At 34.5% G+C, this 72,089-nt stretch overlaps 5 protein-coding genes across 15 annotated transcripts; 2 read left to right on the forward strand and 3 right to left on the reverse strand.

Moving 5' to 3' along the window:
• The first annotated feature begins 10,588 nt into the window (after positions 1-10,588).
• Positions 10,589-12,383, forward strand: LOC113761628 (E3 ubiquitin-protein ligase ATL6-like). Its single transcript, XM_027304698.1, has one exon. It carries the CDS (start codon positions 10,810-10,812, stop codon positions 12,064-12,066), a length of 1,257 nt encoding a protein of 418 aa, XP_027160499.1. The 5' UTR covers positions 10,589-10,809; the 3' UTR covers positions 12,067-12,383.
• A 7,603-nt stretch (positions 12,384-19,986) lies between these two features.
• On the reverse strand, positions 19,987-25,543 carry LOC113760421 (cell division control protein 48 homolog C). Its single transcript, XM_027302987.1, has 10 exons — positions 24,458-25,543; positions 23,315-23,931; positions 22,483-22,635; positions 21,829-21,945; positions 21,633-21,737; positions 21,153-21,218; positions 20,969-21,033; positions 20,637-20,838; positions 20,390-20,527; positions 19,987-20,298 (listed from the first exon to the last, which is right to left on the reverse strand). The coding sequence occupies exons 1-10, from the start codon at positions 25,446-25,448 to the stop codon at positions 20,251-20,253; spliced, it is 2,502 nt and encodes an 833-aa protein (XP_027158788.1). The 5' UTR covers positions 25,449-25,543; the 3' UTR covers positions 19,987-20,250.
• A 673-nt stretch (positions 25,544-26,216) lies between these two features.
• On the forward strand, positions 26,217-30,388 carry LOC113762597 (DNA excision repair protein ERCC-1). Its single transcript, XM_027306112.1, has 9 exons — positions 26,217-26,520; positions 26,608-26,710; positions 27,611-27,714; positions 28,274-28,373; positions 28,526-28,602; positions 28,962-29,061; positions 29,240-29,311; positions 29,397-29,465; positions 29,735-30,388. Exons 1-9 carry the CDS (start codon positions 26,270-26,272, stop codon positions 30,071-30,073), a joined length of 1,215 nt encoding a protein of 404 aa, XP_027161913.1. The 5' UTR covers positions 26,217-26,269; the 3' UTR covers positions 30,074-30,388.
• A 1,008-nt stretch (positions 30,389-31,396) lies between these two features.
• On the reverse strand, positions 31,397-35,107 carry LOC113761688 (probable serine/threonine-protein kinase PBL7). Its single transcript, XM_027304783.1, has 6 exons — positions 34,575-35,107; positions 34,224-34,468; positions 32,865-33,253; positions 32,399-32,531; positions 32,039-32,128; positions 31,397-31,945 (listed from the first exon to the last, which is right to left on the reverse strand). Exons 1-6 carry the CDS (start codon positions 34,888-34,890, stop codon positions 31,787-31,789), a joined length of 1,332 nt encoding a protein of 443 aa, XP_027160584.1. The 5' UTR covers positions 34,891-35,107; the 3' UTR covers positions 31,397-31,786.
• Positions 35,108-37,773: 2,666 nt separating this feature from the next.
• LOC113762818 (UDP-N-acetylglucosamine transferase subunit ALG13 homolog) lies at positions 37,774-50,613 on the reverse strand. 11 transcript variants are annotated; one of them, XM_027306422.1, is made up of 8 exons: positions 50,401-50,613; positions 49,596-49,680; positions 47,160-47,282; positions 46,229-46,306; positions 42,404-43,265; positions 40,520-40,744; positions 39,760-39,859; positions 37,774-38,603 (listed from the first exon to the last, which is right to left on the reverse strand). In XM_027306422.1, the coding sequence occupies exons 6-8, from the start codon at positions 40,697-40,699 to the stop codon at positions 38,347-38,349; spliced, it is 537 nt and encodes a 178-aa protein (XP_027162223.1). In that variant the 5' UTR covers positions 40,700-40,744; positions 42,404-43,265; positions 46,229-46,306; positions 47,160-47,282; positions 49,596-49,680; positions 50,401-50,613; the 3' UTR covers positions 37,774-38,346. The 11 variants fall into 11 exon arrangements, with proteins under 11 accessions (XP_027162223.1, XP_027162229.1, XP_027162224.1 ...); XM_027306428.1 differs by lacking the exon at positions 50,401-50,613 and having other exon boundaries at positions 42,404-42,446; positions 43,146-43,265; positions 49,596-50,389; XM_027306423.1 differs by lacking the exon at positions 50,401-50,613 and having other exon boundaries at positions 42,404-42,543; positions 43,146-43,265; positions 49,596-50,389.
• Between the last annotated feature and the right edge of the window lie 21,476 nt (positions 50,614-72,089).

Raw genomic sequence — 72,089 nt, forward strand, 5'->3', positions numbered from 1 at the left:
GGAAAATATGATACCCACGTAACTAAAAATTTTACAAAAGATTTTGGCTTCAATTGGATATAGGAATTGGATGAAGTATTTGAAATTCACCCAAATCGCTCTAGTTGTTTGGATTACTTAAGAGGCGTTCAGTTTGCAATTCTCTAATCATCTAAATACATTTTAAAAACTAGAATAATTGGTAATTTGTAAATCTGAATACCTTTTGAGTAATCTAAACAACTAAAGAAATTTGAGAAAATTTCAAATCATTCATCAAATCTTTCAGTCCAACGGCAGTCTTTATGTAAACGGTAAAGAAAGATGAATTAGGATATAAAAAGGAATTCCGTTATGTAAATCAAAGTACCATGTAATTAATTCCTGACTCTCATGGATGGAAGAGCACAAGATCTAAATATTCAGAGGTTAACCTTGCATTTCAAGTTCTAGTCAACTAGAACAATATATAATAATAATAATTGGTTATGTTTGGATTGCATTTTCTAGGATTTTTTGTAGAAAAATTACTGTAGCGATTTGATGTATATGAAGAAAAAAGGTAATAGGGAAATGTGGTCACGGAAAACGACGCAATTTTCCGGCGAAAAATGGCTGTCCAAAAATGTTATTGTTACTCATTTAACTAGTTATTCCACTTTTGTTTGGATAGAAGATTATTTGCCAAAATTTATTTGCTTACATCACATTACAATTTCCAACAAACCTTTTTATCTTCCCAATTACCTTTTTATCTCACATACATCACATCACAAAAAGTGCTACAGTAAAAATATCTCAAATAATTTACAATCCAAACAGAGCAATCTCATATTAGAAAAGGGTATTAATTGGCTGGCTGAGAACAGAATGGGTATTGGCTTGAATGACAATGAAACAGAGCAATTATTGTAACTTTTCAATTATAAGTGAAGCGTTTTACTGACTAATCTATTACACTTTGTCATCATATTTTAGTAGTTTATGCATTTTATTTTGATTGACCCGAATGTTGCTCGTGGGTGGCACGATAATTCTTCGGAATTTTACCAAAAAAGTTCAAGACCTGAAACTCGAAAAGTTTGTTGCACGAGAAAGGAAGGAGGGAAAAGTCATACAATCAAAGGAAGAAGATTGATTATAACCGAAAAAGAGCAACAGTTCCCCACATGGAAAAGCACCTGGATATCAAGTTCCCTCTTGAGTACAATGCCCACCTCCATACAAAAAGTTAAGTAAGATTCCATATTATCATTCTAAATTGGAATTTTATCACGATGGCCTTTTTTCTGATGTAAGACAACTTTTATTTGACTCCTTTTATTACTCTATAGACTGCGTTTCATTTTCTTTTTCCCCCTCCAACTTCTCCTTAGCACTAGACAAGCACTTAAAAAAGTAAAATATAGTGCTTTAATATTATGGTTTTTTTTTTTAATATTATTATGGTTTTTTTTTTTAATATTCTGCGCCTATAAAATATAAAGGGTGAGCCTACTTCACATTTTAAATATTACCATCCGTCCGTCAAAAGAAAAAACTTTAAGTTTTTAATGGAGAGATTTTAAATTTTTTCCGAACAACTAACGTACGACAGATCCACCTCTTATCATATACTCTAAAGGCGTTCGTGAATAGAAAAATCCAAATATTATAAGATCAGAAAGTTGCGTGAGAGAAACGGCTTAAGCGAGACGACTCAACATGCATGCACTAAAATAAGATCTAAACAAAATATTGGGGATCTGGGAGTTGTACTGCGTCATTCCAAACGATTGGCATGGTAAATATTCACTATTTACTTAAAAATATTTCCGGTATCTATTATGTATCAGGGAGAAATATTTGAGAAAACTCACTAAAGAGGTCCAATATGTAAATCACGATCTCAACGTTGATCCAAAAACTTAAATTATTAGGTTTCGGACTCTTATGTACATATTAAAAACTTTTCTCCATCTTTTGAACCAATGTGCATATAATTTCGTGGTGCATTTGATAGTGCTGGTAAATATTCACTGTTTATTTAAAGGTATCTCCGGTATCTATTTTGTGGTATCTCTAGTATCTATTATATGTTAGGGGGAAACACTCAAGAAAACCCGCTAAAGAGGTCTAATATGTAAATCTGGAATTCAATGTTGATCCAAAAGTTTAAACTGTTAGGTCCCAAACTTTTACTTACACATTAAGCACTTTTTCTCCATCTTTCAAATCAATATGGGATATAATTTTGTGGAGCACCTAATCCAACATCAACCAAACTCTTTGGCAATTTGATCAATCACCAAGAAGAGAATTTCACTACGGGATATAATTTCCTTACGCGCTTGCTTGGTTCAATACCAACCAAACTGTAGGATGTAATTCCCTAGTACACTTGGTCTAACACCAATAAAACTCCTTGGCTATGTCCGATATCTATTATGCCTTAGGGAGAAACACTCAAGAAAACTCACTAAAAAGGTCCAATATATAAATCAGGAACTCAACACTGACCCAAAAACTTAAACTGTTAGGTCTCAAACTCTTACTTACATATTACGAACATTTTCTCCATCTTTTGAACCAATGTGGGATATAGTTCCATGGAGCACCTAGTCCAACACTAACCAAACCCCTTGACACTTCTATCCATCCCCAAAAAGATCCATCATCAATTCAATCCATCACCACCTGATCCAACACCAACCAAACTGTAGGATGTAATTTCCTGATGCAATTGGTCTAATACCAACCAAACTCCTTGGCATTTCGATCTATCACCAAGAAGAGAATTTCACCAACCCAACTCTGAAAAGAATCCACTTGCTAATGAGTAACCAATCCAACTATGAAATGAATCCACTTGCTAATAAGTAACCCACTAGCATACCCAAAGTAACGAGTGAAACTCTTAAATGAGCCCATCAAATATGATTGATATGTAAGTCAGGAACCGAATATTGATCTAAAAACTTAAACTGTTAAATCCTGAACCCTACTTATATATTGAGGACATTTTCTCCATCTCTCGAATTAATGTGAGACACAATTATTTATCCATGAACCTAAAACAATGTTAAACCCTGGACAGTGTTTCTTTTTTTTTTTGCCCCCTCTAACTTCTCCTTAGCACCAAACAAGCACTTAAAAGTAAAATATAGTGCTTAACTATTCTGATTTTTTTCAATGCTGTGCCCTTACAAAATATAAGCGGTAGATTTACTTCAAATTTTAAAATTTATCATCAATGAAAAAACTTTAGCAAGGAAATGTTAAAACTTTTTCAAACAACCAACACTCTGAACCCGCCTCTTATCATGTGCTTGAAGGGCATAGAATAGAAAAAACCCAAATATTATTAGATCAGAACGTTGAGTTCAGACAAAATATTGGGGATTTGGGAGTAGCACTACATGTCGTTCCAATCAATTGGCATGGTAACTATTCGGTGTTTATTTAAAAGTATCCCCAGTATCTATTCTATGGGTGTGACTGAAAATCGTCCTAGTATCCAAAATTTAGTGCTTTGCTTGGAAAATGCTTTGCTTTTCCATTTACGATCCCATTCTCTGTGAGATTAAGAAAATTGTTTTAGGCAATTTGCCATTTCCTAGAGCACAGCAATATACATTCCAATACAAGTGGGCAAAACATTTGCCGCTTTTGATAAAAAAAAAAACAAAAAATACAAGTGGGCAAAGCACATTCCAACTTTTCCAACGGGTTTTGTTGTTACACATGATCATAGATTTATTAGACAGTCCAAACTTGAGCTGATAACCCAATAGTTGAAAACTGAATAGCAGCCTGTGGTTCTATATCTCAGATCCAGTGCCCATGAGACAAGTTTCCACTGCAGAAAACTTGGTCATATATCCAAGGACTGATATCAATTTTATCGGGTATTCTTTCAGAATTGATCAACGAGTATGAAAAGACCTATCTCTTTTCAAGTGGGCTTCTACACCTTGTCCGCATTCCACACTCAAGTGAGAGGACCAAAATTCATTTTGCTTTCTGTTTATTTTACGAGAATAAATTTTTATACGCTATCAGTATAAATATTAGCTGATCTTATTACATATCATATGTAAAATAAGATATTTAAATTGATATAATGTGACATGCATTTAGACCCGTCAATATATACAATGATAGTATAAAAAAGATTAATCCTATCTATAGCTGCCTCTCTTCATAATTTTCCTTGCGACGTAAAACATCTAATTGTAATCTTAAGAAATCAAAATAAATGCTCAAACGAGAAAAGGAGATAGAATGCTTAACTAAAGCAGCTCGTAGATCAATAACCATCCACTAATACACCAATGCTGCTTGAATTGAATAATTTTTTGGATCACTGACTAGGACTTTGAAAAGTATAAATCTAGTTTAGCGCAAGAAACCCACTTAGTTTGCCTAATATCCTTGTGAAACTGAAGGAGGAGAAAATGGAATTGGTTGCCATTATGCATTTGTGGAATAGTCATAATAGGGCTGTATTTGATGAATCATACAAGACCCACTCAATTTAGTATCTTTCTCATTTTGTTTTTTGAATCAATTTCAGGAAGCGAATAGGAATCCAATGACTATTAGCAAAACAAGTCCTAGGAATTTTTGCTTCAGAGGTTATCAAATCTTACGTTGCAAAAGGCTGCGGTCAAGTTGTTGTAGGAGCTTTGTTTGCTCGTAATTATTCTTGAAGGTGATTATTAGAAGGTTATTAAAATGATTCAAAGTATGGGCTCGGATGGATGCATCAGCTTGTGGATGATATTCTTGTAGGTATATATACAAAAACTTTGCAAGGGAAGCATAAATGGGTGCTTAGAAAGTTGAATTATGTTTTGCCCATTGTTTTGTTAAACAATAATGTTTGTCCCATCTCTGATAATTGTATATGGGGACTTTCCTTCGGATTTTATTGTCACCGTACTTGGCGTGGACATTGTTTCATATTAATGAAAATTCCCTTTTCTATAAAAAAAAAAAAAAAAAAAAAGTTGGTGCAAGAGGAAAATGTGGATATAAGAATTTACTTCACACTTTCTTTCCTCGCAAACTTAATGTACTATTTAGATTACGAAAATGTCAAAGCCGCCCCTCCTTTTGTTGCATGTATACTCTCTTAGGTAGCGGCTAGCTGGGAAAAGAAGTGAAGAACTAGCTAATTTCACAATTCGAAAAATGACCAATTTCATCCATGAACTTTTTTATTAGTTCTGATTTAATCTCTAATTTTTATTTTTGGCCAATTTGGTGCTTGATCTTATTTCGCAGTTTCAATTATGGGTCTCAGAGGTGGCACCACCATCTAAAATTAATTTGATTTTTAATTGACTAACAAAACATGAGTTTTATGGGAATGTTACTCGCAAGACTGTAATCAAACAAATAAATCATGTAAAAAATCAACATATAAAACTTTTAAATAGGGTAAAAAATCACCAGGTAAAATTTTTTTAAAGTTTAATCTTGTAGTTTTTTTTTTTACACAATTTACTTGATTTATTACAGTCTCATGAGTGACGTTCCTAAAATACCCCTATTTAGTCAGTCAATTAAGAGTCAGATCGGTTTTAGGTGGTGGCACTGCCACACAGGTCCTTAATTGGAATTAAAAAATAAGTTCACGCATCAAATTAGTTAGGAATAAAAATTAGGAACTAAATCGATAATAGTAAAAAAGTCTAGATATGAAATTGGGCATTTTCCTTTTTGGGATTTTAATAACTTGCTATAGCAAAAAAACTAGACTACCAATAAGTTTCTTGCATGCACTTTAGTAGTAAAAGCATAGGAAATAAATAAAGTGGAATCCAGAAGAAAATAGAGGGATTTAGACATATATAATTGACTTTAAACATAATTGATCTAGTAGAAAAACAAAAGTTTATGTTGAAATGGCGCACATGTGGGCTGTTCCTAAATCATGACATCAATAGGAGTGTGACAAAATTATATAGCCAAACCAACAATTTATCAAATCTTTATTATTTTTATATAATATAAGTATGACTTTTGTACTTAATTACCCAAAATTCCAACCAATGAAATTAATGAACCCAAAAGCACAAAATGGTGCAGCGCCACTCAATTTAGTATCTGCAATCGTTCCCTTCCATTCGATTTTATTCTTCTTCATTGGTGAGGAACGACCAGAATAAGTCAAAGCTACAAAATGGTCCCTTTTTCACATCCATGTTATTACCTAAACGTACAATTTCATAATGCACATGTACAATGATTAATTCAGGTAAATGTTAATCAAACTCTACTTTTTATTAACAGCATTCACACTATTTATTTTATCACACAGTCTAATAAATTAAAATTATTTAATAAAAAATGATAGTAAAAGTGTCATTAACAATAATTAAATTTGTTTTTTTTTAATGTAAAATCGATTAAAGATGCATATATTATTCTCCATTCTTCTCGTTTTCAAACTTTTGCTTCTCACTCGATGATGATCATGGACACTGAAAACGAGGAATCCCATACCCGATAGACCAAGCTAAGGCATTGTAACCTCTTTTATTGAATTCAAGAAATTATTATCAATTGGGATTGGTCCATTTGATAAGACCGGTTAAACCATTATTTTAGGGTCGTTTGGGTTCAAATCTCACTGTGTCTCGTTGATCAATAATTTGTAAGAACTACTATAAGCAGTTTATACGGCATTGCATATTTGTCGTTGGTTAACAATTAAAATTGTATCTTGGCCCTATTTAGAGTAGGATGGCCAAAAAAAATTTCCATCCAAAAAAATAAAATATGAAGAATTGTCATTTGGTCTGAACGTGATTAGATTCCAAGCCTCGGTCTTTGGCTTCTGATCTTGTTGAGTTGAATATATTCCATGGATATGGTTTGTCACAAAATTCAAATTTTTCTAGAAGACACAGCAAGAATAATTGCACCATGTCTAGATGCAATTTACTAAATGGCAAAGTCAAAAGGGATTATGATTGTCGAATATCAAGTTAATCAAAAGTTAACTAAGTTGTCGATCATGACCGGTGTGTGAGTTGTCAGTTGCCTCTATATATTTATTTTCAATGAAACAGATGAACTCTATAATTTTTCCAATCACACTTTATGACTCCGAAATCATTCATTCAACGAAAACAGTGATTGTATTTTTTTTGTCCAATAATTTTTCCAATAATTCTAGATGTTTTTAATTTTTCCAATCACACTTTATAATTTTTCCAATAATTCTAGATGTTTTTTTGTCACAACTAAACCCCCAAAAAAAAAAAATTCATGTGGACTGCATTGTATTTTTTTTAGCACATACACCTAAAGCTTTCTGATTTTTTTTTTAAAATTATAACGGTGATATAAGCAAATAAATTTAGACAAATAATCTCCTGTCCAAACACACTCATTATTAATAAGGCATGTGAGTATTTAAACTGCATACCCTAGTTTTCTTACCTAGTCTCTTCCTAATAAGTTTTTTTTTTTTTTAACTTTTTTCCTCAAATCTGATATGCTAAATAGCTTGAGATATGGCGTAGTCAACACCGGTCTTTTTTGAACTTTCTCATTCAAGAAGCCTAAACGAGTCAAATTGCTCTCGAATAAACAAGAATAAACATTCTATTCTTGCCGGTCAATCTAAGAAAATGAATACTCCAATAGAACCTTGGTCATCTATTGAAGGTGGCATTAACCTTTCATTTCCACTTCTTTCCAGCACATTGAACGGTCTGCAGGTTCATACCGACCACTGTAGCCAGTAAACTCCGTTGCGTTCTCTCTCTTGACCATGAAGCAGTAGGTGGCAATATACATATACACACACGTAATATATATATATATATAACAAGATGCATGTGTTATGTGTATAACATACTTTAATTAGATAGATCCAAGTTAACTATGAAAATTTCAAAAGCTTGGAAATTTTTTATTATGTCTAACCATAGGCTACTCTTTCACAATCACTAAAGTATTTTATTTTACTATTTTGAAGATATCTATGGTTCTTTCCTAATTTATGTTAAACGTAATATGTAACATCTTTTGTATTTTAGGCAAACGAGACACTAATAAAAAAAATTAACTTAATTCTGACAAAGTATCCATCTTCATCAAGAGTAAATGCAAACATTGATATAGACACCATCGTGCTAGATTCGAATTTCCCTGCCTCCACTAGTACACGATTTTGAAAATTCTGTGTATGCTTTGAATTTTTTCCACGTACAACTTCTTATGAATCTTTTCTTCATTTTCTATGATCTACTGGCTGAGATTGAAATCTCAATATCTAGAAATTTCGGATCAAATCCTTGTTCCGATCTCTTAAATTTTACTCCTCCCTTGCTATAAGTTTTTCTTTTAAAAAAATTTTTTTTCTCTTTGTTTGAAGTCAACTCCAAGAACCGTGTTTGATGTACCAAAATTCTTTAAATGAGACGGGAATCTACCAGAAGTTCAGACGTTTATGGGCCTAATGTTCTGGGCTATATCAAAAATTTAAGCCAGCCGAATATGCTAAGGACCACAACGGGAAGTCAGTAGGAAGAATGATAGTGACGCATGCCATGACGTCAACGGATTACCGGGAAGAATTTTCACATATATATAATAAACCATATTATATTTGACATCAGTTTATTACTCTATTTAGGGCAAAGTCCGAGTGAAGTTTCCTCATGTTTATCACAACGAACAATGAGAAATCTGTTGCAATATATTTGTGCTATTAATATAAAGATTTGGTCAAAATTAGATAATTGAAAAGGTGTGAAAAATAAGAACGATCTCCCCATCAACCTTTTTTTTATTTTTAAAATTTTTTGCTTTTACTTTCTTGTATGCTATAATTTTTCAATAATTGGCTATTGTATAAATCGGCGGGCTAAATTTATGAGAATAATTTCTCACTACATCTACACATATAGAATGTTTATCAAATATATATAAAAAAAATTAACTTTTTACATACTAATAGTATTATAATTTTTTTCACTAGCAGCTATGGATTTTTTCGCTACATCTGTACATAATCTAAACTTGTTAATGTTAAAAAAATTGAATATTAACATTGCATAAAAAATTTACTCATATCAAAAACTAAAAGAGAGGTCACTATAATTGTAGAATCCAAAAAGGCAACTTTTTTCTAATAATAAAATCACAAGGGCATAACTTAAAGTCTATCCATTTTTTTTTTACCTTCAATAGTGTTAGTAATTAGGTCAATAAAAGCACAGGGGGTTGGTCCGAATAGTAAGCGGTTCGGATTCGCTTAAGCAGGTCTTGTGTTCGAATCCTAGTGTATGCAGACACCCCTGTTGAGAGACTCTCCCACCATAGCCAAGCATGCGACGCGGATCGGGTCCGGATTAGTCGGGGCAAAAGCTTCGGATACCGGGCGGGCAACAAAACAAAAAAAAAATTAGGTCAATACATCTGTTCGAGGATTAATTAGGCAAGTTCATGAATCATAACCATTATCATCACAAAATGGTATAAGTTAACTTCAACTAAGAGAAGGAATGGTAAGTATGAGATCATGGGTTTAAAATCTCCCATTTTAGAAAAAAAAAAAAAAGATTAACTTCAACTCCAAAAATTAAGGAATATCTGACCATGATCTCTATCAAATTGAACAATTTTGAGCCTCACCCTCAAAGAAATGCAAGGTAATTACTTGAAATGAAAATCTAGAGTTCCACTTAGATTTTTCATGAACAAAATTTTATATTTATTAAAAAAAAAAAGAGCTCTATTTGCTGCATACTTGAAACGTCATTGATAATATGTCTAAAAAACATTCAGATGAAATTATGGAAGATGTCAATGGTGGGATGGATCACTTTATATCCCCATACATGTTCATCTCCTCAAGCCCTCAGGCTTGTCTCTTTACCATCTCAAATCTTAAATTACGCAATAAAAACAAACTAAAATCTCCAAGAAATGCCAAATGTTTTTGCCTAGAAAAAGAGGGCAATTACAAACAAAGAAACCCCTATATCTTAGAACAAACCACCAGGTTTCTTTGAACTTTCAATCTGTTGTAGTAACAATTTAGACCAATTTAAAAAGTCTTGGAGTTTCCCACCACCTGGTTGGTTGACATAGTCAGCTATATACACAAAACGGTGCCGTCACCCAAATGAACAAAACCAAAAACAAAGTACTATTATAATAGTACTTGGTAAACAAGAGAAAGCATAACTAATTTCCTACAATTTGTAAGATTGTCTCACGTGGCTGCTGGCCATCCTTATAAGACCAACCTTTCACACTTGGAAGTCAGGAAACTCAATGGAACCATCCTCCCATTATTTTTCTAACAAGAATTTCCAGAATATTTTATTAGTATGGATTTTTTTGGTTTTAATTATTATCATGTAACCTAAAAAATACTAACACAGAATCATTTACCAAAAGATGGAAAGTTCCACTTAATCAACAGAAATTAATTTACCAAATTGTCCATCATAATAACTCTAATTCACTTTATTTTAAGATTTCAATTGTGTACGCTTTTCTTTGATTTTGAAAAATAAAAAAAAATGACACAAAATTCTCCACTTTTTGATAAAGCCCACAAACCATTTCAATACCTCCAACCCTAATATTTCGGCTGCTCTTCCAAACCATGCCCATATGCCCCGCGCGGGGTTTTTTTAGTCCACAGTCGTAACTTCTGTCTTCCCATCGACATCTCCTCCCACCTTCCTAGGGCTCTTTAATTATCTCTTCTTGTCCCACAAGTACCAGCCTGCCTACTATATAGCCTCTCATTCGAAATCTTCACTATCTCTCTGTCTCTCTCTCTTCAAAATCAGTTCAAGAAATTCTCAAAACGAAATGAAGATCATGCACAATCCTCGATCTCAACATGGAAAAATCCATGTTTTCTTCATCATGGTTTTTTTCATCTTGTTATCATCCTCAGCTGTGCCAAGAGTCGAGGCTCAGTCAAACAACAACAATAACAACAACAACAACAACAACGGCTTTCAAGGTCCCTATTCAAGTTTCAGCCCGTCCATGGCCATCATCATAGTGGTTCTTGTGGCGGCTCTGTTCTTTATGGGCTTCTTTTCCATCTACATCCGCCACTGCTCCGATCCCAACGCCAACAACAGCGTCAGAAATGTTCTGTCTATGCATCCCCGGCGGGCCAACGCTGCCTCCCGTGGCCTTGACCAGGCAGTGCTCGAGACTTTTCCGACATTTACCTACGCTGAAGTTAAGGATCACAAGGTTGGAAAAGGTGCTCTCGAGTGTGCCGTTTGCCTGAACGAGTTTGAAGAGCATGAAACGCTGCGTTTGATACCCAAGTGTGATCACGTATTTCACCCCGAGTGTATCGATGCTTGGTTGGAATCTCACGTGACTTGCCCGGTTTGTCGAGCTAATCTCACACCTCAGCCCGGCGATGAGTCGTCTTTTCATTTGCCGGAGATGACTACCTCGGAAAATCAAGAAAGCAACGGTGAAGGGACTGTGTCGGCAGACCCTGTGCAAGTTGTGTGTGAAGATCCGCCGGAGAGGCAAGAAACGGCTAGACCGCAGGTGAGCCGGAACTATAGCTTCGACATGAGGTCATCGAGAGCTGGGTCGATTAGGAGGCCAGGCAGAGGAGTTTTTGGGTTTGGAAGGTTTAGATCGCATTCTACCGGGCATTCTTTGGTTCAACCGGGGGAAAACATGGACCGGTTTACCTTAAGGTTGCCGGAGGAGAAAAGGAAAGAAATGATGAACCGAGCATTGTTGAACCGGACAAAGAGCTATGCAGTGCCTCTACCAAGGGACAGAAGTTCCAGAAAAGGTTACGGGATCGGTGGTGGCGAAGGAAGCAGTAGAGGAGCAAGGTCTTATAGAAGGGTTGAACCATTAGACCGAGATGCTCAATCAGATCGTTGGGTTTTTGCAAGGGTACCGTCTTTCTTCTCAAGGGCGCTCTCAATAAGGTCCCCTCGGGTGACAGCTGATAATGGTGAAGGATCGTCGAAGACCGAAAAAACTACAGTGAAAATGCCATCTTTCAAGTGTTTGGAGCCAAAGGAAGTTGATGAAACCAGTCTGGTTGCATCCGCCTCGGCTCGACCACCGGTTTAAACGATATGGCACTGGTTGACCCTAGTCTCCGGCTAGATTTTGATAGTAGCACTCCATTCTTTAACGGACAGCAGCCGAAACAAGAATTTTCTTTTCGCCGCCAGCAGCAAAGAAAGCTTGGTCCGCGGTGAGTTGGGCCCCAAGTCTCGGAAACTTTAGCCATGGATTTTTCAATGATGTTCATTTTTTTTTAATATTACATTAAAATATTTTTTTTTGTTTATTGGCAAACCATGTAAATTAAGTGTGACCTTGTCAAAAACTGTAAAGTATGACGGATATTGCAAACTTGTAGGGCCTCCTATTTCTTTTCTAAATTGTTTCTTCTTTTTTAATAAGTCTTTTTCCTACTTTTGGTTAAAGAAGAAGATTCCGAGTGGGTTTGTTTGGATAGAGGATTATTTGTCAAAATTTATTTGTTTACATCATCATTACAATTTTCAACATATCTTTTTATCTCACATACATCACATCATAAAAAGTGTTACAGTAAAAATATCTCAAATAATTTACAATCCAAACAGAGCCGCCGATCGATGTTAACGGATAGTAGTGTAATTTTCTAAAGAAAAATTATTTTTCAATCGTCTTTTTACCTCATATATATCAAATCGTTCCAGTAATTTTTTTTATAAAAAATTCAAAAAAATGCAATTAAAAAATAAGGTATTAATTTGTAGAACTATTAAGTAGTTATATTAATATGTTAATTCAACTCTTAGACTCATTTCTTTCTCTCTTGTTGATGTCTTTTAAATCGAACATTAAGCAAATAACAGAGCAGCCTACAATCCAAAAAAAGGGAATGTTATGGCAAAAGATACCGTCCTCCTCGTGCATGGTCTCGAGCTGAAAACAAGGGCATATGGTTAAATTGAAACTTGACTAGCAACAAAAATGAAAATGACTGCTAATGCATAGAGACAATGAAGTGAAGTGTGGAGCACGCTGTGTTTTGTTGTAATATTTGGGGATGAAATAAAATCATCCCGCCATCTTTGACTTGGCTCAATTTCTTCATTTAATAGCCAGCCATTGGAGTATCAATCAATATATGACTTTATTGGAACCCGGCTCAATTGTGAGATCTGAAGAATTTGGCATTTCATTCTTTTTCAAAGTGGAACCTATAAGAATTTATTCTCACTTTCTATTTTAAATTGAAATTTGAAAAATGAAAAAAAAATAAATCACTACTGGCTATGAAGTCCTACTATAGATAATTTTTTTTTTTTTTTGCTGACGGAGTGGGTGTCCGCATCAATTCTTACGGGGCCCGACTAATCTCATTCCGATCCGGGAGGAGAGGTCCCATCTCCCCGAACACATTAATCACGGGACTTGAACCCGTGCGGGCACTGGACATCAGTTCCTAAGGAGGCTTGCTGAGATCAACCGAACTGCCCATTAGGGGTAAACCACAATTGTAGCAAATTGGTGGGATGTAAGGTTCGAACCCTTGCCTCCCACCCCACTAAAGCCTTAAAGGCTTGGTGGTTTCCTACTATAGATATTCTCAATTCCTCCACTAGCATATACTAGAATAGGAGAGGGAATGTAGCTTCTGCACCACTTAAAACACAAATATATTATATTTCTTTGTAGGTAATTACTAGAGATGTAAAAAGGTCAGAAAACAGAACAGCTTACTCTAATGCCAAACTCCCCTAGAGTGCATGCCAACTGGCCAGAAGAAAATATTGACTTTTAGCTGTAATTTTTAGTGAAGCTGAATTGGAAGAGTTTGATGCTGTTTATCTAATTTTAAATAATTGTAATGCAATTCCAAATAGGGTTTTTTTTTTTTACTTTACTCTACTAATTGATTAAGGAGATTGCATTCTTGAAGAGGGTAAGACTTTTTTTTTTTTAATAAAAAAAGGTTGAATGCATAGTAGAATGAACAAGTAGTGTTGCATTTAAAAAAAAAAAGCATTTGGTGAATGAGTAAACAAAATTTTATACCATTAAATAACCGGGGAAAAAAATTCATTTTTAAAAAGAACAAAGGACCTCATGTCTTAATTACCAAACTTGAAAAGGAATATTAAGGCTCATCTCCTTTTTCCCCACTAGCCATTGGAGGGTCAAGAAAATTATTGCATGGCTGCTTTAAGGTGCCCTAGTTGATTGGCAATTTGGCCAATTTGAAGTTAAAAAAAATTAAAAAAAAAAAAAAAACCATTCACCATCAACAATCAACATCACTAGTACTGGTTGGTGTTGTTTATTTACGACTTTCAGAGTTTTGAGGCTGATCATTGAGTTCACAGTTAATCTACCTTTGCTTTACAAAGCGCGTGCATTTGTGGTGGTAATGCCACGTTAACGTGTTAGGTTACCTTCACAGTTTTGTCATTGTCAAGTTCCATAACATCAATTGGGGCGCCTTCTTCTTGATTTGAATCTAGCAAAAAATTCTTTCCAAAATGCTCTTGAAGTCTTGTAATAAAACCGGATCCAAATGAGAACTGCAAGACAATTTTGGATATAGGGCCGACTACGAATGGCGGAGGTTATTTGAAATTGGACAGATTGAAAGCAAATATAGGATACAAATTTCAATAGCGGATAACATTTTTATGATCTTGTACGTTCTTTGGATCCGACAATTTTATGTCGTGAGAGAAAATATAGTATATTGATTATAAGAAAGTCTTAGTTGTTTGATAAAAAAAAAAAAGGGATTAATTTTTCTTACACTGACAGTATATACACTATCATGTCATGAATCCAACAGTAATAGTGTATACACTGTCAGTGTATATAAGATTTACTCAAAAAAAAAAGGTATTAGTTGTTCTAAATGAGACCATAGTTTTTATTTTTTTTTAAGTATTTCACGAGTTTCACAATGTAATATTCTCTTATTTGTGTCAGTGTGCATGATTAATGTAATTTCTGTGCATGATTACTTTTAATTTCTTCCCTTAATATAGATTTAATGAACGATGATGATGTTTTTATGAAAAGGGAGGCCAAAGTTACCATGAAGGAGAAGTTTTTCCTAAAATATACAACTCATGTGGAGGTAGGATTCCTCCAATCTAATGATATGGGAATGCTAATAAAATCTACTAAAATGTACCACAAAAAAGGCACTAGGGGGATGCATCACGGGATGGTAGTGAATTGTATCATATTATTGGCATTTAATTAATGAGATTGCTGTCTTCCTCCTAACTTACAAGTTACAGCTGCATGTCTTGACATGAAAAGAAATTGAAATTTTTCCAAAAAAAGAAGACATTGAAACGCCACATATATCTAAGCCAAGAACCTAACTAATACTTGCTAGTAATTGATAACTCTTGCCAAGTTTTTTTTTTTAAAAATAATACGTGGATTTGTTTGGATAGCAAATTATTCCAAATAATATTTCGCTTGCATCATAAACACATTTTTCAGTCCATTTTTTTATATTTTCAATCACCTTTTTATCTCACCTACATCACATCACAAAAAGTGCTACAGTAATTATTTCAAATAACACGTTATCCAAATAGTAGTACTATCTGTTTTGAATTTATCACTGAGTTCATCAAAATAAAAATATTTTTTTTGAAAAAGGTGTATCAGTGTATCTATTTGGTCTATATGGGCTCCCTCTTTTCTTTTCTTTTTTCTTTTTTGAAGGAATTTATATATAAATATATATATATCTTTTATTGAGATCAGCAAGAAAGTTTACACCAGAACGCCTTTATCGGATCCTAAAACAGTCTTATCCAACTCAGACAAGTGGCAAGGAGCCCCCACACAACTTGCAATTTTCAATTCTTCTCTTTAGATTAAGACAGCATAGATGTTGCCGTTTGTGAAAAAACCAAGAAAGACATCTTCATCAAGTTAATTTTTGTTTGACTGTCTTTTCTTTTTACCACTTAGTAAATTAACCATCTTATCATGCTTCAAATTTTGATTTTTCATTCTCCTGAAAGTTGATTAGACATTATTATTAGTATCTTTCTCTCAAAAACAAAAGAAATCACCAGTAGCCGTATAAGGGATTTTCCAAACAGAAACTACTAAACAATAATAGCTGAGATTCTATGTAAATCTCAAGAATTGAACATTCGTACATTTCAAGAAAAATAGGGACGTTCCAACCTCAGCATGTAAAATGAAGATAAAGAGATGTTGATATAATCATCTTATCCGGAACGCAATTTGGCCTGGTCCAAAGCCTCGAGTTGGCCTGGACGCTATTGAATATTTTAGTTGTTAGTCAAGTCAACTATTGGCTGCCGAACCAGAAGAAAATGGTTTGGTTTGATCTGTTGAAACAAGAGAGTAGACTTCCAAGGACCCCTCTAGAAAGAAGAATAAAACATTCTTGTTTATTTCGAAGTGAAAAGCCAAGTGGTTCGACTTAAAAACCATCATGAGAATACGAATAAGCAACTAGCTTATTGAATTTTACAGAGTATGTTTCCTGTCGCGGTTTTCTACATCACTTGGCAAGAAAACACTCTGAACTTTTCACCCCTTGCATTGCAGTGTAGTTTTGTAGATTTATCGGCTTTTGTGCAGGAAATAGATTTGTAGTTTCTTTGGCCCTTCCTCTTGAACTTTTCAGTGACAAGCCTACTGAATAAAGAATCATGTTCCCAGAATATGAATTTCATCCGTCACTGGACCATACAAACAAAAGCAAAGCTTACACGTTTCCATGACAGCATACGCAAAAAGTTTTTTTTTTTTTTTTTTTCACACACACAAACTTGCACATCCATTTATGCATCTGGACCAGCTCCACTGATACTGCATGCATGAACTAAACCTAGCCTATTATTAATCGTAGGGTTAATTATAAAAACTCCCCCGAAAGTTTAACCAGTTTGCACTTTATCACCTAATATTATTATTTTTTCTCACTGTACCTCCTAAATCGTTAGTCAACTACAATATTGCATAATGGAAATGCCAAAAAGACATTGATACTCCTAAAGGCTAATTACATTAAATTCCCTTAAAGTATAGCTATTTTGTACTTTTTTTGCTGACAAGATTTTTCTCTTAATTTGGTTATTCGTCCCTAAAATTATTAATCAACTCTAATATTTTGTAAAACTCAACGTAATTTTTTTAGATGCAATAAAAATTTTTTTAGAAAAATTTAGCAATTCAAATAAATTTTAATAGTATCTAAGCACGGTATATTAAAAGAACAACTCTAAACATTTTGAACTCCAAATCAACCATGTTTCTCTTTTTTAGTATTATCAATGAAAAAAAATTTATACTTCCATTTTAAAAAAATATATAGCTATTAAAAGAAAAGTTTAGCTGAATGCATATTTCTAAAGAGAAATTGACAATATCCCGATCATTTTTAGACTTTTTAAAATATTTTTGCATTTTAATTTTTTAATAATAATTTCTATTTTTTCCCACTATTGAATCAATTGGCAAGATATTCTCCTCGATCTAAAAAAAGGTGCAATTATGGAATGAAATTTAACTAGGACCATATATATATACATTATAATTTATTAATGTTATGTTAGGAATATTATTTTTTAGATATTAATTGTTCTGGGTATTATCAAATATTAGAATTCATTAATGATTTAGTAACAAATAAACAAAATGATAAAAAATGATGTCAGGGGATAAAGTGCAAAACAAGCTATACTTTAAGGGGATTTACCGTAGTCAACTCTTAGGATTATAAATATGTTTTTAACATCACTATTACACAATGTTAGAATTAACTAACGATTTAGGGGATAAAGTGAAAAAAAATAACGTTAGGGAATAAAGTGCAAAAGTGGCTATACCTTAGGAGGAGTTTTTGTAATTTGAAGCATTGCATCGTGTCAAAGGCCACATTTGGAACCATATATGCCCCCCAAAATTAGTTGAACACCTTAATGTATTTATACAAGAATGTCAATATTACTGCTAGATTTGGCATAGACATGGAGATAAGAATAAATACTAACCCAAAAATAGAGAAAAACAAGAAATTATATACAATTGTAGAGAGTTGAGACACGAGTATCTCATTTTCTTTTAAGTGATTCAAGATGTTGTGAAAAACAATCAATTACAACAACAGTTTAACCATTCTTACTATCACTTTCACTAGTTTGTAAAGCTAAACAAGCATAACTCTATTTTTTTCTACAATTACAAGTATCTAACCTACTTATACTCTATGAAAAGACCATACAAAGGCTTATATGGTGGTTGAAGATGAATTACCAGATCAGATAAGTGCACTACTACACCCTTTGAGTTTTTTAAGAACAAAAAGACTACACTTCTTGTTTGATGCACTAGATGGGATTTGAAACCCTGATCTAGTGCATGGGAAAGTTTTAAGGAGGCTCTCCCTTCCCATTGGATCAAGGCCAAATGGTTATTTATTATTGAAAATCTGCATCCACGCCAGGTTAGTGGATTTAACCTCACTAATATTTATTAGGATTATTATCACTTTATCCCCTTAACGTTTAGTGTTACTGTTAATTTTTCCCCCTTAACGTTATTTTTTAGTCATTTTATCCTCAAAACTAATGATCAAATTTAACGGAGTTTATTAATCAAATGATAAGACATGTTTAGCCTTTAAAATTATTATCACTTTACCCCCATAACCTGTAACCTTCTTATCAATTTATCCCCTAGAGTTATTTTTAAAATAATTTATCCCACCATTAAACCAACTTAGCAAGTTAATAAACTTTAGAAGATTGTACCCTCTTTTTATATAATAAAAACATTAAAAATTTTAGCCTGGCTCTTCTCCTTTTCAGTATCAAGAAAAAAAAGTCAAAACATTAATCTCTTTTTTTTTAGCAATCTTATTAATATTGAAAAAAATCGAAAAATAGGGAAGGGGGAGAGAGAGAGAGCTCAATTCTTTTTTTTTTAAATACAAATAAGAAAGAATTCATTATTTTTATTATTTTAAAATTACTTTACTTTTCTGTTTTCTATCCAATTCTAATCCTAATCCCGAGGATATTAAAGTAATACGATAATATTAGATTTTTCCTTATTTTCTTTCTTTACAAAATCTACTTTCTGTCTCCTTCTGTCCTATCTCTTTTTCTTTTCCTAATATTAATAAGTGTGAAAAAAGAATTTGATAAAATCCTTTTATTATTATGTTTTTGGAACTCTTAGAGAGAGAAAAAAAAGGAAGAATAACTGTTCTAATTTTTTCCATTTTTAATTTTATATAAAAGAGGTAAATACATTTAAAAATTTTTGAACATACTTGTTAGATTAACGATAGGGTAAAATATCTAGAAATAATGTTAGAGAGTAAAGTGATTGCGTCACTATAATTCAAAGGGATAAAGAAATAATAACAATGTAGAAATGCTATAAGATAAAAGGATATTTTTGTCAAAAACTTATTAATATGCTGAATTGAATCATCTATGAGGTGAAGTGATTAAATGATAATATTAGGAGATAAATTGATAGTAGCAATCTAATTTAAAGGAATAAAGTGATAATAACCCTATTTATTATTGAAAACAAGTATTAACTCACTAATATATATATATATATATTTTTTACTAAGACAAAATAAATCTCTCAGTTTCATCAGGTTCAAGTGGATGAGATTAAAAACTTTCTGTGACAAATTGTTTTAGGACTTTGGAGATGTGCAGTCGTTAAACTCGTTTCTTCTTTCTACATGCTATATCGAAGGCGATCAACAGCTACAAGAACATAATTCAAATTACACAACTCACTGTCTATACTTCTTAGGTTCAAAAAAAGAACGTTCAAGCTTCTAAAATTTCACAATGTTTGCACATTCAAATCAAGTAAAAGGTACGACTCTTAACCCTCTAATGCTTGTTTCAGTGAAGAGTTTGGAAAGCCAATTTTCTCAAAAAAATTTCTATTTTTTCCGGACGAAATATTTTACTACCGAACATAAACATAGTAAAATTAACACGAAAAGAAAACATGAATTACAAACTATTTCTGGACTGTCCCATCACAGAGCTAAGATTGTCAAAATCTCTGTAAGCTGCAAAACATCTACGTTACAAGACAGTGATGTGATGCACTTACGCATACGACTCTCTATCAATATATATACACTCCGCACAAAATTGGCTTCAAGTTTCTGTCGAGTTTCCTTGCTCCTTGGCCATTGAATTTATAGGGAAGAAAATGGATAATCGATTGACAGGACAAATTGAGACTACCTCATGCTGCTTTGAAACTTTCAGACAGGACTTGGTAGTATTGTATTTGCTGCACAATAAAAACAAAAAGTTACCTTTGTTATCGCATATTTTTTTTTTTTCAGGACGAAGCTATAGTTTAGAATCAAAATTGGCCATACTTTATCTGAGACAGATGGAGAGATTTTCTCCAGTGCCCGCTTAAAATGCTCATCTTTGATGGTCCATGGTGTGCCGTCCGAACTCGTGTTCTCACACAAGAGTTTGTCATGAAGGGCAGCCATAGCAGCCTCATTCATCTACATAGAAAACAAACTCAATTTAGAGACATAAGATAGCTCTTTGTAGCAACTTTCATGGACCTGAAGGGCAGGAAGATGGGTATAACGAAAAGGAAAATGAACAAACCAGTGCAGAAAGGTCAGCTCCACTCAGATTTTCACAAGAACTGTCTCTTCCAATTGCCATTAAGTCAACCGTGGCATCTATGGGCTTCTTCCTTGCAAGAGCATTTAAGATTAAACCACGTTCATCAGCAGTAGGCAGTGGCACGTACAAAAGCTTTCCAAACCTTCCAGGTCGAAGGACAGCCCTGTCCATGACTTCAGGCCTGGAAATGTTTAAGCAAAATAAGAAAAATGAAAATGAGGTGAAGGCAGCAATAGCAAATCTGACACTGATGATTCGGCTGTGCAGCAGGATTGGATACACAAAAACCCAAAAGAAGACATAGCTCTCACCTATTTGTTGCCCCAATTACGTAAACACCCCTTCGTTGTTCAGCACCATCTAGCTCTATCAACAGCTGCAAAGTTACAGAAGAGATTAACTTTAAGATGCAATACTGGGAAGCAAATATGAGACGAATGACAATGTTATTAGGCAAGAGAATACTTCAAATATGTCATAACAAACATTTCTCACCTGGTTCAAAAGCCGCTCAACAACCCATCCCCCTTCTCTACCACGCTTTGTTGTCAATGCATCCACCTGATAGGGCAGACAAAAGCAACAGCAGAGTTGCAAGATCAACTCCCATAGAAGTCTCCCAGATATTGCAAACAGAAATTTCGAAAAATCAGAACGCAACATCCTGCATTAAGTTCTATGGCAGACAATAAGGGAAAGGCACTGAAATGTAAAGCATTCTCCCCCACAAAGGGAGTTTAACAAAATAACCACCTGAAATATCCCTCCATAACATAAAAGAAGACCAACTAAAAAAATTGTGGAAAAAGAAAATCAATTAAACAATATCCATATGGATCATAATCCACTTGGTAACAAAGTGTTGTCTATGTACTCAAGCCAAAAGATTTCTGACAGCTAAAAGTATATTAGACATATACTAGTGCATGCACGCACGCACGCATATATAACCAGTTTCAAACGAGTTGAACAAACCTCATCAAAGAAAAGTATGCATGGAGAACATGTCCTTGCACGACTGAATACAGTCCGTACTGCCAACTCACTTTCACCAACATATTTATTGAGGAGCTCAGGACCCTATAGAGAAAAACAACAGTTGAATATTCTACCAGAATGTAATGCATTGGTATTTCATTGATCAATAGGAAATCAAAACAGAGAGATGAACCTTGATATGTATGAAATTTGCTCCAGCTTCATTAGCAACAGCTTTAGCAATCAACGTTTTTCCACAGCCTGGAGGACCATAAAGCAAAAATCCTGTCTCTAAATCAACTCCAAAGTCCTGAAAATAAAATAATAAATTTAGTAGCCTGACACTATTGTACAGGGAAAAAGGCAGAGATTTGTGCAGAGATAATTTCAGCATTTGAGAAGAAAGTGTGGCTAATACTTTACAGCAAGAAGACAAAAGCTGAGGCAAAGAGATCAGAAATAAACTAGGGAAGCCCCAACTATGAACAAAGTATAATAATGCACTATAAAAACAAGTTCATATCAATCATCATCATCATATACAGGAAACCTACACACTGGAGAAATATCAATAAATATTTTCACACGGAGAATATTACCAAAAACCTAAATAAGAAGAAACCAATATGTAACAAGATGAAACTTCCCAACAGAATATACCCGGAAGCCTTGGAAAAGGACTATACACTTGCTATTTCATATGCATAAAAGGAAATGACAATATACTTCCTGTTATAAAATTAATTAACTTGTAATTATAAACTTAACCTCTATGCTGTCTAGATCATCAAACTAATAGAATCTTGGTATTCAGTTTCAGGGGGAAAAAAAGTTAAGGCATTTGTACCTCATATTCTTCAGGAAACTTTATACGCCTAACTATATATCGGTCAAACTCCTGTCTTAACAGATGGAGCCCTCCAACATCCTCCCATTTCACATTGGGAATGGCAGAAAATCCTTCTCTCCTAGAAGATGGTTGGACCATCTTAGCCGCTCCCTGTAACCAGTCATGTTTAGCAATTTTCAGCACTATGATATTAATCAGCCAATGGCTTTTAGAGGCACAATATAATATCATAATAATAATAATACCAGCAGAGGTCGGCTACAACTATAACTTTCAGAAGGCAATTTGATATTGAAAAAGAACTGAATAGCAAATTAATTTCCCTTGATCAGGCACAAAATTCAATAAGTTATTGTGGTTCCTTTCTCCCTATTCTTCTCTGCCCTTTCAGGGTAGATAGGAGATGGACATCTGGAGGGAGGTAGTGCAGAATCAAAAAACATAAAACTGATGATGTCTGTGAATGGACAGAACCTGCAGCTGCTAAGCAAAAGGTTCAAGAATTAAAGCTTGTGGCACGGAAACTCAGATGCCTATACAACATTCAGAAAAAGTATAATACATTCGAACTCAAGAAGCAGGATCAAGGCAAACCAAGAACATGATTTAGCAAGCTTAATTGCATGAAGCCAATGGATAATGGAGGTACAATTGCAGAAGCCAAAGAAATTGAAAGTAGAGTGCATGAGTAACTCATGTAAATGAAAACAAATCAAACATATTTAATAAAATTGCAAGCAGAACTCTAAAGGGTAAAAAAAAACATCAATATTGAGAATCACAGATGAAGAATAAGACAAGGGACAATTATGCTCTCCATGACAATTACCTCAAAATCAGCCATGGTGATACTTAGCTTTTCCATTTCTTCAAGTGACCATGGGTGCTTCCACCACTCCTCAGCATATTCACCATCCACATTCTCTTTGGAAAGCTCGTCCTTTCTGTGGTCTATAATTCTCTTCATTGCAAGATTGCCAGCCTTGTTGGTGAGCGCCGCCAGATCGGCTCCAACAAACCCCGGAGTAGCTCTAGCTATCTTCAGAAGATCAAAGGAACCTTCGACTTTAAGATTGCTTGTAAGCACTGAAAGAATCTCAACCCTTGCCTTTTCATCTGGAACACCCAAAACAATTTCTCGATCAAACCGTCCAGGCCTCCTTAAAGCAGAGTCAACAGCATCAGGCCTGTTTGTAGCTCCAATTACCAAAACATAACCGGGTCTGGCATCAGAATTTTCCGAATCTGCATTTCCATCGGCAGGTTTCACAATTCTGTATGATTCATCCATGCACGTCATCAACTGTGTTACAATACGCCGTTCCATTTCACGCTGCAGATTTTCTCTTTTTGAAGCTATGGCATCAATCTCATCAATAAATACAATTGAAGGTGCTGTCCTGTATGCTTTTGAGAATAGCTCCCGTATGTTTTCTTCTGATGCACCTGAAATACCCAGATGATACAAGTTGAATCAAACTTACAATTAGGATGAAATGTAGAATTCTTCTAAATAAAGATAGGAAAAGTAAAACACAAGAATTGAAATTTTAACGAATTACAACTATGATAAGAAGTTAAAGCTTGAGCAAATGAATAGCTAGGATAAGAAGTTACCAACAGAGCAAATCACGAATATGATTTTGAGATAATCTAATATCAACATGCAAAACTAACCAATGATGTCTCACACAACTATCAGATGAGAATCCAAATTATCGTTGCATCTAATGGCTCAGTGTGCCATATCACTTTTCCACCTAATAGCAAACAGCAATAAGCAATAAATCCCAGAGCTAGATGAAAAAAGTTAATCACCCAGGACTCAAAAATTCAAACTTGACGGTTCTTGCATTGTTAAAATTGCTTAGTTACCAGAAAACTGTACCAGCATTTCACAATTAACCTTCTTAAAGATGTCTACCTATCAATGTAACCATATATTACACTTCCACTGAATACCATCGTTTACCTGAAATACCAGACACCAATTCAGTAGCTGAAATTTTATAAAAGGGAACACCAGTCTCATTAGCAATAGCATGAGCCAGCTTAGTCTTCCCACAGCCTGGTGGTCCATGCAACAAAATTCCAGCCATAGGCCTCACTCCAAGATGCTGCGGCAAATGCGGATGATACAGTGGGACAATCACCTCCATCTTCAACTCCTCCACCACTCTACTCATCCCACCTAAATCCTTAAACTTTGGCCCTTTAACACCAGCACCACCATTATCACTATCATTATTCTCCCCTCCTCCTCCTTTTTTCCTCCAATCCCTCTTCTCAATTCGCCCTTCTTTCACCAAATCAACTTTCTGATTGCGCTTACTAGAATTATTATTAACCACCTCCATTTCCACCACTGCAACATTCGCGGCCACTCCTTTTCGCTTCCCAACCCCCTTTCCTTTCTCACCGTACCTATCCCTCAGCTGAGACTTCATCAAATCAAACTCCGGCTCATATTCCTCCCCATAAATCGCATCTGAGGATGAAGACGATGAAGTTGAAACCTCTTCTTCGCTAGACCCCGGCGAGACACTAGAAACCCCAGTTTCCTCAACCCCAACATGCCGACTACTATTAATCAAATGCTGCATCTCCATTTGCTGCAATTTCGCCTCAGCCCTATCCAATTTCCTCGGCCTCTTCTGCACCCGGTCGGACCTATCATTTTCACTTTCACTACTACTATCACCATCCTTATTAATGACAGAATTTGTTTTCCTACTATTGCTGGCGGTTTCTTCGAGGAGGTTGCGGACGTGTCTAGAAAAATCCCGGAGCTTCGTGCGTTCGTATCTGGGGTAATTGGAGCGAAGGAAGCTCACCAGCTGGTCTTCGCTAGGGTTTTTGATCGGGCATGATGCTATATCGCGTAACAGGGATTTTCTGAAAATTGAAGACGAAGATTTGCCGCCGCTGCCGGGCGTTCCTTGCCGTCGTCTTCCCATACGCATTGGAATGGGCCGCGGGTTTCTGATTTGGGTTAGGAGTTGGAGGGACAGAGACGGCAGTTTGGGCGGTTGGAGGCGGGAAAGAGGAGGGTTTTAGGTTTCCGTTGGTGGGAGATGGAGGAAACGGAAATGCCATACGGTTTAAAAGGTTTAAGCCTAAGATTTATTACTGCCTTCATTTTAAATTTTTACCGTTATAGGGTGGATTAAGGTTGGAAATGGATTAATTAGGGTATTTAATTACATACAAATCCTTTTTTTTTTTTCCAACTCTTGCATATAAACATTTTTCTAAACTAAATTTATTTCGAAGAAATTAACGTGTGACATGTCTTAACAAATACATATTAGATAAGACTTATAATAACTTTCGTTGAATTAAGATAGAACTTTGCCCTGTGCTTAAATTTTTAATATTTTGTCCAGAAATATTTTTTTGATTATAAGCTGCATCAAGACTTTCAATAGTTTAATATAATTAGAAATTTTCAATTATTATTATTAGGTAATTGAACATTTTTGTTTTTAAAATATTTTTGGAATTTTAAAATGTAAATTTTAATGAGATTATGATATTTTATTTTAAAAATTAAATATCTTAATTAATTTAAATAAATAATACATAATTTTTTAGCATTAATATTAATAGGCTTGAGAATTGTAATTTTAAAATGAACAATATTATTGATGAAACATATATAACTTATAATACGGAGTAATATAATTATAATTATTATAAGATGCTAAGTACTTTATAGAGGTGAGCTCAACTCAAACTGAATTTTGACAAACGGAGACTTCCCAATCCGACCGACGGCGAGAAAATGGCAGAGGGAGACGACGGGGAACAACCACCACAGCCGCCAAATAGCAATGACCAACGGCCAAAATTCGTGATAAACATACCCTCATACGAAGAAGTGATGGAAAGCTCTCAGCCCAGAACGGTGCCGTCTTCTTTCTTCGAACCTTCTACCTCTTTCTCTCAAGCCTTCAATTTCCTCAAGAATTCGGATTTCTACTCTCCGCCGCCTCCGCCTCCGCCTCCTCAACCTCCCTCTTCCGCCATTCCGAGGTATTCCCTGTTTCAGTTGCATCCTCATGAATGCAATAACTTCACCATTTTCTTTAAATTTTGAGTTTTCTTGTCCTTATTTCTTAGGCAAATTGGTCAATCTGAGGGTCCTTCAACTTCCTCAACGCCGTCGTTTTCAGCTTATGCACCTGTTCCCAGTCGAAATGCCATCCTTGTAAGCCATAGACAGGTAACAATCAATACTTGCATTAAGAATTATATAAATAAAAAGATTTATGCTTTATGTATTACCAATATTATGACTAGGGAATTGTTGTTGGCATTATCTTGTTTGTTAATGGCACTTCTCTGGACTACTCTATCAATGTAAAAATGCTGAAGGAATTTGTCATCAAAGAATAAGGTTGTGCAACGAACAATTTCATGCTATTTTATGTCAATACTATACTGTTTTCTCTTTTTTTTTTTCTTTTTTTTGGGGGGGGGGGGGGGGAGGTGGAGGGAGGTGGCTGGATTTTTTATTTTGTGGGGAGGGGTAGCACGTTAATCAGTAAAAAAGTCTGTAATTTTGACTGCAGTCATGAACTGCCTAATCTTGAATGCTTTCTTGCAAATTTAGAAACTTTCCACGAGCTTTTCTGCGTAATCCGTGTGTGTTGCAATCAATCTTTGGATGATCATATTTTTGAATGAGGATTGTTTGTTGGTGTGGTCTTACTTTTAATCAAATGAATCCGGAAATGGATTCACTAAATTGCAAAGAGTCACACTTGCCTCGCTTTTATAACCAAGTTGATCTTGTAAGAAGAGGAGTGTGGCATGGGTTATTAGGCCACGAGATTTTGACAAAAATTTTACATACTCTAAGGAAGGAAGATTTATAGTAGATTCTTGTATGGTTGATATCTATTGCATTGCAGCATTATAAAAGCATTTGGTTTTTGCCTTGATTGAGCGCAAATGCATTCTTCAAACTGCAGACTGCACAGTCCAGTCCAGAGTTTTAGTGCTATACATTATGAATCAGGTTCATTGCCATATTCTAAGTGACTGAACTTGTAGTGTCTCTTCTGAAACTTAGCTCTGTGTATTTAATTATCCTTTTTTTGTTAATTTTGTTCACATGCAGAAGGGAAATCCTTTGCTGAAACATATAAGGAATGTAAGATGGTCATTTGCAGATGTCGTTTGTGACTACTCATTAGGCCAGAATGCTTGTGCACTCTATCTAAGGTTTGGAGTTCTTCCTTTTCTTCACTTTTCCCATTGCTTGAAGTTAAAATTTCATTATTACTGTTATGGGGAAAATAGAAAAAGCCATGTCAAGAATAACTTAAATTGTAAAGATAGTTTACTTCTGCTGTTAGCATTAGACTTTTATTCTGGAATTTATTTCTGTAGGACTTAAATCATAATTTTGCCTGCAAGGGCTGGTTTAGTCTGCTGATATTTCTTCTCAATACATTGGAGCTAGCTAAAACAATGTCAATCCATGACAACCACAATGTCTCTTCATTTGTAGTTGTTGTCTGGTTAACCATACTACTTAAGCTTGTGTCAAGTTGGAATAAATTGGATGACTGAGAGTGGTGTTATCATCAAGTGAAATTCAGCTCAACTCTGCTGTTGGAGATATTAACTGCCTAGAATGATGCATAGAAAAACTTATGTGTGCATTTACTTTACTATGTTAATAAAGTCTAATTCAGAGAACTGTCATTTTCAATTTTGAGATGCAACCTGAATTATTCTCTTGTATGACATCCTGGTGAACAAGTTTCTTTACTTGTAGCCTTAGGTATCATCTACTTCATCCAGACTACCTTTATTATCGGATAAGGGAATTGCCGAAGAACTTCAAGCTTCGTGTAGTTTTGTGCCATGTGGATGTTGTAAGGCCCGGCAAACAATTGTTATTTTATTATTTTTATCTTACTGTTATTAATCTTTTTTTTTTTTTCCCTTTTGGCATTGTAGGAGATTTTGTTTAATTTCCACTTGTTGTGCATGAATCTCATTTGCTAATAGGTTTCTTTGGTTCCAGGAAGATGTTGTTAAACCTTTGCTCGAAGTCACAAAAACAGCTCTGCTTCATGATTGCACTCTTTTATGTGGTTGGAGGTACCTTCCTGAAATGAAATGTGTAGGAAAGTTGTTATACCCTAATGATTTTCTTTTAGTTGGAATCATCTATCATTTGGATTCCAGTCGTCTGTTGTATGTGAAGCTCAAGTGGATGATGGTGGCCTTTTCTAAGTCTTTATTAACATGCATAATTATTACCTACAAGATTTAGAATGTTTGAGGAATCAGTATTATTTTTGAAAGTACATGAGTTGCATATAATCAACCCAAATGGATCATGTACTTTTATTCATTATCTGGTGAAAGTTCTTTTGCCCTCTGTTGAAACTATTTTTGAGTGCTAGAGAGCTTCATTCTCCTAATCAAAGTCACTGCACTTGTCTGTGTTTTTTCAGCTTGGAAGAGTGTGGTAGGTACTTGGAGACAATAAAAGTTTATGAAAATAAACCAGCAGATCTTATTCAGGGCCAGATGGACTCAGATTATTTATCACGGGTAAGAATAATAATGAGTTCCTTGATTTGATGATCCATTTTATCTGAGAATGAACATTTAAACTTACTAATACTGAGCATATATATATATATATATATATATATATATATATCAAAATGGAATCTTTCATGGTTGTTGTTGGATTCTGATGCTGAAATGAGTTTACCTTCTATTGCAGCTAAATCATGCTCTGACAACAGTACGGCATGTTAACAAGACAGATGTTGTCACTCTTGGCTCTACATTTGGGGTATGCTGGTACAGTTGTGATTTGCAAGTAAAGGCTCTCATCATATCTTAGTCTGTTTTTCTAAATTAGTTGTCAACTCTTCCAGTCCCTGTCTAACATTATGGACGCATCGATGGAGGATCTAGCTCGTTGCCCCGGCATAGGAGAACGCAAGGTGCTTTGTAAATTTATTGTCATAATTGGAATTGGCAAACTATATTTTTGGCATGGCTGCTTATACAGTTTTGCTAATTAAAATGGTCATACGAGGAATGACATATTGAAAATGTTCTATGGTTATGTGTCTGTTGTCAGAGTGTCCCAGTCATTGATGCTTCTTTTAACTCATTTGGGGATGTTAAATGCTTCTTCCCTTGGGGGATGTTGGAGGATCTTAATCGTTGTTCTTCAACATTATATAATCAGCTGTTAATTATGCTTCAGGTGAAACGGCTGTATGATACTTTCCATGAGCCTTTCAAGCGTGTAGTTCCCATCCGTCCATCTGTTCCAGAAAATTCTGTCCATGTCAATGCCGAAGCAACCTCTGCAAGTGAAAATAAGGAAGATGACAAGGAAATTGAGGATGCAAATAAGAAGAGGAAGAAAGAATCTGAATTAGCCGTTAAATCAGCATTGTCAGTTGCTTTTGCAAAATACTCTGACAGAATTGGTAGAAAGAACAATAACTCAGAAAAAAATGAAACAGAAGAGGAAAGTATTGCTACCGTGGAAGCAAATGACGAACCAATGTGTATCGGCAAGGGGCCTGCAGGTCAATAGAAAAACTTATCTAGGATTTGGTCCCCATCCAATGTTGCTGTTTTTCTAAGTTTGTGGCCTTGGGTGACTCTGTTGTTGTCATTTTCTCCTTCTGCATTCCCTTATCTGCCATCCTCCTGCGTCCATTCCTTCTCACAATACCAGCCCGCTGAGTTAGGCATCTCTGAAATGTTGAAATGTAGGTAGTTTTTGTACATCACAAGTTGTAGGCAATTTATACTTTGTGCTGTAACATCTGTAACCATTTTTTCTTTTTCTTTGGACAATGGCAACTTCTGTAACTTATGCAGAAATAGATATTACGGAGAAATTTCCATTCAAAAACTTCAAAATTGCTAGACATAGTCAGAATTAGAAAATATTGCCAGAGAAAAGAAGGTGCTTTGAGTTACTCTAGAGATATTAAAGAATTTCAAATGGAAGCTTGCAGGCTTTTCGCCTCTAATTTTTCCTCAACAAGGATCGCTTTTCAATTCCGGGAAAGTGACACGAAGTTTGTTGACAAAGAAATATTACTTAATAAGGGAGATGGAAGAGGAATGGGGTCTTTACATCTTTTAGAGCAAAGCTAAGAGGAATGGGGTCTTTACCATGATTAGCAAGTAAACAAAAGCGAAGTGTTTCTAACATGTCTCTGGCAAACCTCACGAGACATCTCCTCGTTACCAAACCAAAACCAGGAAATATTCGTCTGAGCTGTAACCAGTTTTATTTTTTCCTAGTGTTGTGTTTCCCCTCTTTTAGTTCTTCTTATCATTTGTTACCATCTAAAGATTGCTATCTTGAAATGGGGTCCATTTACATCATCTGCATCCCCTCTTCAATAGTGCAGTGTCATTGTCTCCCAGAAGCAACTTATTCTGACAAATCCCTTTTGCATAAAAATCCAAGAACTGTCTGTTATGTACTGGATCATTTTAATGCCAATCAAGCAACTCTGCTGGATTAAGGTGCTCTGTAACAATCATAAGACAGCCTCCATAATGAAAATGAAAAATAACCTAAGGTATGTATACTTTGCTTAAACCTGTGGATTCTAAATTGCCTAAGTTGATTAGAAGAATTTTCGGCTACTGGAAAACATATCTGATGCTCAGAGCTATGCTAAAAGGCATTTCAATGGCAGGGAGAGTTTTTAACATTCTTGTTTTATCTTAGAAAGACGGTGTTGATCTTTGAGATACAACAGTAATTTATGGCCAAATTTTGTTCCTTTATCCAGGAGTAATTCATTGTGACACTAGAATGTATTCGTGAAGAAGTTTAGAAGATGATGAAAGAAGCAGAGCAAATGAAGTTGTTAACAATTCTGTGTACAATGAATTTGAATATAAGTAAGAATTATATATTATTTTTCAACCTCCTGTTTATAGAGCCAAAACGGATTTCATCTACCAAAACAAAATATACAAGACTTATCTGGTATACAAATTTATATAATTCACCCTGACTGTTATCTTTTTTATTGCTTCAGATTGCCTCGCTGATTTCATTACTTCCATTTTGAGCGTTCCAATCAGCATTCTCAGAAAGGAGCTGTCATGATAGAGCCATGGGAGAGAACCTATACAATTTCTGAATAGGCCAAAGAGTTGATTCTGTGAATTTTCTTTGCAGTTGCAACTCAAAAGTGCTTGGAATGGACAAGATATGGGAGGTTCATAGTAGTATGTTTCTGATTTCAAATATCTCAACTTCAGCAGTCAAATGGCATTACTTTCTTGGACTGACCGATTGAACAGATCTGAAGGAACCAGAGGGACATTTAGATGAGAGAATCTTGACCAGAGGGATTAAGGACTGCACAACATCTGTCATTAAAGGGCGATAATCTGCTTCTGTTTGCACACACATGGCTGCTATAGCAGCTATCTGAGAAAAGATAAAAGTTAGCAGAAAAAGCAATATTTAGTTGTTATACTTGATAATCAGGATTTCGTCATTAGAAACTAATCTCAACTTTACCTGAATAAGATCCTTCTTGGAATATTGGCCTTGCAGTGCTGGATCAACCATTTCCACCACTTTTTCTCTGTTAGTTAACCTTGGCAGAGCCTGTAATACATGGAAAGACGAACATTGAAGCTTTTGAGAGTTGGGATAAAGTCATGACCACTTATATAGCAAAATTCATTTCATTGTTGACAAGATTCAGGTACTTGTTCAAATTCCAGGGATTATATGGGAGCGGTTCAAAGGGGCAACGTTCACACTACGGCAGGAGGTGTACAATAAAGCCAGATTAGTATATAATGGTGATCATCAAGTACAGGACAATGAAATGTACTTTGAAAAAAAAAATTCACAAAGGACATCATTACTGACCCATGACACAAGGACATGCTCTCCAGGAGGGCGCTTGGTATCAATTGGTATGCGGCCTGTCAAGAGCTCCAGAAGAACCACGCCATAGCTATATACATCTGATTTTGTAGTAAGCTTGCCAGTTGAAGCATACCTGCAGCATTTCAAGGTTCAATGCAGGTTCAGTCAGCAGAAAGTTTGAAGAAGCAGGCTTAGAAATGGATAAGTAAACAAGTGTGTGACAATGTGTTAAAAACAGGACCACAGGTGCAATTTAGTTTCTTTTCTGAGGATGAATTGAATTGCTGCTTTAACCATAATCCTTCAATGACTAGAAAAGACAGAAAAATGACTGTGTACCTGATAGGGACCTTATTTGCCTTTGCATGTGCATACTTGTGTGAGAGTTGCATAATAATTGTACAATATGTTACAAACTTACAATAGAAGATGGAAGTCTGACATGTGATGGATTCAAGAAACTTACTCCGGGGCCAAATATCCGGTGGTCCCTAACACGCGCGTCGAAATGAGACCATTCAGCTTGTCTGATCCTATTTTCGCCAACCCAAAATCAGAAACTTTGGCTCTGAAATTTTGGTTCAAAAGAATGTTACTGCATTTGAAATCACGGTGGATGACTGATGGGGTTGTGTATTCATGCAGGTATTCAAGGGCTCTAGCACAATCCAGTGCTATTCTCAACCTTATTCCCCAGTTCAAAGTCCTACCAAATTGAGGATTGGAAGAGTGAAGAAGCTGCTGCAGAGTTCCAGTGGGCATGTATTCGAATATTAGGAGCCTGTGATGTTGATCAGCACAATAGCCAAGAAGCTCCACTAGGTAAGGTGAGTGCAAGCAGCTAAGTAAATCCACCTGCCAAAGCACAAAAAGGGACAACTTTAATTTCCTGTACAGATTTGAAGGAGTTCATAGTTTTGTATTTATTTGCAACATTACAAATATATATGATAAGATTAGGGAGCACTATCACTTCAGTGGATTTTTGTCTTCATTATTTCAGACCCATGTGCCTTTGTTTGAGGGAATTCATATGCAAGTACATGGTATACACTTGCAAATAATGGGGGATGAGGGAGTAACATTCCTGACACGTTCTATGAGGCAAGAAGGTAACAAACGGCAAAATTGCAGCAGAATGAGGGGTAGTGTACTCGTGTGGGCATGTGAATGAATGTACCCATGGCTCTTTAGTTTCTTTCCTCTCTCTCTCTCTCTCTCTCTCTATATATATATATATATATATATATATATATATTTTAGCAGTTTTGGGGGAGAGAAAAGTCAACAGCTAAAGTAATTGGAGCAGTTTATCCAACTTTGAGTTAACTTATAAGAAGCTGTTAACAATTTCAAAACTGTTGTTTATGCAGTATTATAATCACAATCAGCCACTAAGTCAACATCCTACAAACTATAGCTTTTTCTCAAGTCATATTTAATATTTGATAGCAACTATTTCTACCTTAAAGGTTGGGTTGGTTGGTTATGGTTCATGTGCAGCTAACCATTGACTAGGATAGGATAACACATCTCCACCTTTTGCATGAAATCAGCCATACCACAGACAAGCACCCATCAAATAAGTTCAATTAGGATGTTCAAGAAAGCAATGGCTGGACCAATGCCAGAAGTACCATTAATTTTTTAGGCAAATATCTCACTCTCCACTTCCCTTTATTCCCCAATGTATTTAGCCAAAGAGGGGAAAATACCAAAAACAAAAAATCTTCGAGTGAGCGGACAGGTGAGTTTAATTGACAAGCTTATGTAGCTTAAAAAAAATGGATACGAAAACTAGCAGCAATAAATGAGGTCCACTAACCTCTAATCGAAAGGCACGTTCCCCTTGTTTCCCTTCTCTGTGCAACATCTTAATTGCAGCGACAGTCCCATCACTCAAAATCCCTCTATACACTACCCCATACCCTCCATTTCCTATCACATTTGCTGCACTAAATTTGTTTGTAGCAATCTCAAGCTCTTTGTAAGTAAAAACTTGTACACCCCTAAGCTTGGATGCAGCCATATTAGTTGCACTGCTTCCATACAAACATCCGCCTTTGACATCTGCTCCAATTTCACCAGCAAAACATATACCCATAGCAATCAAGAACAGATAAAAAAGTGTACAAAAACAAGCAACTAAAGCAGGGATTTTTGCATTATGTCTTACCTGGACTTGAGCCTATGTTTATAGAGCTGTGAGCAACGAACATGCAGTCCTTGTTGCTGATGATGCTTCCGCTTTTGGTGCTGCCATGGCTCTTGTGGAACTGAAGTTTTCGAAGCATTATTACTAATAGAAAGATTGCTAGGAGTAAAATGACTATGAAGATGGGAATGACTATTAGAAGGATGGTGGTAGAAGGAAGAGCAGCGTGATGATGGTGATGATCAGGTTCCAAATGGTGGTAATTTTGGTGTGTTTGGGAGTGGTTTTGTCCTGCAAATTCAGGGATTGCAGGAGCTGAAATGGTGCTGTTTTCCATGAGAAATGCAGAAAAGAGTGAATGAATGAACCTAGCCAGAAGAAAAGAACACGAGAGAAAGAGAGAGAGAGAGGACAAAACGAGTCGAGTATTGTTGTGAAGTGGAAAGAAAGGCTGCAATTTTGAATATGTAGTAAAACAATTTTGTTTTCTTTCCTAGGATGATGCTCCTATATTGGTTTTGCGACCACATGATCCATATTAAATTGTAGTATTATTCTCCTTCTTAAAATGTTATATTGCCTCTATAAGCCCATAGTTTACCTAAATTGATAATTCCATAGAGCGTGTATCATGATTGTTGAGTGCTAGGGAATTGTCTGTACTTGAGTTTGTCTCTTATGTTGTATTGAGTACAGGGTCAAGTCTTTGTCTTGCGGTGAGATAAAATTGAAAGTTTTCTATGCATTTCATGACCGTACAAGCAAGATAGATAGCATATAACCAAACTGTAATCTGCACAACTTTATCATCTAAATACATGTGAAACTTCGAAGCAATCGACAGTTGAAATGGACTTGTAATATATACCATTAAGGAAAAGGATTTTGAACATATATGGTGGTTAATAATCACTGCATGTATAAGAATGTGTTCAAACTGATCTCCATCACCAAAATCATATACTACTGAGGATGACTTCAAGTGTCTCAAATAGGTTTGAGACACCGAAACTACTTTTGGTTCTGACTTCAAATCTCAGATCATGAATCTACTATATTTGAATGATTTTAAATGCACTGATTCATTTTAAATACACTGACAATGTATATATTAACACCCTAATATATAAACGCTCTTTTAAAACTACACTAGCTTCATTATGATAATGAAATAAGTCCGGTTTCTTCAAATAAATGCCCCACTTAGTTACACATTTCTTCAAGAATAAATCCACACAATTAAGAGTGAAAAATCTGGAAAACCCCTAAACTATCACCGTTATCCACTTTTAGCCCTTAATCTATTTTTGTCTCCAATTGAGACCTGAGCAATTAAAAGTGCATAGTTTAAGGAGTTTTAACCATTTAAGACATAAGTCAAAAGGAACTAAATTAAAGAGCATTTTTGTCCAATCTTAATCAAAAGCAACCGAAACTTAACAAAAAGCATCAAGAGTAGGAGCAGAAGTTCTAAGAAAAGAAAACCCTTCATTTTTCTTAAACTCGACATCAAATTTCTCCTCAAAATTCTCAAATTCATTGATTTTATACCTAAGAGAGACATGAAAAATTTGATGAAACTTTGGCCACCTAAGTATGAAATCAATGAATTTAGAAATTTTGTGGAGAAATCTCACGAAGAGTGTAAGGAAAATGAGAGTTTTCTCTTCCCAAGATTTTTACTTCTGCTCTCCATACTTTTAATTAAGTTTCCGATACTTTTAATCAAGATTGAACAAATATGCTCTTTGGTTACTTATGTCTAAAATGATAAGAAGTTCTTAAATTATATACTTTTAATTGTTCAGGGGCCGGTCGAAGATAAAAAAAAATAGATTAGGAGACAAAAAATAAATTAGAGACCAAAAGTGGACAGCGATAATAATTTAGAAACTTCCCAAACATTTGACTCTACCATTAATTAAGATGGCACTTAGTAACATTTTATCTGTGTTATATGATTGTATATTACAACAGATTTCAAAAGTTGTTCTATATTAAAAGGTGCAATTCCATCCACGTATAGTGGAAGCTAGTAGCAGGGCTCCAGATTCTTGTTTTGGCCTTTAAAAGAAAAAAAAATAAGAAAGAAAGAAATCCAGATCCAACTTGACCTGTGACCTGCGTCACAGGATATTCACAGGATATGATGAGAAACAGAGGGCGTTGACCTACGACCATCGCCGGTGGCTGCACTGGCAATGCATTGATTTATTGCGTCCACATGCGAATCGGACGATCCGGAATCGGTGTTCCGAAAGTCAATTGCTGCCCTGAATTTTAGGGAACCCAATTACATTCTCCAGTCCGGTCAGCTTCAAACGGATTTTGGAATATACAATCACAATGCGGATTGTAGAGGGCAAGTAACAACCAGTGGGATTCGCTTAATTTGAAATTGAAAAAAAAATTCTACAATAAACAATTTTTAATTAATTAAATTTTGATATGGTGTTATTTTAATGTCTACATTCATTATACTAATACATTCATAAGTTCGAGTTTGCAAAAGCCCAAATCCATTCCAAAACCCTTCCTTCCAACCCTACAAAAAATAGAAATAGAAGAGATGATAGCCCAAAACTATCTCGTGCCAGATGGGAGCAGAAAGTTTAAGTTTTATTTTTTTTTTTTTTGAAAGCAACCATAAAGTTTAAATTAAGGGGACCAATTTTAATTCATGTAAACTAAGTAGATAACATAAAATAATTTTAAACTTTTACGGGGCCAAAATTTTAAATTTTTTTAAAGAACATTTTTTCAAAATTTTCAATTATCTACGGAAGGAAAATCAAAACTTCTAGAACTTTGGGGGGGGTATAGGGGCCCTCCGGGCTCCCGCTCCCCTAGGTCCGCCCTTGCCCGTGCCAAAGAATTGTAGGCATATTAAAGACGCTGTGAGCTACTTTGTTGGCTCTTTTAAGTTCTATCCGAACTTTTTCAAATCTTCCGTATGCTACATCACAATAATACAGGGGATGATCAAGACGGGAATACAATAGAAACGTACAAGACCTACTCATCTCATTCTGTTCACAATCTCATAAAACAACAGGAATGAGAGGGAGAGCATTTAGAGACTTAAACCAACTGTACATGTATGCATGTACCTGTGTGTGTCTCTATACATATACATATATATGTATATTGCAAGTGCAAGATTTCGACTATCTGACGTAATTTCAAGTCCCTTCCGGATGACCAACTTACCATAGGCAAATTAGCTACAAATCATCATTGGCATGGGCTAAGCATCTCATGCCTGACATAACATTCAAAGCATCAAACTGGCTTCACATTCAAAAGTTAAAAATGTCACATCTGTAAAGTCACAAACTTCATGTGGCAATTACACCTATTGTGTTGGAACAATTACATTAACAATACCAGCATGAATTGAATACAAGTAGGGCCAAAGCCCAAACTTAGGTGAACATTGCAAGTCTGAAGTTCAAATTATCTTTCCAGACATGGATGCCCTATTATCACCACCAACCTAGTAAAGCTTTCCAGTGTGTTGTACCAGTCATTCATAATTGCTCAATCAATATCAGTCAGAGTTGTGATTTTGCTGTTGAAGTGTGCTACTTTTGACACACAGGATTGTCGTCCCTTATCATTCGGTTAACTTGAACTTTAAAGAGCTTGATTTTTCTTACCTCTGCTCCCAATTGAAGTACAGAGTACAAGGAATTGTGGACTCAAAATGATGGACCAATCTTGAAGAGTCATTTCAAGCAATCCCCCTCATTTAAGTTTTAACATAAAACTAGGCAAGGGGTACCACAGCACCTCAGTCATCTGGAAAACCTAGAAAACTGTTTAGAAGCTTGGCAACTGGAGCTGCATCACCAGGTTGATATGGAATTAGAGATCCCAAATCCATATCAGCAACGGTTTGGTAAAGTGTTTGGGGGCGAGCACAAAATAAGTGTTTTCTCTCCGCCAGTTCTTCTGCCAGCTCACTTTGATGATTGTCCATTAAATCTTCATTTACTACCACAATCAACGGTTTCTGTAAACGTAATGTCTCAAATATGCTCCCTGACCCTGAAAAATTATGGAAATTTGTTATACATTCATCTAGTCATTTTCTTTTCAGCTAAGGGGCAATCAGATCTGGTCAATCATTGAGATTTGTCTGACCTCTATCCTTAACGGCTTACAGTCTGATTAATGTAAACATCCACAAGAATGTGTTGCCAAATAGGAAAACAAGTATGTGTTTGGAGATAAGCTACAAGTAAAGGCAAAACTGAGGGGTAAAATGTAAGAGAGTGGTGGGAGTACAAGAAGAAGAAATCTTCCGTACAAATGTGGCAATTAGTAGGGTAAATGCAAGCTTAAGTATCTTAATTTCCATGGCTTGGATGGAATAAAGGAAACCAAAAAGTGTATAAATAGGTAAATACAAATATATACAGGTGTAGTAATTTTCTGACACAATACTTGCAAAATCAAAACTTAATCAGCAGCAACACACACACTGTAGTTGAGTACAACCGGCATTTTCTCGCATGATAGATCCTAAATTTAAATTAGGGACTGAGTAACACAACATTGAACTAGTAAAACAATTGTCAACAAGCCAAATTGCACAACCTTGAAACATGTAACATGTTTGGTATATTAGCATTATACATTCAGTGATGCTTTGTATTTTGTCCACTTCATGAAACAGACAACATTTGCAATACCATCTTACATCAAAAGTACAAAATACAGACAAAGTTGAAAACAAAATTTGAAGCATGAAGCATTCTGCAGCAGCCATGAAATGACATGTTAAAACCAAGTGAAATATCTTTTCAACTTTATATCAATATAAAGATGGGAGTTGATGGTTTTTCACGATAAATGCAACACCAAAGATCTACAGTCGTTCAGTTTGAACCTCCATTGTGGCCGTACATTATGATATTGTACTAGATAGCACATAATGTCCTAAAGACAATTAAGAATCCAGATAAGCTTTGGTACTCGAGAATTATGCATCTGTAGAGGTGTACTATGCACATGTAAAGGCACCTCTAATTATTTAACAATGCCACCACTAGCTACTGGAAACATGCATTAGTTATAAATGCAGCTGTTTTTGCAACTAATATACAATGGGTGAGAAATTTTAGTCTGAAAAGAGTCAAAAGCAGATGCAATTTAAGTACAAAAACTAACATAATGAAATTGAAATAAGATGAGCATTTACCCGCATGACTGATAACAAGAGATGCAGATCTCAGATAGTCAGCGATGCTTGATGAAAATGTGAAGCAGTCTACTTCCAGAGACCCATTTTCTCCAGTAGACTGCAAAAAGAAAAGTTTAAGAGAAATTAATAAACAAGTAACAATTAGTACAAACTCAGAAGAGAAGGTTTCGAGTGTTAAAGAAAAATTTCAAGTCTATCCTTGGTATCAAAGAACCATTGTCTAAAACTAGGAACTACTTTCCCCAAGAAAAATCAACATATAAGTAGGCGAGATATTCTAGTTCTAGTTTATTTGGCTAACTCATTCTAAACATCACTATATATAGAATGTAGTAGTTGCAAGATTCAATGTCTAATGACCACTGCTCTATCAGATTGGAGTTTTTGTCCTAGCCAGACATCTAGGAGACACATATTGATTAACTGGCAGTGTTCAGGCTATAGCAACATCTAAGACTTAACTCTTTCGTTTCAGCATACATTGAGGACTTCGCTTATATTTAACATCCCTTTCGTTCAATTACTTAAATTCTTTTAGCATTCTCCAAACAAGCCATCTCTTATAGGCTTCCCAACTAATCTAGACTAAAATTCTAGCTAAAACAAAAATGGGATTGATGCAATAACTTTGGCTATATTTTCTTCCATTTTGGGTTAAATGCTGAACAATCAAAACAACTAATAAACAACTTAAAATCTAAAACAACCTTGTTTAGTGGAGCAATCAGAGTAAAGGAAGCAAAATATTTACAATTACCTTTGCAGGAATGTAGGAACCCCGACCCATTTGAATCAGAAGGTGAGCATAGCCTTTTTTGAAAAGTTCTTCCTTAACTTCCTGAGTATCCACTGCTCTAACTAAAGAATCAAAACAAGTTGTCCCGACTGTTACAAAAACCGTTCTCCTTGATTTCAAATCCTCATCTGCCTCGGCCATTTAAGAGTTCTTCAAGTTTTTCAAAGCAAGACTAAAACCTACAACCTGTCCCAAAAAGGCACATGATTTCTCACATATTCAAAATCAACATGCTGCCATTGACAGAGGAAAGAAGGAAAAAGAAATCAACCATAAAAATCCGTTAGAGGCTTAGTATACATCTAGTCATCCCAAAAGTTAGATTTATAAAAATTACATGCAAATTCAGCTCAAAAGGCAGTGAATTCCCTAGGAGTTAAAGGTACAAAATTTCAAGTCGACTAATCCATCACATACTCGCTATTTCTGCCAAAAGAAAACTTCTAAAAGTTCTCCAAAACTGATAAAAATTCAAAGATGAGAAACTCATGAGCCTTAATGTCAGTGGTCGAGGAAAATCCTTTTCAATCAACCAGCATTCATTCTTGCTTGAGCGCAACATAGGTCACAAATATTATATGCCTTGACAATGACACTACCACTAATCAAGAGCCAAGAACGACAAATCATGTAATTCACTACCCTATGCTTAATCCATACAGCAAGATTGTGTCAGGAGTTGCAAGTTAGAATGCAACCACCACCTAGACCATACATAACAATCTAATATCATCTCCAAAAGATACCACAACAAAATATTTTCGCAGAAGTTGTTCATGAAGATTTATATTGAGAGTATTACACAAACCCAAGCAAAGGCCTTGGGTCCTTACAGCAATAGCATGCATCTTCTCCATTAGAAACTACTGAAACATCCCACCATAATTATGATCAAATTAAACTGGGTAACTGGATGACCATTATCTTTATAAGCTTTATCATCATCACTTTGTTCTTGCAACAATCACATAGGCATGTGTATTCAACCATATCATAAACATAATTATACTCACTCCCTTATTCTCAATTTATCCAAATAAACTGCAGTGAGAAGACAACCTCAACATCAAATCCAGTAGATCACATTACTACCCTTAAAACCAAACAGAGAATTGCATGAAAATTGCCTTTTATTTGAATAGAACAAAATGAAAACATATCATTTAGAATATTTGAAACATTTATGATTGAATTGGGTATGCTCTGTCAAAAAGTTTCATCTCAAACATTACTAGGAATTAGAGTATCAACTTTGAAGGGGCAAACGTTATTGACACGTAACATAAAAATGTAGTCTTTCTGCCAATTTGCACATGAATTAATAAAACATCTTGCCAAAAAGTACCATAATTTAGAAGTGACTGTCTCAGATTGTGTTTCCCCACAAAATTTGGGCAACAATTAAGTTTTTAACAAGCTTCACAGGAAATCATGGGCTGAAGAAAGTATTGGACAGGAAAATCAGTGTTTTCTACACAGATGCTCTTCTAACTTGCTACTAGAATGGTAATTCAGTTCATTTGCAAATCAAACCTTTCCAATCCACACAATCATGTGTAAGCTGCTGCTAACACTATGACCAGTATGCAAGAAACATAAGCACTACAACCAAAAGACCCACAACTCCTAGTCTTCACCGTAGCCAGGCTCATGCAATTGAAATGTGATAACCCCAAAAACTCAAGTTAATTAGCAAGCCCAAAAGCTTTAATTTAATAAATACTGACTGGAAACTGAAAACCTAAAAACAGAGACAGACCTGTTCCCACCTAATTATTGAACAATTTAAGCACAGAAGGAAACAATAAAAAAATGAAGATATCAGGAAAAAAGATGAAGCTTTACCTGCAATCACTTGCCGGCAAAATTCCTCGCTCGATCTAGGGCTCTGGGTTAGGCAAATATAGGAGGGATTTAGACAGAGAAGATGGATTTAATTGAGTAGTGATTAGAAGAACTAGGAGAATGGGAGGCGGTGGTGGCAGCTGTAGAGGAAGGAAGGAAATGATGAAAATGATGTTATGGATTTAGGAAGGGATGGAAGCAACCAATTATGAGTAAATTTCACTAAACAGTCGATAAGTTTCATCGGATAAATGGTAAGATTCATGAAATAAATGGTAAGATTTGGTACTAGAGGGGGAACTTCTTTTAACCACTACAACTTACCTTTTTTCAGTTCGAACTTATCATTTTTAGTCTTTACTGGTTCTTTTGGGCCTTACGCTATGCGCAAGAGTGCCCAAGATCTACTTAAATCAGCTTAAATCAAAAGTTAACCAAAGCATGTAATATTAGCAAAACAATGGTTATAAACTCGTTCAAATGATTTTGGGTTTTTCTAATGGGTGCTCTTAGGACACTCGTTAACACACCTTCACATAACCTAACATATATATGCATATACTAATAATTACTAGTTTTTTGGGCCTTGCGCTTTGCGCGAGCCTGCCCAGGTCCTATTTTTAATAAAATCAAATAAAAACATGTAATATTAGCAACAAATTGGTTATAAACTCTCTTTATCCATAATACATCGAGCTATTTGAAATCAAAATCACTAATTAGTAAGCACATGATCTATTACTTCAAGAATCAGCAGTTCAAAGTTCAAGGTTCCAGTGCTAATCAAATTCTAGTACTGAACAAGTTTCAGCTGTTCTCTGTTGCCCCAAATTGCACTCCGTCACAAAAAAAAAGTGTTGACCTGAGTTCAAATTGCAAAAAAGGTTATTAGATTATTCAAGATACAGCCGTTAACTTGCACAAATTTTGAATACAAATTTTGTGTTCAACTATCTCGAAAAAGGAAAAAAAAAAACAGCATCTTAATTGTGATTCAATCAACTGACAACCCTTAAACAGTGCCAAACCAAAACTATGCAAATCCACAATTTTAAAACAAGAAACTCCAACTTGGGCACTTGAGATACAAAATGTTCAAGTTGTTGGTGTGGTAGTTCCAATCTTTCCACGCACACTCTTTACGACATCATTCTTTTCAAATGGCCAAAGAACGTCCTCCAAGGCCATACTGACCAACCAATCAACATTAAAATGACACCTAAGATAACTAATGCAAGAAAAATAGCAGGAATTTCTTGAATCTGTCAATAAGCTGCGTAAAATAGTTGAAGCATAAAATCTAGTACAATAATACACTTCATTGAAGAATCTCTATCAGTTCTAACCAAAAATAAAAGCTACACATCCACGCATGCACAATGTTATGCGTTCCAAATGCAATAATAAAAAAATCTAGAAAGAAGTAAAAAACATATCAATGTATCGGAAATGCCAATTAAGGTATTCACCACCACCTTTCAAACCAATGAACAAAAGAGAATTGCTAGAAACCAAAACACAAGTTGCTTTGCAAACAACAGATAATTCGGGAGTATGCCTAGTACAGAAGTGGACAAAAGTTTCCCAATCCAAGAACAAAACAAACCTCAGGAGATCCAAATGCAATTCTAATGAAAGCCTGCCACTGTTCAGAAGAATCACAATATATAATTGATTAGATTATTGGATAAATTAGCTATTCTATCTTAACATCTTTACAATAGTCACTTGCAAAGAAATGCACAAAAACTAACCAGAATTTTCACAAAAATCTTTAAAGTTTAGCATGTATTTCATGTAAAAAACTAGGACCGAGAAAGGCATGGCCTCCAATGACTAATGATGTACCAATGTCCACATGACCAAGCGCATCATCTTTGATACTTGAAACAAATATGCAAGCTCAAGTGCTTCATGCCCAGAGAGCAGATTAAGGCAGTTCAGATACAAGTGTAAATTTTTCCCTGCTACATATATAGCATAGTAAATTACATCTCCAGTAATTGCTATACTACTCTGAATGGAGCACTGATATACACAGAAAATATACTTAGAAAGTTGACTACTATAGTCATTTTATTGTTGAAGAATTGCAGTAGCTTGATCTGATTGATCAAATGACTAGCTTAGGAAATTATGCAATATAGGAATTAGGAATCCCCATTTCAGTAGGAATGCTATTATCAATAACCTTCACAGCTTTGTGAATTTGATTGGCTTGTGGCACAAGTGCTTTCTTGACTTCTCAGAAAGGTCTCCAGAAGAAAACACATGACAGTAGTAGTCACCACTTTTCTTCCTTCTGCAGAAATCCTCCTAAATGACCCTAAACCCATCGACCATCCTGACATCCTTCCTTGTTCAGCATAACAAAAATCAGTTTTCTCAAAGTTGTAATTATTTCCTGTCCACTTAGGTGTTGGATTTGACACAAATAGAAGTTTGGGTCAACTTTCATGGATCTATGGTGATTATAACAGCAAACAGCCGATTGCCTCTAACAAGAAGAATGCATCAAGTTTTCTCATCCAGGGATGTTGATGCTTATGTTTGACCAATCATCCTCAGGCACCATTCACATGACATTTACTTAGAATTGAACTACAATGGTCGTGGCTTCTAACTATTTTGCCACAGTAGTCTTAACAAACATACATCAGATCAGTCCTTTAAAATCAAACTTAAAAACTGTAGTAAAGGTTGTGCTAGAACTATCCATACGCTAAGCCAAGCCTAAAATTCTCATCACAAATGACCTGTAGGGAGAGTAATTCTTGCATCTCAATATTTGAGATTCACAAACATGCTCCAGCAAACCATTTTTGCCACACACTATTCTCTATTTACATACTCCACTTTCTGCATTTTAACTATTAACTGCACCACCCATAGACATCTTATTCTGCCGAAGCACAAATGGCAAAACTGAAATGGAGATAGTACACCATTGATGAACATAATAAGTGACAACAACTGCAGCCTTGTGTAATGAGAGAATATTTAAAGAGAGAAGTATGCACTACAACAATTTTGTTTGCTGTTGTAATTTGCATAAGATACTTACCATTTGAAAAAAATGCACATTCTTTTTGGCCTATTTGAAGCAAAATAATTATGCACAAAATTAGTGGTAAAACTAACAATATTTTGTTTGATGTCAAACAGCCAAGACACAAACCCCCCCACCCACCCCCCCCCCCCCAAAAAAAAATAAATTTCATAAACTATCATTCTTGGCTATAGAAAGTATTGAAAAAGACATAGTGGAAAAGACTTGGATTCAATTCCAATACCTACAACTACTGTTTTTGATTTATTATATTCACTGTGAGGTTTTTGGTCCAACCATCTTATGTTTGTATTCATTGCTCTTAATCAATCCTTCAATTTTTCATTTAAAACATCATATCCTTGGAACTTGTGTTTGGGATAAATAACTGATGATATCATATAATATATAGCTAAAACCATTATTTCATCCAAAATGGTGCCAACTTGAAGCGTCAGAAATATATTCACGCTAGTGCGATATTGTCCTCTCGACATCTTAATTCTTACCACAAAATACTCCACAACTATCAATTTAACTTTTCACCATAAGAAAGAAATTATCAACTGATGGAAGTTTCATGCCTAAGATAACTCTATATGACATATCTAAGATAATCAAAAATCCAGATGATAGTTATATGCATGTGAAGTATGAGGCCATAGGTTGATAATATTAGTTTCGAAATTGAAGACTAAATAAGCTTTAGCATTTAAAAAATTTCAGATTTCAGAAACATAGCACATTAAATTACACAAATTGGCAAGTTTACTAACCAATTTTGAAGTTTCAATTAAGAATCACTGAATCACCAAAGGCGGCTTGAAGCACATGCAATTTGAGATTTTCAAACCCTGCAAAGATCATACCAAAATACTTTAGCGCATAAATTGGTCAGAACACAAATCATGGGATTAAATATTCAATCAATTAAATACACGTACAGGGGATTAAAGATTCATTTAATCACACACAGGTAAAGCTTCAGTATGTGTTTAGATGGTCATTTTTAAGCATTGTTTCTTAAAGCTGCGTAATTCCTTGGGCAATTCATATCTCTGGCAAAACTGTTTTCGCAGATAAACTTCAATATTATACTGAAAAAGAAGTACTTTTTGGCAAAGGAAGAGTAAGAAGAGTGAAGAAGCATACAAACCTTGCCAATCTCACAAAAGATGGTAGCCAGGAAGAGAGAGGGATCGAGCAGTATTGAACAGTGGCAAAAGATTTTAACCACCAAGAACACAAGATGGTGGAGGAGAAAGAAGGTGAGGGGAGGGTGTATACCAAGCGCTTGTGAAGGAAGAGGCTGCCTCCTACGCTTATGCGCAAGCGAAGGGTGCCAAGTGTCAAATAATCAACTAACGCTTATTGGGAAAGATGTCCAAATACTTAAAATTTTCTGGGGCTTGCACCAATATACCTACCAGCTAGAACCTAAGAACAATCAAGTGAAAGTATGCTTAATATTCAAAATACAAATTAACAAATAGCTAACACGCACAGTAATTAGTAGACCAAAATCTTCAATCTTACGACCAAGAAGCAACAAGAATAACAAAAAACAAAAATTAAGTACTCTTAAACAACTACATCAGTGAAATTCATATCCAGAAGAAGATCATTGTAACAAAAACAAAGAGTGATGGCAGCAAACATGGAATCAAAATTCAGCCTTCACAATGAAGATTAGATATACACAAATACCTCATCAATAGTATATAGAGAAACCTCTCTAAAACCTTTTGCTTTATGCTTGACCATCCACCGACTGGATTAACAGAGAAAGCTCATCTCTCCCCTCCCTACATACCTTGCAAATAAACGGACCTAAATGGAAAACACAGAAATGCAGGTAGCCTCAGGTCCACTACATTAAAGTGGGAAGAAAGCTTGACGTGACCGATAGAATGCTCTACTTAAAACAGAACGTTAACCCAAAAAAGAAAAAATCAAATCACATCCCATAACCAAGTGAGATACCTCCAAATAATGTTTCATGTATGATGAAAAGCCGAAAAGGATGTATCAAGAAACTGTAGAAAGAGATAAAAGAACAATAAAGCCCACCAAATCGAATGAACTGAGTCTCATCAATTGATCCAAGGGGAAAAGCCCCAATATTAAATCAAAGCTTTGGGAATCAAGCCGCTGGCCTCAACTAAAGAAATACCAGAATGAGAGCAAAACTGAAGCAGTAAAATTATAATTGGTTGGTTCAAGGACAAGAGAAGGGGCGCATAAAAAGAAGGCTGTGGCCGGAAGAAATTTAATTTGTATCTTTGATTTCAAAATTGCGATGTTTCTAGGAGAAAGAAAGAACTTGGCTGGTATTAAAAGGAATACTGAAGTCTAACAAGTGAGGACGAGGAAGAGGCAAAAGGGTGGAAGAAATTTGAGAGAGGGGGGGAAGGTTTGTCTTGGCCCACGGGAGGGAGAAGAAACTCATAGCATTGATCAAGGAGTTTGGAGTATTTGGTGAATTTACAAGAAGCCATAGTTCACAATTCAAGGGTAAAATAGGCACATGAGGGTAAAATGGTAAAATCAAGCAAAACCGCAAGTGCCACATCCTGCACATTTCCACGCAATCACACATCTAGCACATTACCACTTCAAATTGAAATCCCAAGTTAACCCACCTGCTGAATATGTTAATCGAAGATCAGAACACTGTTCATAACTTCTTCACTCTTTTATTCTGTTAGGAATTATTATTATGATATGATGTCATATTAAAGAAAAGAAAGGTTGGGACCGCTTCAGAGTCCAATGGATGTTGTATTTGGAAAAATTGCATCAAAATATTGAGTGATCTAAAATTTTAAGCCTGCAAAATAAAAAGGGAAAATCGCCAATTTGGTCCATAAACTTTTTTACTTAAACCAATTTCGTTCTTTATGATTTTTTTCACTAATTTAGTTCTCAAATAATTTTATCGGGTTCAATGTAGGATTTATTGGGTGGCGGCACCATATTTTATGTATTTTGCACGGCAGATCAGAGGTATATTTGGAATGACTGGTTCGATTGTCTGAATTACTGCATATTGCACGTAAAAGCCCTTACACCCATTCTTCAAGTTCACACCATCACGCGGCCATAGGTCCAAAAACAAAATTTTCATGCAGGACTAACAATAAAATCAAGCCCCAGATGACATTGGATCTTGTATATCACCTCTCCACTGCTGTCAATATCTAGACCAGGATTAACATCAAGATCGTCAGAAACCAGGTCATATATATAATCATCCATCATGTCCAGAATATACAGGCCAACAGGTGGTATAGTGGCCTTACATATCATCTGCATGATAGGATCTAAACTCCGCATTGGCTAGTCAGGCTCTACAAATTTGTTGCTCATGTTATTTTCATCCACCGGATCTCTGTAGGAACTAGGGATGTAATCGAGCCAAGTCAAGCTCGAGTATTGCTATACTCGAGCTCGACTCGACTCATATATACCTAGGCTCGAGCTCGGCTCGAGCTCGACCGAGTACAAAAAATCGATAATCGAAGCTTGACTCGAGGAACTCGCTTTAAGCTCGAGACTTGACTCGATAAGGCTCGACCTTTAGTCAAGCCTTATCAAGTCGAGCCTAATCAAGCTTTTTGACTCGACTTGACCGAAAAATGAGGCATATAATCAAGGTGACGTTTTGGGAAGATCCACAGGCAAGCAAGTAGCTATCAGTTGGAGTAAATGAGGCATAAAATCCATGATTCATCGATACAAATACAACCAAAAGTATCCACATTCTACCTCCCACAGTTAGCATCTTTAACACCCCTAAGTTCTGCGAAAGTACCCAAACTAACCAAAATTCCCCACAAAATTCCAAAACTCAGCAAAACATGAGCTGAGCCACCAGATTGAGAGACAAACAATTATCTCAAACAGCCACAATATCCCAACTACCACAAGCTCAATTCAAGAAACCAATGCCAAGATGGCAAGATCTATCCAGAAATTCCTTTTCCCCACAAATATCACTAATTACTAACTAAAGAAAGCTGATTTAAACAAGAACATGTCAGAAAAATATATTCCTGGTTCAGAAATGGACCATAGTCCAGCAGAATTACAAGTGTTTGAACAAGATATAGAAGAATGAAGTTGAAAACTCTTGTCACTAACCTGACCCGACTAACAGAACCAAGAATAGCTTTGAAGAGTGAAATGCTGGCATGAAGTAGAAAGCAGACAGCCCAGCAAAGATGACCTCAATGCCACCATTAAAATGAAATCCCAGAGGCATAGATGGAAATTTGAAGATAAGAAAAGAAAAAAATTATTCCATCAACTATCTGAGAAATTAATAGAACAAAGGAAACAGACCATGCGGGACAAGTATAGCAGGTTACACAAAATAATTAATCACAAAAATTGGCTTAAACTTATTTGCATGTATTGAATTAACTCTTAATCTAAACCTAATGTAGGTTCATTCTAACAGTCTGGTAGACCTGAAGATCAACCATAATATCCAGAAAACAGGGGCCCTTGCAGGCTGGTATCTTTTGTTTTAGTGTTCCTTCCAAAGTTTTTTGCTTCCATAAATTTTGTTACATAACTAAAGCAGCAGTATAGTACCATTCCACTAATATGATGCATATCAAGACCACTATCCAAGAGCCCCTCAGCCAAGTTAGCCAATGAGTAATTTAATGAAGACAATCAGGAAAGAATCACAACCAATGCAAAAGATTTTTGCACTCGCAACTCTTGTCTCATTGCATGTTACACCAGATGACCGAAAATTTTCCAGCAATTAATTGGTTTAGCAATTGTACAAAACTCAGAAGAGCTGCGGCGAAAATTACCAAGACACCAACTTTAACAAACTCAGAGCCCATAATATTTGTCAGGGGGCATCACAATATGATTGGAGTAACCAGATGCGGTAATCAATCATAGTACATTAGAGCAGAGGCAGACATACCAGTAACCAGACGCGGCGAGCTCACTCTGTAGCGATGGCGATGGAGTCTGACAGATGCGGCGAGCAACGGCGTCGGCGACGAACGAGAGACTGAGAGTAACGGAGAATCGGAGACAGGGTTTAGATCTAAATCACTCAGAGTCAGTGGTTGGTAGGGATGTACTTCGAACAGAAAGTGAATTTCTTCTCAACTTTCTTCGAGTTCGAACAGAGAAGAAAGTCTGGAATTTTGCACAATTTTTTGACACACTCGTCTTTTCTTCCCCTTTTCAGACATTTTTTTGTTTTGGGTCTTTTTACAATTATGTTATTACTTTTTTACCATTATAAAATTTTATTATAAAAAAGAGTTATTGTAAATTCCGTAAAACTTATACCCATAATGATCATTTTATAATTATAATATATATATTATTTAAATTATAAATATATTATTTAAATACCCCCGACTCGACGAGTAGCTCGACAAGCCTCGAGCCTCAAAATATTGGCTCGAAACTCGACTCGAATGACAATCGAGTAGCTCGAGATTCGGCTCGAACTCGGTCAACCCGAGTTCAAACCAAGCCGTTGACCGAGCTACTCGCGAGTTACTCGATTATGACTCGACTCGCGTGCATCTCTAGTAGGAACTGTAGTCAAAAATAGCAAAAAGCAACTTTAACTAAACCAATAAAATGTAACTTGAGTCGTGTTTAAAACACTGTCCTAAGAAACTATTTCGTGAAGTTAAAATATTTTTTCAGAATTAAACAAGCCTTCTTCTTGTTTATAACAAGAAGTATCAGAACTTTAACAAGCGTCGGCTAAATCCAGCAGAGGGGGAAAGTCAGAGAAGAAGAGAAGTAGAGGAAGAAAATTGTCAGAAAGGTATCCACTATCAGCTGATGGTGTGTCTCTAAAGTGGGAGCACAGCTGCTATTTATAGGCAGCAGAAAGTGTACGTTAGTAAAATATAATATTTGATAACTTAAAAACGTGACTAATTTTCTGTGTAACTGAAAGGTAATGTTGAAAAATAATATCTGATAACATAGAAACGTGTGTAACTGAAAGTAACGTTTAATTTATGTTAATAGATAGTAATGTTAAAAGAGAATGTTATCTTCTTAGGAAAAAGCCAAATTTTGATCACAGGCAGGGGGGAAATCCGTCAGTTTGTACTGAAACGGCCCAACTCAATTTCTTATGTGCACGAACCCACACTAGTTATTAACTTAACATAATCCCAATAACAGACTACACATTATAAATGATGAGAAGTCCTTTTAGTTTTTCGATATGGGATAAGATCTTTTGAAATATCCATTTTATTTACAACAATCTCCCACCTATTTCAAAAGATTTTGGTCAAAATAAAGAAATAGTCTACTGGATTTATTTGGATGAAATATAATCAATTTGGTGTCTTTTGGACTATGAACCAAATTTAGATTGACAAAACATGACCTACAGAATATTGGTGAAATATGAATTTCCATGAAAAAATACCGGTTTTCATCCCCAAACCTTGGGCACAAGACACATTTCGTCCCTCATCTTTCGGGCATGACACATTTGGTATCTGAATTAATAATTTTTGACCAAATGTCATCCTCAGACGGCAATTTAGCCAACCTTTAACGGACCGTTAAGTAAATGTGGCTATCTGAAGCAAAATCAGGTGAAAAATGACGTTGTCTTCACTTTCCCTTTTTCTTTCACTTCAACAACTTCCTCTGCAAATTTCCAAGACTAAGCTCCTACTGCAAATTTCTCTGAGAGTAAACCCCCTCTTCCAATTATAAATATATAATTATAATTATATAATACATATAAATATTACTTATACTAATATTTTATATAATTATAATGTATATTAGATATTAAATCTAATCATTATATAAATTTATATTCATAATAATAAATATAATTATAATTATCTAATTTATTAATATTATATACACATATATATTATAAGGGATAATTTCAGAAACCTCCCCTAAATTAGCTTATGGAAAAATGGGAAAATGGATAATTTATGGAGAAAAGTCGTAAAAGCTGGTGTTTTATTGGAGAACTGGTTTATTTTTATTTTATCCGATAAATAAATTTGTTTATGAAAAAATGGGTACTCTGTTCTTATAATAGAGGAAAGCCATAAAGAGCTGAAGTTTTATTCGAAAACGAGTTTATTTTTATTTTATTCGATAAATAAATTTATTTATGAAAAAATGGGTACTCTGTTCTTATAATGGAGGAAAACCCTAAAGAGCTAGTCTTTTATGGAAAAGTGATACTTTATAGAAAGTGACCGCGATTTGGTTTATGAAATTATCCAAAAAAAAATTAGAATGAATTTGTTTATTTAATTAAATAATTATTATATATATATTTATATAATGCATTATATAATTATACTAATATTATTATAAAATATATAATTATAACTATATTATATATAAATATTAATTATACTAATATATTATATGATTATAAAGTATATTATATATTAATTATAATTTTTAGTATATATTAGAATATTTATAATAATAAATATAAATATAATTATATAATATATTATTACTATACACACATATATATTATAAATATATGCACATACAATATATATTTATAAATATATATATATAAAAATATATTATAGTTATTACCCTAAATATATTAGAGTTATTAGGGTATAGTTATTATAGTTATTATAGTTATTACCCTAAATATATTATAGTTATTAGGGTATATACCCTAATAATATATTTATATATATTTATAAATGTATATTATATGTGCATATATTTTAATATATATGTGTATATAGTAATAATATATTATATAATTATATTTATATTTATTATGATAAATATACTAAAAATTATAATTAATATATAATATACTTTATACTCATAAAATATATTAGTATAATTATATAATGCATTATGTAAATATATATAATAATTATTTAATTAAATAAACAAATTCATTCTAAATTGTTTTTTTGGATAATTTCATAAACCAAATCGCGATCACTTTCTGTAAAGTATCGCTTTCCCATAAAAGACTAGCTCTTTAGGGCTTTCCTCCATTATAAGAACAGAGTACCCATTTTTTCATAAATAAATTTATTTATCGAATAAAATAAAAATAAACTCGTTTTCCAATAAAACTTCAGCTCTTTATGGCTTTCCTCTATTATAAGAACAGAGTACCCATTTTTTCATAAACAAATTTATTTATCGGATAAAATAAAAATAAACCAGTTCGCCAATAAAACACCAGCACTTTATGGCTTTTCTCCATAAATTATCCATTTTCCCATTTTTCCATAAGCTAATTTAGGGGAGGTTTATGAAATTATCCCTTATAATATATATGTGTATATAATATCAATAAATTATATAATTATATTTATATTTATTATTATGAATATAAGGTTATATAATGATTAAATTTAATATCTAATATACATTATAATTATATAAAATATTAGTTTAAGTAATATTTATATGTATTATATAATTATAATTATATATTTATAATTGGAAGAAGGGGTTTACTCTGGAGAAATTTGCAGTAGGAGCTTAGTCTTGGAAATTTGCAGAGGAAGTGAAGACAACGTCATTTTCCACCTGATTTTGCTTCGGTTAGCCACATTTACTTAACGGTCCGTTAAAGGTTGGTTAAATTGCCGTCTGAGGATGACATTTGGTCAAAAATTGTTAATTCAGACACCAAATGTGTCATGCCCAAAAGATGAGGGACGAAATGTGTCTTGTGCCCAAAGTTTGGGGATGAAAACCGGTATTTTCCCAATTTCCATGAACCAATAACTCTTGATGTATGACAAAAATTTTATCAATTACACTACAACCCATACCTTGCTGTTATCGTGATTTTGCGCTTTTAGGCCGTGCGCCTACCTGGTTATTCATGAGAGCTCTAAAGATTCGGCCAATAAATTTTATAGAAGCGGCCTCACTCCACTCTCATATAGGTGAATTCATTAAGTGTTTATTACTTTTAAATACGCCTCCCTAAAGGGATATGAATTTATTAAGAGTTTTAAACTCACCCTCACAATTATTAGCAATCAAAGCATTTATTTTCGGAGGGGCTTAGATTTGAAGTGATTTACGGTCAATATTGACTTGTTATTATTCATATGAACCTACTTCATTGGATTATCAATCACATAGGTTGGGTTACTGTCTCTATTGACAACTTGTTGGCTTTAGTCCCATTTTCCTTGTAATTTGAAAAATTAATTTCCTTCCTACAGGTTTAGTCAGAGGATCGGTCAAATTCAACTCTAACTTCACAAAATCAATAGAAATAATTTCATCTTTAAGCAGCTGCTTTACGACATCATGTATTAGTTTCATGTGTCGACTTTTACAATTATATGATTTATTTTTAACAATAGAAATTCTGTTTGACAATCACAGTGTATGGACACAGGAGGCAATGAATCCTTAGTCATAGGAATACTGATTAAGAAGTTTCTTAACCAATCAGCCTCAGAACCAGTCAACTTCGGAGTTATAAACTCCGATTCCATAGTTGATCTAGCAACGATTGTCTATGTAACTGACTTCCATGCTACTGCACCACCACCAAAGGTGAATACATAACCCCTAGTAGATTTTGTCTCATTTAAATTCGAGATCCAATTAGCATCACTGTACCCCTCTAATATAGTGGAAAATCTACAATATAAGATACCATAATTCATGATATCTCTCAAATATTTCATTAGTCTGATTAATGCAAACCAATGCTCACTATTAGGATTGTGAGTATACCTGCTCGGTCGACACACAACATAAGCTATATCAAGTCTTGTAAAATTCATCAAATGCATTAGACTCCCTATAATCTGAACATTTTTAGACTGAGTAACTGGGTCACCATTATTCTTCTTTAATTGAGTGTTAGCATTATAAGGAGTACTTATAGGTGTCACATCATAATTTTCAAACTTTCTAAGAAATCTTTCTGTATAATGTTCTTGTGACAATATTATACCTCATTTCTCCTTATGAATTTAACACTCAATATCATTTTAGTTTCACCCAAATTTTTCATATCAAACTTAGAGGATAAGACATATTTAATACTGTTGACAATATCTATACTTGTACCAAATATAAACATGTCATCCACATATAGGCTAATTATCACATATTGATTATTCACAACTTTAGTATATACACATTTATCCATTTCTACATATGAAAAACCGTCTTTCATCAATACTTGATCAAATTTCTCATGTCACTATTTAGAAGCTTGTTTTAGATTGTAAAAAGATTTGATTAATTTACATACTTTATTTTCTTGTTCAGATTCAATATATCCTTCAGGTTGAAACATATAAATTTCTTCTTCTAAATCCCTATTCAAAAAAGTTATTTTAACATCCATTTGATGAACAACAAGTTTGTGGATAGAAGTTAAGGCAAATAAAACACGAATAAAAGAAATTCTTGTTACTGGTGCAAATGTGTCAAAATAGTCAACGTTTTGTTTTTGAGAAAATCCTTTTGCTATTAAACGAGCTTTGTATTTTTCTATAGAACTATTAGAAATATATTTTCTTTTAAAAATTCATTTGTAACCAATAGATTTTACACCAGAAGGCAAATCTACCATAGTTCATGTTTTATTTTTAAAAATAGAATCAATTTCAGATTTAATTGCTTCTTTTCAAAACTTGCAATCAGAAGAAAAAATTGCATCAGAATAAGTTAAAAGATCATTATCAATAAGAAATGTTTGAAAATCATTCCCATAAGAAAATTCTTTTCTCGGCCTTTTACTGCTTCTCAATTCCTCATTAGGGGTTATTTCTTTATTTCTTTCAACAGGTGTATGAGATATTTTATTGGACAGTGAAAAAATATGTTCAAAAAATTCAGTATTTTTTGTTTCAATAATTGTATTACAATCAAGTACACCACTTCCTAAAACAAGAAATCTATATGCAATATTATGTTCAACATATTCAATAAACATACAATCAAAAGTTTTAGAACCTAATTTTCTTTTCTTAGGTTCAGGCAATAACACTTTAGCAAGACACCTCCATACTTTTAAATATTTTAAATTTGGTTTATAATTTTTCCATAATTTATAAGGTGTTTTGCCAGTTTTTTATGTGAAATTCTATTTTGTATATGATATGCAAATAATATAATTTCTCCCGATGAGAACTAACTAACATCGAGTTCATCATTTTTTTTAGTGTCCTATTTTTTCTTTAAGCTACTCTATTAGATTCAGGTGAGTAAGGAGGTGTTGTTTTATGTATTATGCCTTCATGTTCATAAAACTTATTTAAAACTAAATATTCACCTCCGCTATCTGATATAATTCTTTTTATCTTCTTATTAAGTTGATTTTCTGTCTCAGACTTATAAGATAAAAAGGCAATATGAGTATCATCTTTATTTCTAAGTAAATAAAGTTTAGTATATCTAAAATAATCATCTAAAAAAGTAACATAATATCTTTTTTCTCCTCTAGTCATAGTTTGTTTTAAATTATCTAAATCTGTGTGAATTAGATTTAATAATTCAGTTTCTCTTTGAATAGTTATACAACTTTTCTTGGTTATTTAGTTGCTACATATATTTCACATTTTTCCATGTCACTATTATTAACACTAGAAAGTAACCCAAGTGATTCCATTTTCTTTATATAACTAACATTAACATGTCCTAATCTAGCATACCATAAAGAAATTGAATCAATAATCTAAGCAAAAGAAGATGCATTATCATTGATGACATTTGAAACGTTGAGTACAAAGAATCCCTGATTACAGTAGCCCTTACCCACAAATACTTTATTTTTTGTCATTACAATCTTATCGGATTCAAATGACACTTTCACCCTAAATTTTCCTAGCAATGCTACAGAAATTAGATTTGGCCGATTATTTGGCACATGCAGCACATCATTGAGGGTCAAAGTTTTTCCTGAAATTAGTTTCAGAGAATTTTGCCCTTACCCACAACTTTAGCAGTTCGTGAGTCTCTAAGGTAGACCACCTCTTCATCATCCCCTATTGGAGTATTGAAGGAAAATGCTTCTCGATTTGCACATATGTGCTGAGTAGCCCCAGAGTCTACTATCCACTCTTTCACATTGACTGCAATGTTGGTTTGAGAGATGACTATAGCAATTATATCATCTCTTTCGATTAAATTAACCTTAGGAGGATTGTCATTTGCTTTGTTATCTTTCTTTTTGTGCCTACATTGAGTATGGTGTCTGAATTTTTTGCAAACATAGCAAATACCTTTCTTCTTCTTAAAGTTGGGATTATTGGGTTTGTAATTTTGGGATTTATTGGTGTATCTTTTATTGTTGCTTTGGACCAGATTAGCTTTGAAAGCCATCTCCCTAAGTTTGACAGTTCTTAATTCCTTCCTGCTAGAGTTTTCAATCAGAATATGTTTCACGAGTTCATCAATGGTATAATTTTTCTGCTTGTGCTTCAAGTTATTTTTGTAGTCGGTCCACGACTCGGACAACTTTTCAATTAGCATGCCAGCAGCAAATTTTTCAGGCAAATTTATGTCTTCATTTTTGAGATCTTCGAGTAGCATTTGGTACTCTGTGATTTGTATTTTCATTTCTTTGTTTTCTGTCTTCCGCCATTGGTTGTATTTTCCCACAATAAATTTTTGTTTGGTGGCATCTTCCGCAGTGAATTTTGTTATCAAGGCTTCCCAAATTATCTTGACTTCCTTGCAACTATAGTACACATCAAATAATTTATTTGAAAGTATTTGTAAAATAGTATGTCGACATACCTTATTGGCATATTGTCAAAATTCTTGTGTCTTGACATCCATAGTTGCAGTTGGTTGTGCTTCTGTCAGTGCGTAGGCCACTCCATGAACGTCTAGTAGAGAGTGCACACGTTCTTGCCACCTTTTAAAGTTTTCATTGACAAAATCTTCAATTTTGGAGACGTCTGGAAAAGGTCTTGCCAAAAGTAGTGTGATAGCAACTGAGTCGGATGCAGCTTATGAGGTGTTAACATTGTCGGAGGCTATGGTTTCTTAGATTGTAGTCAGAAATAGCCAAAAACAACGTTAACTAAACTAATAAAATGTAGCTTGAGTCGTGTTTAAAACACTGTCCTAAGAAACTATTTCATGAAGTTGAAATGTTTTCCCAAAATTAAGCAAACCTTTTTCTTGTTTATAACAAGAAGGATCAGAACTTTAGCAAGTGTTGGCTAAATCCAGCAGAGAGGGAAAGAAAGAGAAGTAGCGGAAGAAAGCTATCAAAAAGGTATCTACTATTGATGGTGTGTCTCTAAAGTGGGAGCACAACTACTATTTATAATTAGTATAAAGTGTACATTGGTGAAAAATAATATCTGATAACATAAAAAACGTGGCTAATTTTCTATGTAGCTGAGAGGTGATGTTGAAAAATAATATCTGATAACATAGAAACGTGTGTAATTGAAAGAAACGGTTGATTTATGTTAACATATAGTAATGTTAAAAGGAAACGTTACGAAACGTTCCAGTCCTTCACAACCGATAAAAAATTTATCTTCTTAGGAAAGAGTCAAATTTTGATTTGTAAAATCAGTAAAACTAACTTGGGCCTCGTTTAACCCACGCGCAGGGGGGATCCGTCAGTATGTACTGAAACGGCCCAACTCAACTTCCCTCTCATGCGTGCGAGCTCACACTAGTTACCAACTTAACATAAGCCCAATAACAGAATACACATTATAAATAATGAGAAGTCTTTTTAGTTTTTCGATGTGGGACAAGATCTTTTGAAATATCCCTTTTATTTACAACAGGAACTCCACTAAAGATCCTTGATATCTCATGAAGAGTCCTAAGATATTTGATATCTCATGTAGAGTCCTCAGATATTTGTACATTATTATTAGCATAGGTAAACAAATCCTCATGATAGTTGATTTTTCCTATTTTTAATTTGGAAGATTTTGTTTTAGTAATTTAGTTGTTTAGAGTATGAAGTAACTATTTGATAGTTTCTTGTTGTGAGAGAACAAAAAATCATGAGAAGTTGAAATGAGTTATTGTAAAGACAATTCTACCTAAGTTTTATGTCAATCTCAGTAAAAGAGTTCAATATACTTTATTTCTATGATAAATAATAGATTCATCTTCTCTCAGATATTTGCATATGTGTTAAATATCTTCCGCGAAGACTCAACTACTTAATTGGTTGGGACATTAACTAGGTTATTATAAGATACCTACTTGATTTGCAAACCTTACCCTTTTTTCTTATATGGTTTGGAGTTCCCCTTGAATCAACAAAAAATCCTCTATACGTTTTATGTGCCAACTATCCAGAATTCTGAATGAACATTTAATATTCTATTGTTTGTCTTCTGAATGAGTTTTGTTCATTAGGATCCTTAAATGGATACGAGGCAACCAACATGACATATAATGCCACCCCACATGACCTCTTATCTGCTATCTTGCTATCAAATTCTTGCTTGAATAAAACCTCAGAAGTGATGTAATTAAGAAGGTGTTTCCACTCCAGACTTTAGCTGGGGACATAGCAAAAGAGGGGTTGAAGTACCTAAAATCACATCTTTAGTCACAGGGGCGGAGCTAAGACCCCATATTAAGTGGGGTCAAATTTTAGTACAACAACACTTATTTTTTTAAAAAATAAAAATTACTAACATTACATACAGGTTAAAATTAAACCATACGAGTACTCATTTTTTTAAAATGTTGCAAAATCAATTCATTATCAATTTTATTAAATACATCTTTTCAATGAAACTAAATGAACCTTTTGATTTTTTTTAAAATAATTTGTGAATCACCATCAACTTGATCTTCTACGAGTTTTTTTTAAAGAAATTTATCTTTACCATGTTATAATAAAAATCATAGTAACTTAATTTCATATTATAAATAAAAAATTTATCATCCACTTGAAAAATTCTTGTTTGTGGAAACTTTGAAATTTGAAGAATTGGTTTTCTCACTTCAAGAAAGTTCACCTCTTTTTTTTTTAAACTTTGGATGAATTTATTCTAGAACTAACTTCCATAAATAACTTGAAATAAATTCAAAATTATTGTGATGGTAAGAATTATAAAATTTCAATCATTCAAGGTCTATGTATATAAAAAAAGGGAATTTAGTAAAATTTAGTGGAGTCAAATGAGATGCAACTTTAAAATATTTTAAATTACCGAAGTCTAAAAACTAATTTTTCAAAATTAAGTGAGGTCAATTGACCACACTTGCTTGCACGTGGCTCCGTCACATTCTTCAGAGGTGGAGTTGGGCTTCTGTTTAACAATAATGTATTTTCTAGCTATTATTCATGATGACATACTTCCATTGAATGGCAGTAGCTGACTCTAGATATAAGTTGCTAGAAAAAAAAATCGAGCCTCATCCTCGCTAAAGCCCTCTAGGGTTACGAATTCATTGAAATAGCTCTCCAACAGAAGCATATTCCACGAAAATAGCCAAATTGGTTGCCATCAAAATCACCATTTTAAATATAACAATTTTTTTTAGATGCCTTAAAACCAATGGTCATTGATTTGCATCTTCATATTTTACAACTAGCTCTTTGGTCAGCTTATCTCTAGTAAGTCTGGCCATGCCAAAGTTACCCGACCTGGTATCCCTTACAAAATTATAGTAGTTAATGTTATCTATAAAACTTATTCTCTCCTTTTCTTTGTAAAACTCTTCCAGCCAAAACCTAATTTAACTCTTTTATGATAAAGAGATCAAACAAATCTGGTCTTTCTATATAGTAACCTTTCTCTCTCTCTCTCTCTCTCTCGATTGTATTTCTTTGAGTAAAAGGCAGAAACCCTTGTGGTTTCGTCAAAAGTCAATCAGCCACCATATAGTTCGAAATATCCACATAACTTTCTTGTGCTTTTAAACTGATATGGAATTTCAACCATAATTTGTATGTGATCTACAAGTGATGTATTATTATTATTATTTTTAAAAATTTTACTTTTCATTTTTCCTTTTCTTTTTGGTGCTCAAATATTTTACAACGATATTTTGCTCAATAATTTTCTGTTTAGATTGGATTTTTTAGTGTATTTACACGAAGTTTTTCTCTAAAAAATATTTGTAAAAAACTATTAAAATGTTTATTTTTTGAGCTGTTTTGGTATTCTTTCACCTTTACCCATGCCATCAACCCTACCAAGGCCCCATCACTACTGTTGCATGCTCCTTCCACCCTCTCATTGTCACCCCGATTCTCTCTCCACAACTGTTTCCCCTTTACCCGACCCCATTACCACCCCTTCTTCTCTCCTCTTTTTTCCTTTTCTTTCCTCCTCTCCATCTATCCCCTATTCTCCCCCAATCCCCTCTGCCCTCCACTTTGATACCATATTTGATCATGGATTGGAGGGTGGAGGAATGGTGGGAAGGAGAAAAGGGTGGAGAAGAGAGAGAGAGAGGAGGAGGAGGAAATAGAGGCAAAGATAGAAGAAGTTGTTGCGATGATGGAGGAGTGCGACCTTGAGAGTGGTAGTGTCTATGGATGGTTGAGTAGGGTAAGAAGGTGGCATGTTGTAGTGACAACGGTCATGGTTCATTGTCATGTTATTGGTCAAGATCGTGGATATAATTGTTCCACATTGGTTGAGGAAAATTAGTTTGGTGATCATATGTATATTTTCACAGCTAACATTTTTCAAAAATTCTAAAAAATTTATCAAAAATATTAAATATTGTAACAATCACAATAATAAAATTAAAATTGCAAAATATCAAGATTAATAAAGCCAATCCCTAATTCTATAAAAGAAGTTAAAGATGTTATTTTTTTTTAAAAAAGGTTAAGTCTGTTATAACCCTTAACATCAAAAGGCCACATATATGCATTCATCTTAGCCTAACGAGTCACCTGAGATTTATAGTAGAATATGGAGCCTCCAAATCTCTTGGGCCTAAATTTGTTATTTTCTATACATGGGCTTCTTCTTGGGCTGATTGGATAGTAGACAAATGCATTCATTCTTGCACTCTTCTTCCTTCTTTCTTTTTTTTTAGAGGCAAAAAAACTGCCCTATTTTTTAGTTGGTCTAGACTTTCCTTTCTCTAGACCTCCATTCTCTGCACCTCTTCTCCTTTCTCATCCCACTATAATTAATCAATGAAAGAGCTCATGGAATTTCCATTGATCTTCCAAAGTACACACCCTTAATTTACTTTCTTCAAAAGTCCAAAATGATTGAAGTAAAATAATTTTAATGAACACACCCATCTATTCCTTTGATTTTGGTAAGTTTTTAGGCACCAAATTTGCTTATTTGTTGTTTTATATTGATTAGGTGTTGATTTTTTTTTTTTTGGGTTTCAGTTGGTTGTTATAGATTTGTCGAAAAAAATTTGGATATTTTCCAACTCCTAAGTTTACTTAGCAAGTCTCACTGATTTTCTATTTTTCGAAGTCAACTTAGTCATATCAATCCGAGTTCTTGAAGTTGTGGCACTTTACCAATGATTTGGGTTGAAATCACCCTTTCTCCTTTTGATTTTTTAAAATCCCATCCTTCCCCTATTAGAAATAAAGAAAACCTAAATAGGACAAAAATTTCTGTTTAAACTATTTCACTATCCATACATTTCATGCCTTTAGAAACTTTCTAATTAAATTTACTAGTACTCCAACTAATTAAAAAACAAATATTTGTATCAAGTTTGCGTGCAACATACGTGCAATTTTAAACATTATTTAACTAAAATAGATATTAATTTAGAACTAACTCTACTTTGCACTTATAAACTTAAATCACTTTTTTACTTTGCATATTGAATTTCAAATTTGGACACTTTACACCCTAAACTCTTAATTTTGAAGTTTTATATCCTAAACTCTCAAATTTGTCCCATTTAAATCCAATCCATGATTGTATTTGAAAAATTAATGAGATAAAAGACAGTAAAAATTAATGACAATGTATAGTTTCATCCTAACAAGGATTCTTTAACTTTTTTTGACCATTTTTAGCACATTATCATTGATTTATATGGTCTCAACTATTAATATTATTAGTAAAATTAACGAGATAAAATATGATGTAAATTAATGACAATATATTATTTTATTTTTTCTATGATACTTTGGTATCTTTTGATTACTTTCAGCACAGTATTATTGATTTTTTGTGTTCTTTATATTGCTAATTTAACAAAAGTTAATATTGATTGGATTTAAATAGGACAAACTTGAGAGTTTAATATACGAAGCATTCAAAATTGAAGTTTAGGATGTAAAGTGGAAAACTAATATAAATTTGGGGGTGCAATGTGGAGTTTTTCCATTTATCTACTTTACAACAACACAATAAATATCTAACTTTATGATTTTTAGTTAGTAATATAATAAAAAAAAACTATGGCTCTATTTGGATAAACGATTTTCTTCAAAAACTAATTTTTTCCAACAAAAATTTCACGAACCATTGATGACTTATTCCTTCTCCCCACCATTAGAAAACAACCCAACAAAAAAAATAAAAACACCACATTATCACCTATTCCTTCTCCCCACCATTACCACGCTGACTACCCTCTCATTTGTCCCATCTAACCTCCTTAATCACCCCCATCATCCCCAGTTAGCCACTTCCTATTCGTTTCTCCCCCAAATTACCATGGTTGCACACTCCCACACCACTTCTTTCCTTCTCCCACATTCCTTGTCTCCTCTACAGTTGCACCCTCTCCTTCTTTTCCCTCGTTTTTCCCCAGTCTCAGGTCTTCTCGCCTAACCAGATCTAGTTACGACTAGATTGGTCCAAATGGCAAACCAGATATGGTCATGTTGACTAGATTCAGTCACGACAAGATTTGGTCACGAATAATTTATGAGAGTTCTTAACCGAATTTATTGAGTATCAATTGTTATTTGATAGCTAATAAGTGAGTTTTCAAATTAGGAATTGGTTATCATTAAGATAGTTTTCATTCGGTACTACAATGTCAAATATTTTTCTGCACATCTAGAGCCAATATGCTTCTTTCCAAATCACTTTGGAATGGCTAATTTCTTCAAATATTGATGAAAAGAAAAATGAAAAATCATGTCTCTGATAGTAGACCTTCCTTTTTAGATACCAGCCGTGCTTATGAAGCACGATGTAAGCATGGCGGGCCAAATTTTTTTTTTTTTTTAATGAAACTTGACACCTTTATGTCCACTATAATTTAATAATTTTAAACAAAATTTGATTGGACATGGCGATTTGGACCGAAGGAATTTTTTTTTGTCGCTGGGTATCGGTCACTCCGGACTGGTAATACCGTCTGTGCCACTATTCCCATCGCCCGGGGAGAGCGGGCCCCACCGATCCCCGAGAGTATTACCCCGAACACTCAGCCTTGGGGTCGAACCCCAGACCTGTCTCACCTAATGAGGCTACACAAGCCAGCTGAGCTGCCCGTGTGGGGCATTTGGACCGAAGGATTGCTCTTCTCTTTTGAAGTATAAACTGTTTATAGGATTGCTTTTCTCTTCTGACGTATAAACCTTTCATAGGAAAATTCTGTTCTGATTTGAAATGGTAGGTTGTTGCATCTGCTGTAAAGTAAACCATTTTTTATGTAAGGTCAATACAAAGTCAGATGGTCTATGAGGTTTTAGATATTGATTGCGATACTATTCTAATTGATTCTTGCAATTTTTTCTAACAAATTTTTAAAATAGACCAAATTAGATTTAGTATACCAGAGGAAAAAGGTATGAATGACAAAATTCCACAATTGATCTATGAATGCTAACCAATCTGTTGTGAATAAAAGCACATGTACAGTGCAATTAGAAATGTTTTCCTATCTTGTTAATAACATGAGAAACAAAAATACATAATGAAAATGAAATTGCATGCATTAGAGTTTTGAGTCCGAAGATGGGAGTTCAATTACTCTAAAATTATTAATTTAGTTTGTACTATTTGTAAATTTAATCTGATAAGATGGTTCGTTCACTATAGAGGATTCACATGGTTATCCTTTAAATACATTTATATTTTCTAAAAAGAAACCCTTTATTTATTCTGAAGCGAAAGGAATGAAATATTCTATAATTTTGTCTTATAAATGTATCGTTAAATTAGAAGCATGTATCCTTTTGCTAATTTATTTAAGAATACTAATCACTGCTAAAAAAACAAAAAATCATGTAAAGCAATTTTTCTTTTGCATATTACTATTATTTGATAGTATGATTTATAAAAATGTTGAATCACGTGCAAAGCACGTGGTATATTACCATTTAGAAATTAAACACTCAAGTTTATTATCTAAATAAGCATGACTATAAAGTCTTTAAGTTTGAGACTTGCAACTAGACAGAAGCTCAATTTGACTTAACACAACTCGGCTCTGAATTAATTCCTAGTACCAAAAGGACACATGTTCTATTAATGATTCTTGAACCGTAAAACTATAGAACCATCATATCTGATGCCCTGGAAATTAAAGTTTTAACATCTATTAGAGTATTACTATCAATTTAAGACATTTGAGATCTACCAGAAACTAACAAAGCATGGCTACAACCATCAAATAGTAACCAACTACCCATTCATTTTCCATTTTTTATTTTCCCCATTTTACAACCAATCAACATAATCTAGGCTTTCCATATCTACCTTGTTAGGTTCATGAATAAAGGATTATATCTAACATTGGTTTGAGAGATGAAAAAAGAGCGCTTAATATATAAATAAAAGTCTGAAACCTAATAATTTAAGTTTTTGAGTCAGAATTGGGTTCTTAACTTACATATTGGGCTCTTTGATGAGCTCTATCGAGATGTTTCTCCCTAAAAAGTGGTATTAGAGTTTCAGGTTGCGAGATTTGTTTGCTCACAAACACTTGAGTCTCAACAAACTGAATGGTTGGATGAAGAGTTTGGTTGTTCAGGGTTGGATCCTAATTAACTATTGAGATCAAGTAGGTTAGTGGTTGTTAACAATTGAACAATTTAATAGGTAGTATCCTTGTTTCAAGAAATTGGTAGGAAGCTTTGAAGGTGAAGAATGGAAAATCGAAAAGCATGAAGATACTTGATGGTAAATCTAAACAGGTGATTCAAAAATCAAGAAAAAGGTGGAATCCAATATTGATTTTGGACGTGAATCAGTGGATACTTTTCACAACTCCATCGGTTGATTTATTTCGAATGGTTATTAGATTCGGATTATATTCTTTAGGTGGTGTGGCATGCGTATTAAAGAAATAAAGAGATCTAATTTTCATGTACCAGAAAACTCTGATAATTACGAGTTTTTCGTTTTAGGTAGAGTTTTGGAAACCACACATGTGAGACAGTCCTGAAAATGAAAAGAAGTATGGTGATTTTACCAATTGGTTGCCACAATGATTAGAAATAGAGTTTACAAAAGGGGATCCCAAATTATAAGTAGTGATGAGAAGAAATCTTGCAAAGAAAAATGATAAATTGAGACACCTTCTCGAGAGTCAACAGGAAGTTAGACTCGGGGTAACTACACATGTTTATTTTGCCGATTGAATCAATTTGGTATTAAAACTATATTGATTCAGATGTGTAGTTCGATACCATATTATTTGGTAGTTGAAGGCAAATGATTGCTAAAAGAAATTTTCGCCAAGGTGGAGATTTGTTAGAAAATTGGTTTAATTTCTTTTAGACATGTTTCTTATTTTGTGTGAAAGTAACTAATTTTCTAATTGATTTTAATTATTTGAAATAGAAGTGAAAAAATTTTCTATTTATATAAGTTTAGGAAATAAGAATAGGAGTTATTTCCTATTCTGAACCAGTGTAAGAATTAGCATTGATTTTCTGTTGTTATTCGATTTTTTGATCAAATAATGTTCTATATAAATAGATGCGTTAACATATTACACAAGAGACACACTAAAAGCATACAAAGGCGACATGTAACCTTATACATGGAGTGTGAGTGAGGGTTCTTGGGAGATGAGAGATAGTATACAAGGATTGGGATTGGGTTTAAATTGTATTCTTGTATAGAGTTTTTCCTCTCATAATAAAGAATGGATTTCTCTTCGTGGACGTAGACTCAATGGTGAATTCGAATCACGTTAAATATTGTGTGTCGTTTATCTTTCATACTTGTGATTTATTTGTCATTAAATTATTATATATTTGATGTGTCGATAGTCGTGTGTTTTGCGCTTGGATCCCTAACAAGTAGTATCAGAGATTCAGATTGTGAGACTGGGCAAGTGAATTTTTCTCGAAATTGGATTGATGAAAATTCTCTTCTTGATGGTAGACCGAAATGCTAAAATGCTAAGAAATTTGGCTAGTATTGGACTAGGTGCGCCATAAGTTTGGTAGGGGGTGTGATTGGTGTTAGACTAAGGAGTCAAGGGTTGGCAGGGCTTCAAAATTCAGTTTGGATGTTGAAAAAAAGTGGATCCATAATTAGAAGAAAATATGACTTTAGGTGTTAAGGTGAGATTGCATTGAGTATTAAAGTAGATTTGGAGAAAAACTTATAAATTTGGGTTTAATGTGAGAGGTTACTAATGGGTTCGGAGAAGAGATTGTAAACTTGGGCTTAATGTGAGGGGTTACTCATGAAGGGAAAAATTTGTTAAATTCATGAGTAAAACATTATATCCCATATTGGTTCGAGAGATGGAGAAAGAACACTTAATATGTAAATAAGAGTCCAAAACCTAATAGTTTAAACTTTTGTGTCAGAATTGAATTTTTGACTTATACATTGGGCTCTTTGATGGACTCTCTCAAAGTGTTTCTCCCTAACATACCTGTCCGCATTCCCTCTACCCTTAGCACACATTTTCCCCCAATCCTAGTAATTAGTAGTTCAAATTTAATTGAGACGTATGTTTAAGTATAATAGATACACAAGTAAGTATTCAAGCAGTCGATACATTTCATAGATTAAAGAAGGGTAACCGACTCTACTAGTCCTTAAACTTTTAAGCAAAACTTTGCAGTCCCTAAACTCAAATCCTCTAACCAAATACTTGGAAAGAAAATTCTCTTCTAACTTTTCAGAAGTCATGTGCTAGTCTCAATTTTGTGATCATTAAACAAATCTGTCATTCATGACAATTGATGAAGGATTCCTCGAAAAGTTAAGAAAAGAAACTTATAGTACTTGGAAAATATGTTTAAGGTCCCTTGGGTTGTAAAAAAGATCAACATTGCTTAGGCTATCAAAGAGAAATCAGCCAAAGTAATAGAAGTTGTTTTCTGGATTTTCTTAACCAGCTTCTAATCTCTACTCCACCTCTGCAACCAATATCTTTCTTTGGAAATAAATTGGAATCATATTCGGCAATGTCTAAAGTTTATTTTGTATTGACTTCTAATATGTCACACATGCACGAATTATGCACGCCTCAACCTCTTTCTTTATTCTTCTTTTTTTTTTGGGAAAAACTCTTCAAGCATGTGTACCATAATGTACTTTAGTATATACATCACTAAATACACATGTACTTAATAGTATAACAAACAACAAATGGTACCTTCTCTGTCCTAATTTCCAGTGTCATATTTTGAGAATCTAATTTTTCAAGAATAGTGCTTTCATTGTGATGTTTGTACTTCTTTTTTCAGTTGTACCTCTTTAAATCTAAAATTCAAACTTAAATGTAACATGCATATTGTGAGAACCCGTAATTTTTTTTCATTTGTTAGGTTTTATAATCTTTCTAGGCTTTCTTGTTTTCAATGGCTTGTTTCTATACTTTCTGTATCCGGAAAATTTTCTAGATTATTTTTACGAGTAAATATAGTTTTTAGATGACTTTTCTAGTATCGAATAGATTTTGAGAAATTAAGAACGTATATCGGACGTGGGACCCACTAGTGCGAAAAGTTTGGAAAAATTCGGCCAATTAGGTTAAATTCCGGATACTGTGTAAAATTTATCGGGTGTTAAGAGATAAGTAGAGTGTGTGAAATGATTGATGTGAGAGAAAAGAAGTGATAAGATTGCATTAATGGAGTGACAAGTGTCACACAACCATTGGTTGGACTTTGTTGGCAACTATTCACACTTTTGACTTTTGACCAAATTGAGTAAATATCTTGAAAAATTGCTCAAAAATCACCATTTCTTCTCCTCATATGGCCGGCTCTCTCTCTCCAAAAGGAAGCAAGAAACTCTTCAAGTTTTAGCTCCAATCTTGCTCAAGGTGAACCATCCAACCATTTGATCTTGCAATTACTCCATAAAATCCCTTTAGTTAGTGATAGTGAGTGATTTGGTGAAGCTTTCTTGGAGAGCTAAGGTGTCCTACTACTTATCTTCTCTTAATTTCTTGGTAAGTGATGCTTGAACACCCTACTACACCTAATGATGTTTATGTTATGCTTAGAAGTAGCTTGAGTGATGGTATATGTGATTTATTTCTTGGTTTGAAGTGATTTGGTTGAGTTTTTTATTTTTTAGGAATTTTCTGGTTTCATATGATCTTGATGGTGTGGTTGTTTTTGATGGTTGGTAATAAGGGGCTTTGACTCTAGTGGGTGTGAATTGTTGATAAATGCAATCAATTTTGGGTTTGGAAGAAATTCTGGAAAATTAGGGTTCTTGGTTGAACATTCTGTCCGAAATTTTAGGTCATAGATAGAGGCCGAATTGGACTTTTCTCAAAACATGAAAGTTGTAGGTATTGATGAGTTTGAAGTGCCTACAAAATTTCAGGTCATTTGGATTAGTATAGAGTGAGTTATACCGTTTTTACTGTTGCTATTTTTGGTGAACAGAATGTGCGAACTGCGATAGTAATTGTCTGTTTTGACTGGAATTGGTTTGGATTTGGTTGTTGGTGTCTTCTGAGGAAATGTATCGTGATGTCTTATCTTTCATGTGCCTTTGGAATCAATGCAATTGAACCTGTGTAGGCTGAGATAGACGTATTACAGTTTTGTGTGATTTGGGAACCTGCAATTGCGGTTCAGGTTGTGGTATTCTGCATTTTCGATCTAGTTGTGCTAGGATTTGGACTGAGAGGCCTTCTACATTGTTGTAGCCCTGTTTCATAGCTTCGAAATGGTGGGTCTTACACCCCCAACCGATAATTGTAGTGAGAGTTGTGCCATTACCGCATTATGACGTCAAAACCGGTTTTCTTATCAAGGCCTACATTAAAGCCCTTTCTTAATTTCTGGTTGCCTATGATGCTTATTTATGCATATGAAACCCTATTAGGGTTAAGATTGGTATGGCTTTATGACTCGTTATCGAGTCTCCATGTTTTTGTTTGCATGTTTAGGGCTCGCTCTCATTCCGGTCTTTTCCTAGCTAACTTTTGTACTTGTACTGCTTTGAGCCTAGTGAACGGCTTTTGGTAAATGAGATGACTTTTGTGTGAAATGTTGGGACTGATTTGAGGATATAATGAAGCCTTAATGGCTGGAAAAGTAAGAAATTTAGGGGAAATGCTGTCCGATTTTCTAGGCCGTTTGGTTCTTTAAGTTGGATTTGCCTTTTGATGGAAATGAAGGGCTTTTGGGTTGTTGACCCTAGGTCTTCATGTTATCTTTTGTTTCCAAGAAAATCATGTTTTTGCACCCTTGCATTAGTATTTTTGGGCAAGGCGTACGACGTGTAGTCGAGCCTCACTTGTGCATTCCGTTTACTCGATTTTGAATATGAAACCTTCAATTGGTTTATGTTGATTATTTTAGGGTTTCTTGGCGATTAAGGCCAATCTGAAGTAAAACTTTTGAAGTTGAGCCGGTGAGTGTACCACTCCCCTCCATTGCTATTTAACTTGATTTCTGCTCTGCAATCTGTTTATTTGTTCGAGACGAGGGTGTACTTTATCACACTCGTTCTCTAGTCTGCTCATATGCCAATTTACTATGCAAAATTTGAATCTGTTATCTGTGTCTGCATCTGTTCGGATTTCTGTTCGGATTTCTATGACCTATGAGCTCAATCCTGTGGCTAAGTTATTCGAGTCGGGCCGGTAAGGGCCTGGACGATTAGATAACGAACCACGGTAGTCTGTTCGGGGATTTTGGGTATTGAGACCCTTGATTCCGGGTATACTCGAGTATTACCATTTTGTTCGTTTGAGGTGAGCGGGCCCGGTAAAGGGGTGTTTGGTGGACGGAATTCAGTGATAAGAGGGGTCTACGGACGCATTGGTTCTATATACGTTGACGGAGAGTCAACCGGTTTGGATCAAGTATTGCGCTGGAAATTTGGCTCCTGAGAGCCACCCGTATCCTTCTGATTTGAATCATTGGTTCCTTTGCTTTACATCTGACATGTGTATCTGATTTGTTAAATGTGAAATGCCATGATTTTAATGCTATCTGTTTGGTACCTCATTGAGCGCAAGCTCACCCCTTTCCGTTCCTTTTGTTTTCCTTACAGGAAAATAAACCCTTTTGGTCTGGATTTGACAAATGGCTGCCAAATTGAGCTAGTTGAACATATCTTTTGTATAGCTCATGTATTAAAACCCTAAGTGTACTTTTGGGGCGTTTTCTCTTTTGATTTGGCAAACCGTGTGTATATATTAACTTTTGAAAACTTTTGTATGTCATTTTGATTTGTAAACGCTAAAGTTCAGATGTGAATGTTGTTGGCTATTTCGGTTGGGTTCTGACGGGTCGGTCACTATTCATGGCCGACTTCGGATTTCATTTTTTTTAAATTT

The sequence above is a fragment of the Coffea eugenioides genome, chromosome 2, assembly GCF_003713205.1.
Source record: "Coffea eugenioides isolate CCC68of chromosome 2, Ceug_1.0, whole genome shotgun sequence".
Lineage (NCBI taxonomy): Eukaryota > Viridiplantae > Streptophyta > Magnoliopsida > Gentianales > Rubiaceae > Coffea > Coffea eugenioides.

Bases quoted from the DNA above. Each gene is read 5' to 3' on its own strand.
- LOC113762818 (XM_027306422.1), bottom strand. From the start codon at position 40,699: ATGGCCGAGGCAGATGAGGATTTGAAATCAAGGAGAACGGTTTTTGTA. The intron at 39,860-40,519 runs GTAATTGTAAAT...TTCTTTTTGCAG, and splicing joins GTTCCTACATTCCTGCAAAG to TCTACTGGAGAAAATGGGTC. The intron at 38,604-39,759 runs GTAAATGCTCAT...ATAATTTTTCAG, and splicing joins TCTTGTTATCAGTCATGCGG to GGTCAGGGAGCATATTTGAG.
- LOC113761688 (XM_027304783.1), bottom strand. From the start codon at position 34,890: ATGGAAAACAGCACCATTTCAGCTCCTGCAATCCCTGAATTTGCAGGA. The intron at 33,254-34,223 runs GTTAGTGGACCT...GTGCTTTGGCAG, and splicing joins AACGTGCCTTTCGATTAGAG to GTGGATTTACTTAGCTGCTT. The intron at 32,129-32,398 runs GTCAGTAATGAT...CATGTATTACAG, and splicing joins AGCATGTCCTTGTGTCATGG to GCTCTGCCAAGGTTAACTAA.
- LOC113760421 (XM_027302987.1), bottom strand. From the start codon at position 25,448: ATGCGTATGGGAAGACGACGGCAAGGAACGCCCGGCAGCGGCGGCAAA. The intron at 21,946-22,482 runs GTACAAATGCCT...TTTTATTTTCAG, and splicing joins AGTTTCCTGAAGAATATGAG to GACTTTGGAGTTGATTTAGA. The intron at 20,528-20,636 runs GTTTGTTCATTT...TTTTCTATGTAG, and splicing joins GAGCTGACCTTTCTGCACTG to ATGAATGAGGCTGCTATGGC.
- LOC113762597 (XM_027306112.1), top strand. From the start codon at position 26,270: ATGGCAGAGGGAGACGACGGGGAACAACCACCACAGCCGCCAAATAGC. The intron at 26,711-27,610 runs GTAACAATCAAT...GTTCACATGCAG, and splicing joins TCCTTGTAAGCCATAGACAG to AAGGGAAATCCTTTGCTGAA. The intron at 27,715-28,273 runs GTTTGGAGTTCT...CTTTACTTGTAG, and splicing joins GCTTGTGCACTCTATCTAAG to CCTTAGGTATCATCTACTTC.
- LOC113761628 (XM_027304698.1), top strand. From the start codon at position 10,810: ATGAAGATCATGCACAATCCTCGATCTCAACATGGAAAAATCCATGTT.